A 71,225-nucleotide genomic window follows, 5' to 3' on the forward strand; every position below is an offset into this window, starting at 1 on the left:
GGGTATGGCTTGACTCTCATCCCCGCCAGCAAGGCATTCCTGGTCTAGAGGGGACACCTAGAGTGGGCAAGAGCGAGTGCACAGTAGAGGCAGTGATCCAGCAAGGCTAGGGGACATGGTTTCAAATGGGAGGACGGCCAACCCAGCTCCGGGCTGCATCCTGAAGAACATGCTTAGCAGTAAGCAGGGCCATACTGAGTTTTGGGCATTTTCCTGGGAGCAAGGAGGAGGCCTGACTGCATCTTAAGTAGGAGGGCCACACAGCACCCATCATAGTGCTGACTGAGTATTCAATATTTATAGAATGCAGAATGGAGGTGCCTGTGGGAGTCCTCCCAGAACTGGGTAGAGGTGCATGTAGATATGATTCTCCTGCAGTGTGCTGTCAAGGAGCTCAGGAGGGGCCAGGAGTGAGACACGGGGTTGGGAGTCAGTGGTGTAGAAATGGCGACTGGAATCCACAAGCACACAAGATGCCGGCGTGTGCAGAATGGGATGAAAGTGCTGATGGCTAAGTCCTAAAGACACCAATATTCAAGTCCGAACAGAGGGGAGGAGGATGGGAATTGGACTGGCAGGACTGGCCGGGAAGCCAGGGGGAAGCCAGGGAGTAACAGTGCCCAGAGCAAAGGGGTGGGTTCGTAAAGAAGGACATGGCCAGGGGCATCCCGTGCTGCAGAGACCTCACACGGGAGGAGGCCCCCATTGTCCCCTGGAGCTGGCACTGTCCCGACAGAGGTGCCAACCCAGTGGTGGGGGGAGGAAGTCTGTTCTAGCAGTGTGTCAAGAAGTGACCATGGGGGAGACCATCGGGGTGGATGACTGTCTTTTTAGAACCTAGAAGTTCACCTGTAAGGGAATAGAGAGGAAGCTAAAGCATATGGATAGTTGGCTTCTGGTGAGTTTGGAAGAAGGAGGAGCATGGGGAGATGCTGAAAGGAAGGAGGAGGACAGAGAATTTCCTAGAAGCCAGGTCCTGATGCGGCATGGAGAGACTCCTCTGGTCTCATTCTTCTAAGAACCCTGAGCTTTGTCAGGGAATCAGGTAAGTGAATTCGCAGGCTGGCCCTCCCCACCTCTGCTACTTCCTACCGGTCTCTCCATCCGCCCCACTGGACCAGGACTGAGCCACACTTGACTCGCCTCCAAAGCCCCAGAGTTAGAGAAGGAATCATACAATTGCACAGAGCAAAGCAGCCCAGAGAAGTTAAGTGCTGTGGCTACAGCCCTTACAGCTCGCTGCAGGTAAATTACAGCCTAGAATTCAGGTCTCTGGACTCTGAATCCAATGCCCTTTGTGTTATGTGATCCCACATTTTGTTCCATGTGGTTCGGTTGCCTGACTATGGAAAGAGAGAGACTTTTCCTCCTAGCAGAGTTTGACTGGTAATGCACAGAAAAATCTCCTCCTCAAGAACACCACGGGGCTATGTTCTTCCATCCAGAGGCACCATTCAGGGATCAAGGAAGAGTCTCTCTCCCTCTCCCATCTGCACTTTTCTCTTTCTCCCCCTTCCCCTCCCTCATCCCCCATCCCCTTGCCACCTCTCAGAAAGGCACTGTGGGGCTGGGAAAATGCCCCAGGCAAGCATCAGTAGCAAGCAGAGCCTACTGTTGATTCGCAGCTGCGGTCGGTGCCCGCACAGCCCACACGGGTACTTGGCAGGCGGTCTTGGCTCTCAGTAGAACGGTGCTTTGTTAACATGAATGATCCAGTGCACTGAGTAGAGCTGGCACCACCGACCCCAGGACTCCTGCCAATCGGGTCCCCTGCTCTGGGGCTTGAGCAAAGCAGAGCCAGTATTGCATTATAACAAACCGAGGTTCAGTGGGCACCCTTCACTGTGTGACCGTGCATAGGGCAGGGCCGAGAAGAGCCTGGCGCATTTCAGAGAAAGGTGGCTGTGGCCCGTGGCTCCCTCCTGGTAGGGCCTGAGGGCTTTGGTCTGAGGATCTATGGGAAACGATTTCCAGTCTCTGGGTTGGGTGCAGCTCTTTACGTGTGACCACAGGGCCGCAGTTGACGCAAGGGCTGGGGGCAGCCCTGTGGGGAGAGATACTGGGGAGGTAGGGCATCTCTGTTATCTGAGGGAACGGGGCTGGAGGCGTGACCACTCCTTACGATGGTCCACCGGCCTATCCCAGAGAGCCCACGGAAGTCTTTATTTAGAGAATTTTTTCCCTTACCTTGTCCTTCATTGAGGGCTTACGGTGTTACAATGTGTCAAACACTGTGATCACATACAGGAATTGCAATCTATGAGCCATCGTAGAGTTTGCAGCCTGCAGAGTTAGGTCACAGGAAAGTTAAGGTACTCTGTGAGTGCTCACTTCGTGAGTGCGAAGCTGGCCCAGGTGAGCAGGCAGCTCCTCGCAGTGGGGGGAGTCCACCCCGCAAAAATAGTAAGTATCCTCCTCTCAAGCTGAAATCCCACCGAGGAACATCACTCCTTAGGCTTAAAGTTTTCATCGTGCTTCAAAATGTCAGTAAGAGAGGACATTTTCTTTTTCTTTTTTTCCAAGATTTTATTTATTTATTTGACAGAGAGACACAGCGAGAGAGGGAACACAAGCAGGGGGTAGTGGGAGAAGGAGAAGCAGGCTTCCCGCCGAGCAGGGAGCCCAATGCGGGGCTCCATCCCAGGAGCCCGGGATCATCACCTGAGCCGAAGGCAGACACTTAACGACTAAGCCACCCAGGCGCCCCAACGTTTTCTTTTTAAATATCATTAGTCACTTATACTGTTGTGAGAATAATTTTCAGGTTACTTGATAGCATCATAGAATCTCAAGATGGGGAAGGACACCACCTCCTCCTGCAGAGGCTTGAACATCTTCATCCAAATTCTGCTCAAACAGGAAGCAGCACTGCGTTCAAAAGGCTCTTGGCTGCTTCATGAGCCCCTCTGAGCCTCAATCTGCATAGTTTAGAAATCTGTTTTATGGGGATGAGAAAACCAAACTTGTAAGACTGAATATTAAATGAGCTATTTATGAAGTATGACTGATTAATTTTTTTAAAGATTTATTTATTTATTTTAGAGAGAGAGCACAGTGGGAGGGGCAGAGTGAGAGAGAGAGAATCTCAAGCAGACCCCACACTGAGTGCTGAGCCGGATGCAGGGCTCAATCCCACGACCTTCACCTGAAGTCAAAGGTCGGAGGCTTAACCTAATCATTCTTGAAACTAAGAAAAAAAATACTAACATGGATTATCATTTTGACTAACAGAAAGCAGTCACTAAGGTAGACAGTAATTAATTCAATATTGTTTATCTGCTTACACTCCCATGTCTCTTATCTGCTTGTTTTTGTCTCTTATCTCACAGATCATGTACTTTTTATTAAAGGGTTTATCAAAGTATAATTTAAATACCACAAAACACACCCATTGTAAGTGTACAAACAAATGCTCCTTAGTAAATGTGCAGGATTTTGCAACCATCACCATGATCCAGGTTCAGAGTATCTCCATCACCCCACACAGTTGTCGTGCTGGCTCAGTTAATCCCCACTTCCATTTCCAGCTCCAGACAACCACAGATCTGTTTTTTGTCTCTATGGATTTGCCTTTTAAAAAAGGTTTATGCAAATGGAAAGTAGAAGAAGCATATATTAGCAGCTTATTTTACAATATTTACAATAATTCCATTGTAAGGAATTTTGTTAATCTATTCTCCAGCTATGGATTGTTTTCATTGTCTTGGCTTTATAAATAAAGCTGCTATTCATAGTCACCTACAAGTCTTTGTGTATACATCATATCTTTTCATTTTTCTTAGGTAGGTACCTAAGAGTGGATTTGCTAATTTATGTGGTAAGTATATGTTTAACTTTAAAAGCAAACCCAACTGTTTTTCCAAAGGAACGATACATTTTACATTCCCACCAGCAATGGATGAGGGGTGCAGTTTCTGCATATTTTTGCCAACACTTGGTATTTTCAGTCTTGTTTGTTATAACCATTACAGTGGGTCTGTGTGGTATCTCATGGTGGTGTGAATGGGTAGGAGTGTGCATTTCACTAATGGCTGATCAGATTGAGCATCTTTTCATGAGCTTATTTCCATTTGCATATCTTCTTTGGAGAAATGTCTATTGAAATCTTTGCTCATTTAGAAAATCAGGTTGTTTGTTTTCCTGTTGAGTGGTAGTTCCTTATATATTCTGGAAACAAATCATTTTCTTTTGGTCAGTTTAGCTAAAAGAGTATCAATATTGCTGATCCTTTTCTTTTTATTGCTATTTCTAAGAACTGACTTTCTATTTCCTTGAGTTTCTCTATTCTTCAGTTTTCTAGTTCATTAATTTTTGCTCTGATCTTTATTTCTTTCTTATTGCTTTCTTTGGATTTAATTTACCTCTTTTTCTCTCTTGTTTTTTTTGGTCTCTCATGTTTTTTTTTAAGACGGAAGCTTAAATTACTGATGTGAGAACTTTCTGCTTTCCCAAGTCCTCATTTAGTCCTATCCCATTCATCTTGATATGTTGTATCCTTGTTTAATTCAGCTTAAAATATTTCTGATTTCCATTGTGATTTTTCTTTGACTCATGGATTACTTCTAAATGTGTTTAATTTATAAAAACTGAGATTTCCCAAATTTCTTTCTAGTTGTGATTTCTAATTTAATTCATCTGTGGCTGGAGAACATACTCTGAATGATGTAAATCCTTTTAAATATATTGAAATTTGTTTTATGGCCTAGTATATGATATAACCTGGAGAACATTCCATCTGCTTTTGAAAAAACTGTGTATTTATTTTAAAGTAGAGTGCTCTAAAAATGTCTATTATGTTGACAAGTGTCATTCAAGTCTTCTGCATCTTTGCTGATTTTCTGTTTAGCTGCTCTTTCAATTACTGAAGTGGGGTATTGAACTAATTGTTAAAGTGTTTATTTCTTCTTTCAATCTATGCATTTTTGCTTCATGTATTTTGAGGCTCTACTATTTGGTAGTATGACATTTATAATTGTTTTATCTTCCTAATGTATTTACCTTTTATCATATGTAATGTCCCTCCTTGTCTTTAATAATATTTTTTACCTGGAAGTTAAATTTGTTTGATAGTAATATAGCCACTCTGGCTCATTTATTGCTACCATTGGCATGGTATTTGCTTTTTATCATTTTACTTCCAACCTATTTTTGTCTTTTTGTGTGAAGTGTGTTTCATGTAGACGGTAGCCATTGAATCTTATTTTTTAAATCCATTCTGATAATCACTGCCTTTTGATTATAGTGTTTATCCATTTATACTTAATATAATTATTGCTGTGGTTGGATTTAGGTCTGCCATTTTGTTTTCTGTGTCTCATTTTGAAAATGTGTTCCCCCTTTACTGCTTTTGTGCTAACAATTCTTTCTAGGTATACCATTTCAATTCCTCTGTTGCTTTACTGCATTTTTGTTATTTTCTTAGAGGTTGCTTTACAGATTACAATATGCAAATTAACTTATACCATCTACTTCAGGTTAATACTTGCCTAATGTCAGTAAAATATAGCAATATTGCTTCAATATATCTCAATTTCTTTCCTTTCCTTTGTGCTATTATTATTATATATCTCTACATATGTTACAAACCTAAGAATAGAGTGTTATAATTATTGCTTTATATAACCTTATGTCTTTTAACAAAATTAGAAGAAAAAAGAAAACACATTTATAGACTTTTATATTAACCCACAGATACTATTTGTAGTGCTGTTCATTTCTTGTAAATTCAAGTTATTATCTGGTGAGACCGAAAGATCAGGAGACAATTGCTATTGAAAAGGTAACTTGTTATATTCACCAATCCCAAAAGGAGGGGGCATGCCGTGTCATGCAGGGCCATACAGAGAGGCACCAGAATTGGTCAGGAAGCAGAGGGAGCAAGGGGAAAATGTGGGCAAGAATCTTTATTGTGGTTTCCATAGGAAGGAATGGGTGAGGCAGGGTAAGCAGTCTGACGATTGGCTAGTTGGTATAATTTCAGCAGGCTCTGGGGCTTAGAAGCGTCCCTAGTTGTCTGAAACCTGGCTCTGCGGTGATTAGGGTAGGTGGATAGTGGCCTGGAGTGTCAAAGTCCCATAGAGGAGGTGGTTGGGGTGTGGGCTCTGGATTGGTTGGCTTGTATATGAAAAGCACACTTGCAGGCAAGCTGTTTGCTACTTCCGGGAATTGACTAGCTTTGGGAAGAGCAATCCCTCCAGGGTTAGCAAGCCCTCAAGATACCAAATATCAAGTACAGAAACTAGAAAACATTGTTATTGCATGATGCTCCTATTGCTGGGTGAGATCAGGGAAGGGTTGGGAATTGAGTAGAGATCATGTTGCCCCGGCATCTTTAGCCAGGGGACAGGAATCTGATGAAGTTTCACTTCTAACTTGATCTTCATCCCAACCATTGTGCCCCCTTCTCTCTCTGCACACCCCTCCATTCCACCTCACCTGCCACAAGTATATAAATAAGAAAATGAGACCTAACATTTACTGAGGCAATATCACGTTATTTCCCATTATTCCAATTTGGTGGGATTTTCCTATTCAGTGTCAGGGAGCTAAAACAAGGCTTCTCCACTCTGTTCTTCCCCAGCATGGTAGAAATTAATGCAATCCAGTCTGACCTGAATCTGGGCTACCGAGAAGAAAAGCATTGCACCTGACTTTTCTGACCCAAAGCTTTAGACACAAATGATGTCTGGACTGGACAGACACCGTCTTAGTTACCACCTCTTGGAGGAGGAAATAGGGATTTTCATGTTGTTCCACTCTTACAAGTAAGCATCTAGAATTCCCCCAAGGTTTGCCCCCCAATAAGGAAACACGCCTCAGATGAAGAAAATACTTAATTATGACATCACAACTTTCTGTTCTCATCTCAGGCCCCAACACATTTATAGAAACATTGTCCTGTATAGGATGTTCGAGTGTAATGATTGACATTCCACTGAAGCCAGGGCTCTGTGCACTGAGTTACACTTTGGATAATTAGTACCGGGAAGAGGTGGGGAAGGTGGGGGGAGAAATTGCTAACGATGCCTGAACCTGAGCGTAAGGCACAGGTGGTAACCTCAGCCCCTCTTAGGGCAGGGATTGTACAAAGAAGGAGCATAAAATCAGAGATCATAGCTGAGTCCATTTCATTCTTCCAAGATCAGGATGGTGGGGCAGGGGGAGGAGAAGGTTGGATAATGGGAGGAGATCTCTACACCAAGAAACGTTCTGAAGTTCATGGTCCAAAAGTCAAGACTCGGCCGGACAGACTGCATCCTTGCTGCGGAAGCCTCAGATGTTCATTGTCAAGTTGATGAACTGGGAACAAAAAGACAGAGAAAGTGAAGAGTTGGTTATCCCTCTACTCCCCTACCAGCCCTGGCTGGTTTGTGTCACAGCAGTTCCGCCATCCAATCATCTTGCCTTCGAATATGGACTTCCGCCTCAACATGAAATATTTTTAAAATGTGAATTCCCAACACTTTCAGTTTTCCAGAGGTCCTGAGATCTTTCTGAGTTAGTTCAAGTCAAGTGCAGAGAGAGAGAGAGAAATGTGCTTTCTCCCTGGCAAAGAAGAAAGCCTTCCTGAGGCACCTCAGGCAGGGCAATATGAAGTGCCTTTTCCTCTTTGATGAGGGGTCCCCTGATGGTTAGGACAGAGGTGGTCCATCAGGAAGAGGCTGCAGGCTCAGCATCTGGGGCTCTTTACAAGTGAACTGCTGAAGTTGCATGCAGTTCTTTCTCTAGCCTGAGGGCATCCTGCCTCTTCCTCCCCTTGCCCGCTGCTTTCTTATCACAGCATGGTCACGAGGAAACACCATTATGTGGGATGGTTTCTTCTCTCTTCTCTGCCCCACTTCCTGGACACAGCGTATGCCAAGGTCAGGGTCAGGGAAGGCAGCTGGGTGAAGGAAGACACACAGGCTCTTCTAGCAGAGTAACTGTAGGTGGGGCAAGGATCCGACTGTTACCTAGGTGGATGAGAGGGGGCTCTTGAACTTGGCTGCATACTGGACTCATGGAGCTCTTGAACTTGGCTGCACACTGGACTCATGGGGGAATTTTAAAAATATCAATGCTTGGGCCCCACCCCGAGAGATTTGGACTTAATTGGTTTGGGTCATGGCCAAGCCACTGGGATTTTAAAATCTCCCCAGGTGATCCTACTGTGCAGCCAGAGTTGAGGATGATGGGCTCGAAGGGAGAAAGAGGGAGAAGACTCGAAGATTTGTCCTGTTGTCTTAGACATGGACAACTGTGGGCGGGGCAGGAGCTCACACCAGATGACTTGGGTCTGTTGAGGGGAGGGTGGACAGGATAGAGAGCTCATTCCAGCCCCCCTGCCCACGGACACTTGGTTTGAAAGTGACCCCTTGACTCTGAGGCAATAGAACGCTTCCTCCACGCTTCTGGTATGTTCGTTGAAGCCTTTGGGAGAGAGTGTTGAGTACCAAACCTGCCCACTCTCCCCCTGCACTCTGGACAGGTGGCCACTGTCCTTTCTTCATGCTTAATAGTGGCCAAATATTGATGTAATTGAGAAATCTGGGTCTAGGGGTCCCTCTTGTTTTCATAAGGGGCCAGTTGGAGTATGCACATATTTTTCTGGAACCCCCCAGGTGTTTTATATGGTTATCGGTCAGAGGAGTTACAGTTATTGTGTTGTGTGCTTTGAAGTTTAGAGAGAATACTAGAAAAGGAAAATGCCCAGTGTCTGTCCTCAGGGAAATCACAGTGTATCCAGGGATCGGAGATACACACAGAACATTGGTGATGAGGCAACACAGTAAGTGGCCAAATTACATGATATTTTTTTATTTTTATTTTTATTTTATTTTTTTTTTTTTTTAGATTTTATTTATTTATTTGAGAGGGAGAGAATGAGAGAGAACACATGAGAGGGGGGAGGGCCAGAGGGAGAAGCAGACTCCCTGCCGAGCAGGGAGCCCGATGCGGGACTCGATCCCGGGACTCCAGGATCATGACCTGAGCTGAAGGCAGTCGCTTAACCGACTGAGCCACCCAGGCGCCCTACATGATATTTTTTTAGACACCAAACTTTTGATGTAAGATTAAGGCCTGATCTCTCTGCAGATGGGGAAACTGAGGCACAGAGCGGGTGAACTGACCAAAATCAAAGCACAGAAGGGGATGTTCCATCCCATTTAATACACACTGTCATCAACTTCTTTATCTTGATAGTCATTAAAGGTGGAACCCAAATCCAAAGTTGCTACTGAATTTGGAAATGAGCCAGTGTTTGTGGTATGAATGTGGAAGAGGGTGGGGAGGGGAAAGAGCTCAGAGCCGGGAAGGAGGTTCGGGCTGCTGGCTTTGCTACTGTTAGGTCCAAGGGAAAGCAAAGCTGGACAGGAAGACACGGGGGAAGAAAGGAGAAAAATGGGCAATAGAAATCACGGGAACAGGGCACCTGGGTGGCTCAGCCGGTTAAGCATCTGCCTTCGGCTCAGGTCATGATCCCAGGGTCCTGGGATTGAGCCCCGCATCGGGCTCCCTGCTCCACGGGAAGCCTGCTTCTCCCTCTCCCACTCCCCCCTGCTTGTGTTCCCTCTCTCACTGTGTCTCTCTCTGTCAAAATAAATAAATAAAATCTTTAAAAGAAAAAAAAGAAAGAAATCATGGGAACCAGTGAAGGGAGGCATTCTATAGTATCCTCCCTGCCTTTGGGTAGGAGAATGTCTAACCAGCATTCTCAAACTTTAGTATGTGTAGGAATCACTGGGGATCCTCCTAAAACAAGATCTGATTCAGCAGGTCCGGGGTGGGGCTTGGTACTCTGCATTTCTTGTTTGTGTAATTTTTTATTGTCTTCATTTTACTGACATATAATTGACATTAACACTGTGTAAGTGTTATATATGTATTTACATATTGCAATGTGATTAGCTAACACCTCTTTCAGGTCACATGATTATCATTTCTTTTTTGTGTGTGGCTAGAACAATTAAGATGTAGTCTCTTAGCAACTCTGAAGTTTATAACAGTTTTGTGGGCTGTAATCACTATGTGGCACTCTGCATTTCTAACAGCTCCCCTAGGTGATGCGCACGCCGCTGGTCTGCAGACCGCACTCTAGGCAGTGGGGACAGGACGGTCCACACCTGGGACACCTCTTCGAAGCCTCTGAGACTCTGATCCAGGCTCTTCCCTCCATCACTTTTGCTGTGGTTAGCCCTGTAACTGGCAAAAGTTGTGTCTTTCTCAGGGTTTTTGAGGTGTGTGCAAACATGTGCATACATGCATGTGCGTGCACACACACACACACCCCAAGAATCATGAGACCCACAGGACAACATGCGCAAGGGGAGTGAACGAATTGGAAGCTAGAAGGCAGGCAGGCTGAGGAACCCATACGGCAGAAGGAAGAGAAGAAGAAGGCAGGGTTTGCTTGCTCATTCTGTTCCAGGTGATTAATCATTTTATGCCTCAGTTTCCACTTCTGCCAATCCTGATAACCAGGCTGCACAGGAGGCCAATTAATTAGAATCCAGGGGGTGGCACGCAGCATCGCTGTTTATAAAAATCCCCCAGATGGTTCCAGCGCCTTACACCAGCCTCAACAATGATCATCCTGCTAATCTTTCATATGTTCTTCTAACATTTACTTTTTTCGAATTATTTGATAACAGAGCTCAGAAATTCAGTCCTTCCCTCTGTAAATATCTCTAACAGGTAGGCTTGTTTTCAGCACAGTGCTCATGCTGTCTGTACCCCCAACACACTTCTCAGTGAGCCCTCAACATCATCTAAGACCTGGCCCATGCTGAACTTCGCCAGGTCCTCTTTCCACGTTTGCTTGCTTGTCTAGGGATCTACTCACTGCACTTGGCTGTTGGGTTCTGTCTCTTTTGTTCTATGACAGTCCTCTCCCTTTTTGTTATATTTTTAAAGTTCCTGGGAGACTCTTAGGGGAAGCCAGACTTGACTGGCTTGGCCACTTCGATTAAAAGGGGAGACTGAGGCCCAGAGAGGAAAGTAGTTTTCCGTGCGTTAGCTGAGACGTCCAGATCAGCCAGCTCTCCGTCCTCCCCCTGCTCCTCCTACGTGTGCGGGCGCCTACAATGCTCACCTTCTCCTTAGGGACTCGTAGAGATTGAACGGCTTTCAAGACTTATGCAAAACTTCATGTACATGAGCTTTTTCTCTGGGGAGAAGGCCCGTGGATTACGAAGGACCTGTAGCTCCCCAAAAAGTTAGCATAGGGGAGATGTTTGGGGTCCAGGAGCTGGCCAGCTGACTGGCATATTGTAGAGGACAGCACGTGCCACCCAATGCTAAGGCCACCAGCTCTGCCATCCCAGGAATTCAAGAGCCTCCACCGTGTGACAGAAATCCCTGTGCAGTCGGCCTGAGTCTGGCCTGCCATTTCAGAAGATCCTTGCTTACCACCAGATGGAGCAGCTCCTCCACGGACTGCCCTGCAGGCCCCAAGGTCACTAGGAAAGAAAGAAACCTGTTGAAGGAACTGTCCCCACAATGATGCCTTTCTCATGTCTCTCCTATTAGGGGTGTTCCAGGCTCTCAGTACGAAGAACAAGGACAAGGAGTTCATTCATCTCAACATAAACGAGGTATGATCCAGCCAGGGCTAGGCAGAGCCCCTGCTCTATAAATGTTTGCTGAATGCATGTGAAGGTCACACCTAGCCATGGGCGTAATAACAACAATGAAACTGCTAATATTTTTTAGGTACTAGTCAGTTAGCAGCCAATGCAGTCGTTACAATAGTCCTGTGAGCTAAGGATTAACAGAATCCTTAGGACTGAATTTCTGAGCTCTGTTATCAAATAATTCGAAAAAGTAAATGTTAGAAGAACATATGAAAGATTAGCAGGATGATCATTGTTGAGGCTGGTGTAAGGCGCTGGAACCATCTGGGGGATTTTTATAAACAGCGATGCTGCGTGCCACCCCCTGGATTCTAATTAATTGGCCTCCTGTGCAGCCTGGTTATCACAAAACATTTTTTCCTTTGAATCCCCTTCCCCTATTTTGCCCACCCCCCCAACCCCAGGTCATCGAAATTTTTTAAAGCTACCGGAGGGGTTGTAATGTGTGGTAAAGTTTAGGAACCCTGGTGTGGGGCCCATGGGGACTGATTATTATTCCTTATACTCAAGTGTCTGATTAAAAATTTTGAGAATAAAAAGTTTGAATAATCCTGGGGTAAAGCCTTAGCCTTGGTATTTTAAAAAGTTCTCCAGGTGGTGGATCTAAGGAGAGGATCCTGGAGTAGGATGGTGTTAAGCCCAAAGTGCCTTCTCCCTAATATTCCTCGATTTTGTAAGAACAAGCTGAGAACCCCCTGCTGGGAAGGATCGGGCTGAGAGGATTTAGAAAGGACAGGGGCAGCTGAGAGAAGAGAAGCTACCAAGTCTCATTCTTTTTAGGTCCATTTCGACCACTGTGTAATTCTAGTAAGTGACTACCTTTCAGGGGGGCCTTTCTAAAACGCACCTCTTACTAGCTAGTGATAACCACCTAGAGAAAGCCCAGCCTCCTGGCTTGGCGTGCAAGGCCCTTCAGCACCTGCTTGCCTCTCTCAAGTCATCATGATCAGCCCCACCCATAAGCCTCACTTGTCCCAAGTGCGGTTTTCCCGGGGATTACAGCCTGGGGACAGGTAATCACATGTAGAACACAAGTGTCACAAAAGAAGCAAAGGGACCTCTGGCACGGTGGACCCGAGGATCACAGGCCCTGCCTTGGTTTAGCAAGTCCTTGAGGTCACCTAGCAAACATCCTTTAGAAAATGCCAAGCAGGACAGGTCCATACTTCATGGGGCCCAGCGCAGAATGGAAATGTGGGAGCCTTTGTTAAAAAATGATGAAGATTCAAGATGGTGACACTGAAGCGTGAAACCAAGCATGGGCATCCTCAGGTGTGCAGGGCGCTGGGCACCGACACATTTCTCTCCCCCGCCCCCAATCATGGTGGCCACCCTGGTGCTGGGTTCCAGGCCCCTGGATGCGCTTCATTCAGCTTCAACTTGGTGACAGTGTGATCACAAACTGTGCGCTCTAAGGATCCCTACACATAATTTCTCTCTCTCTTCTTGGGGTAACACATCTTGTTTGGGAAAACCAGGTCAGCATCTAGGGCTTAAAAAACTCAAAGGTAGGGTGGATGGAGGGGGACAGAGGAGGAAAGAGAAGACGAGGGACAGAGAGAGACTCCTCTGATTCTATGGGCTATGATGGATTTGACCCCGGATCAGACCTTCCCTCAAATAGGAGGCGGAACCCACCCCCCCCACCTGTCCTGCAAGGACACTGCAAGTGTACACGCGGAGGATGACTCAGCAAGCGGGGTGGCCCGAACCCTGAGGCCGTGGATGAGAAGATTCTTAAGGACGGCCCGGCAGAGAAGACTCCCACACCCCCACCCCTCATCTAACCACGCACGTGGCACAGAGATCACATGACAGAGCCTCTTGTCGCCAGGATTTATGGCTGGCTGGCTGTCACCCGCTCTTGGAAGGGAACTGAGGGGACGGGGACCCCCCTCGGGACCCAGGGGGCGCAGCCCCACCAGCCACTCACGGCTTGCGTTCTCCAGCCGGACAAGGCAGTTGAGGAAGTCATCGAAGCCGAGCTGGAACCCCTCGTCCGCGTACCTGAGGACGATCAGCTGCAGGAGGTGATGGCTCAGCTGGAAGCCTGTGGGGCCGGGGAGGAGATACAGAGCTGGTCCTGGCTGGGCCCTGTGGGGTGCACCTTTGGGGCACACCCAGTCAGCAGGTGGGCTCCCCGTCCTCAGCGTGGATGCAGTGTGACAGTGTGCGTCTCCATCAGGAGGGATGCTGGTGGACTTGTGAGGTCATGCTCTTGGTTTTGACATTCACCTACCCGTTGTATCTTGCTGACTTTTCAGGAAGCCTCACTTGCGGGAACTTAAGCCGGATGGTGTCTGAGCCCTACTCCCGCCCCTTCTCCCCCACCTCCCTTTCTGGAGAGCACTTTAACCCAAAGGTGTTGAGGGCTCTGGAAATCGTGTTTCTAGAAGGGATGCTCCTGCCCCAGGTGAGTGACCCCCTGGGGCAGGGGCTCATTCACCCACCCAGGCTGAGCCAGAGGCGGTCTGCTTTGCTTCTCTGGGATTCCTGTCCTTATTGGTTAAATGAGGGCTTTAGAGGTAAAGTCACTTTAGATCCAATATTTAATGCTTCAGTGTCTAACCTACATCCTAGGGATTCCCCCCCTTGACTTCAGTCTACATGCTCACTTCCCAGGGAACATTCAATGTACTGCTTAGACGTCTACCCAGGTCTTCCCTGCTCCTTAGTCCCAATCCCAGACAGAGGAGGAGGCTAGTCAGACACTGGGAGCGGTTTCTGGAGCCAGCCAGTGGTGTCGGTTCTTGGTGACACCCCAGATCCTAGCATGTGCTCTCCATGGGGCTGGAGGAGCGGAGAGCAGGGCACCCTCCTGCCCCCCACGTCTGCCCCTCTGCTCCGTCCTCCTCCCCTAGAAACAGGGTCACCAGCCCTTAAGAAAATCAGGCCCTCCTCCTCTGTGGTATTTTCCACTTTATAACTAACCTTGGTTTTTTTCCTCCCTTTCATAGGACCCAAGATGGTCCCGATTTTGGACATTCTGTCCCTTTATCAGACCATGAAGCTGATGATGTTTCCAGATGTTTGGCTCACCTGGGAGGGAACCCGATTCTAAGCTCTGGCAGGGCCCAGGGGGCACGTCTGTGAAGCACGCTTTGTGAGAAACACCACGCAACTCGGCAGGGGCTGGGGGCTGCAGTGGCCTCAGAACCACGGCTGTGAGCCCAGGACGGCAGAGCCCCAGAGACTCGGGCTGCCCTGGTGGTGACTGCCAGAGGGCGAGGGACACCACCTGGCTCCCATCCTTTGTGTACAGAGCTGATATAAACCGTGATTACCATCTGGTTTGGGTTCCGTCTGCTGGGGACAAAGCCGGGGACAAGGCCAGGGACAGGGCTGCAGGGGGCAGAGGAGCTCCGTTCCCCGACCCTGAATCATGGGATCGGGCACGCCCTGCCTCGTCCATGGTCATCACCCTCCAAAAGCAGCAATTAGAGGTTTGGAGGCACTGCGGCTTGCCACCAAAGGGTCACATGTACCTCTGCTCGGCCAGAAAACTTGGCCAGAGGTGGCAGAGGGGGGTCAGGCTAAGTTCACCCTTAGTGGATCCATTTTACAGATTCCTGCCAATGTCCACACAGTAGTTTAAAACACGGCCCTGGCGTGGGCGAGCGAGTCCTGAGCCTAAGGCTTGGCTCTGGCGCTCGCAGGGCTGTGCCCTCAAGAAGCATGAACTCGGGTCAAAGACCGGCCACCTCGTAGGGCATGAGAAGCAAGGGGCCGTCCACAGTCCCTGGCCACGCGCAGCCCACACTTGACCTCCCAGGCTTTGCTTTACCTGCGGCTTTCAGGGCGCTCCGCAGCTCGTAGGAGGACATGGTGCCCGACTTGTCGGTGTCGAACTGAAGGAAAAGGTTCTGTGGGGAGGACAGAGGCATTGAGAACCAGAGGGAGGGTACCCGAAGGCGCCACCTTTGACAGTAACTGCATACAGCCTGGACAGGAGGAGAGGCTCCTCCACCTTTTGCTTTCCTTTCCCTTCCGGGGGCAAGCCCTGGGGTACTTCTGTAAGCAGGAGAAGGGAACTGGGGAATTGCATCACAATTCCTTCCCTTCAGCCCTTTCCCTTGGCCGCTGAAGACCCCCTCCTGCTCCAGGCTGGCGCAATCCCCAGAGGCCATGCCCGGCAGGGTCACATACTGTCCACTTCTTCAGCTTGTCCCAGAACACTGTGAACTCCCCGAACTCTAGCTTCCCGTTGCCGCTGGTCTGTCCCAAGCGCGTTAAGGAAGGAAGGAAGGAAGACGAGCAGAGTTTCAACCCAAGGTGCCTCATGGGACTTCAGGGATGGAGGGGCAACCGGCTGGCCTGGGGGACAGGTGGCAGAGTCAGGGCTCCTAGGGAGGTGGCTTAATTATCAAACCACGCATCTCTGAAGAGGGGAAATGGCAGAGGTAAGATGGGGATGGCACCAGCAAGTTCGAGAAAGCACAATAAAAACATTCCCTTATTATTCCCTTAGCTGGGACCCCAAAGTGGCAACAAGACCCCCCAAGTGGCACCCCAAGTCCCTCCAAAAGCATCCCCCCCCTCCACTGGATAGTCTGTGCCTCTTGATTCTGTTCCAGTTCTAGGGGCTGCCTGGTCTTGGGATGTTCCCCGAGAAGAAGACTATCCTACCGGTTAAAGGTGCCACATTCTAAGAGGGTCTGCACGACAGGAAAACACAGCCCTTTCTGCCCATAGATTGGAAGGATACATCCATTAGAGAAATGATGTTTTTACAGGAAATCAGGCTTAGCTTCTTGAATTGGAGGTCCTTTTCTGAAATCACACATGAAAGCAGAATTCATTGGACATGGGATAAGATAAGCCTATTGCCGGCTGCTGGAAGTCCAAGAGCGTGGTCAGATCCCGGGCTGGTGAGGGGGAGACGTGCTCACTCTCAGGCTGCTGGTGAGAGCAGAAACTGACATGGCCTTTGGGAAGGCAACACTGCACAATATAAAAAATGGGAAGATCTTTCCATTCACTTATCCTAGTTTTAAGAATCCCAAGCAAAGAATTACAATTTAACATCTTTATCATCTGGTTATGTATAATGGCAAAAATTTAGAGATGACATAGATGACCAATGGAAGGGTAGGAGCAGAAAAGGTTATGTGCGAAGGATGGATTGTTACACGGTCCTTAAGAACCATGTTTCTGAAGCACATTTAGTGATCTGTGGAAATGCTCATAAAAAGTCAGTTTAAAAGGCAGGATTTGAAATTATTGAAGAACTTTGAACACTCGTACACCGCTTGTAAAAGAGTCACTTTGGAAAACAGTCGGATGGTTCCTTAAAACAGGAAGTACAGAGTTACCGTGTAAGGCAGCAATTGTCCGAGGTATATACCCAAGAGAAATGTCCACACAGATGACTCGTTCATGAATGTTCACAGCAGCATTATTCATAACGGCCAGAGAGTGGCAACAACCCTCATGGCTACCCGCGAGGAGTGGAGAAACAAAACCTGGTATACTCCTACAATGAAATATTATCCAGCCATAAAAAGGACTGAAGAGTCCTGGCAAACACTACAACGTGGATAAATCTTAAAGACGTTATGCTAAGTGAAAGAAGTCACTTAGGATCACCTATTACATGATTCTTTTTATTTTTATTATTTTTTAATTAAAAAAACACAATTATTTATTTGAGAGCGAGAACGAGAGAGATAGTGAGAGAGGGAACACAAGCAGGGGGAGTGGGAGAGGGAGAAGCAGGCTCCCCGCCGCGCAGGGAGTCCGATGCGGGCCTCGATCCCAGGATGCTGGGATCATGACCTGAGCCGAAGGCAGGTGCTTCCCCGACCGAGCCACCTAGGCACCCCACATAATTCTTTTTATATGAAAAGTCCAGAATCGGCAAGTCTATAGAGGCAGGAAGTAGATCAGTTGTTTCAGGGCCTGGGGGAGGTGGGGAGTGACTGCTACTGGGTATAGTTTTTGAGTGATGGAATGTTCCAAAACTGGTTGTGGTGATGGTTGCACAATGTTGCAAACACACTAAAAACCATGGTGGGTGAATTGTATAGTATGTGAATTATGTCTCAAAGCTGTTACATTAACAAAATTGTATCTACAATTTAATGGCAGTTGTGTGTGTGTACATATATGCACACACTGAGAGACACACCAACGACACATGATACACACACACATATCTTAACAGCAGTTATCTATGGGTGGTTAGATTATTGGTGGCTTCTGTCTTTGTCTTTAGGCTTTTTTGCATTTTTATGTAATTTTCTCCCATAACGGGCATCGTTCTTGTAATCAGGAAATAAGCAATGAAAGCTATTTTGAAAGTCTACCTAAAGTCAGCCCTGGAGAGCAGGGAGCCTGGGGGGGCTGGAGGAGAGCCAGGCAGCATGAGGTCACAGGTCACACATCCCCTCCAGAGGAGCCCTGGGGTCCCCGATGGGGGGGGGGGATGAGCACTTACTCTTTTGCAGCACAGCATTTAAAACATATTCCAGTTCCTCCGCTGTCACCTCCATGTCCTGTTGAAGGAGAGACAATTGCTTTTTATGGCCCTTAGCGCCTTCTTTGTTAGTTGCTTCTAGTTCTGAGCTTGATTTGGCTCAAGTGACAAGCCCGGCCCTCAAGGACCCTGCTGCGGGCCCGTGTACCCATTTCCCATGACTGTAGCCTGCTTAACTTCTCAGGGACTCACATGCCCAGCCCAGAAAGGATGGAAAAACTGGGCCAGGGGAGGCAAGCGTCCCTACCCCCTGAGCTAAAGCTCCCCACGTGGCGCTTCTGTTGGAGGACTTTCGTGTCTGGGTCTCCAAGCCCCTGCACAGCAGAACCGCCCGAGAGTATTAAAAATGCCCACCCTGGGGGCTCACTCCGCGCTGGGAGCTCACTCCAGGGACCATTTCAATCAGAAGACTGGGAGGATGTCCCATGGATTCTTTTCAAAACCTGTAGGGTGTTTTCAGAACCACTGATCTCGGGCCGTCCACTAAGTCCGCGAGATCTCTGCATCCAGGGTCCTTAGAAGCTTGTCAGAATTGTAGAGTTTCAGGCCCTTCCCCAGACCTTCTGGGGAGGAAATCGGCATTTTCCCAGGATGCTCTGGCAAGGGTTATGTGTATGACAGTTTGAGTAGCACGGACTCAGGGCTCCTTTGGTCCAGGGTTTTGAGCTAGTGGTGCGAAACAGTCACCTAAGAAGTTATTTCCATATGCGCCTGCCCAGGTTCCACCCCTGGAGCTTCTGAGGCCTGGGGAACGGGGTTTGGGGTGTTCAGCCCTAGAGGAGAATCGCTGATGCAGCCCAAGCCCCCCTGGGACAGAGCAGGCCAGAGGTGGAGCCACACGTCTGAGCCATCAGGCCAGTCCAAAGAAGAGCAGGACTGGAACCAGCGAGCTGATTCTACAGGTGCTTTTTGGTCATTAGTAAAGTTGGAAAGAATCTCCTGCAACATTCCCTCACTTCCCTTCCAAACCTGGGTCTCCATTTCTGGCAACTTCTGTCCCTCCTCAGCCGTGAGGAGGAGCTCACCCAGGCTGGTCTTCCAGCCAGCACCCAGAGCTGGACGTTTGGCGTTCCTATCCCGCCCAGCCCTGCTCCGCCCTGCCCGGGGCTGCCGGCTGCCCTGGGAAGAGCAGATGGCCACCTTGCCTGCTGTGGCTTACACAAAGTAAGTCACACGAGTCCCCATTTTTCTCCACCCAGACTGCAGTCCCCAGGTCTCCCTGCCCTGCTAGTTCTTACACTGCTTGAAATCCCGCCATCAGGGCTTCCCCCACCCTGGTGCGGGTGTCCCACCTCTTTTATGTTTCAGGAGCCCTGGCAGGGGAAGGAACCAAATGTAGTCATCAGCACCCACCATGAAATGGTCAATCAGGCTAATTTTATTTATGGCTACGAGGGAGCACAGGTGGGGCAGTTTCTAGGAGAATGGAGCCTGGGGCGAGGGATACCCAGGGCCCCCAAGAGTGGCCAGGGCCCCCAACAAACAAGCTGACAACCAAGGGGGCAAGAACGGGGTCGGGGTCGGAGAGCAGGAGGCGAGAGACAGATCCTCTCCTTCCCCAGTGGCTGGCCCTGGCCTGAACTGCCAAACCTAGCCATGCCGCTGATGTTACCGGACAAAAATCATGTTTGCAATTTCATGGTGACGTCCCCGAACAATACCACTTTCCACCAGAGCAGAGAGAACATTCTAAAGGCAGTGGTTTGTGGACAGGGTGCAATGAGCCACCTCTTCAAGGCTTCCTCTAGCCTTCCACAGAAAGCCCCTGGGCCGGGCTGAGCTCCTTTGGGGGCCCTTGTCCCACCAACGGTGGCAGCCCGGCGGGAGGGGTGCGGTGGGGGAGGCGGTCTTTAGAGCCTCCCAAATGATCAGGCCTGGCCTCTCGTTGGCTCTAGCTCCATCAGGCCTCTGGGAAGTGCTGCTGACAAACCCCTTACTGCATCCCTGGGCTGTGGAGGAAACCAGGCCCCTCAGCACTGCAGGGGGTCAAGGCCAAGGGCAGCCTGCAGTCAGCCCTACCTCACCCGCAACTTGTTCAAACAGGGCCCGGAACTGCAGTTCCTCCTCTGTCTCCTGGCCAGGTGGAGTCGGCTTCGGAGGCTAAAAAGAAACCAGAGGAACTTACATGGGATGCACAGAAAAGACACTTGGCATAATTTACGATTATCCCAAAGAAATACCAAGAAAAAGAGGCGCGCACAGGAGACCTTGTGGTCCCACGGGAGAGGCTGGGACCTCACTGCGGTGAGGAGGGGCCAGAAGTGGCCACTGCCTGGAGCATTAAGAATGGCAGTTGGATTCCTTGTGAAGGCTCTTCAGCGGGAGAATCTGGAAGGACCAATCAGGGGGGACATTTGCAGATAAGCGCGCTAAGGGAGGCTGGAGTCCTGACCGAGCTGGGGTCCCAGCCAGGGTGGCCACGGCTCCCTGCACCTCCTCTATCAGACTCCTCACCACTCTCAGCTGTAATTACTTGCTGAACCATCTGTCTTGACAGGTGGTGAAATCTTTGAAGGCCGCAGTCTGTCTCTAGCAGGCAGCCCTGGGCCTAGCGCATGGAACGAGCTCAGCAAATGCTTTGGGTGTTTTAGTTTTGTTTTGTGCAGATCAGTGCTGACTTTGGAAGCGTCACACTGTCCCAGGTACACCTCAGCCCTCTTCAAAGTCTTACAGCCCTTGGACAAGTATAAAACCCACCCCCTCTGCCTCCTACCAATACACATATGGTAGGGAGGAAGTCCCGTGTTCCTCCAAGTCCACTGTCAGGGAATCTACTAGCCACTCTCATTTTCTTCTTGATTATTTTTCTTAAACCGAATGCATTTTAAAGACATCCCACCCCCTTCAGAAGCAGCACCCAACTCTCGGAACAGAGCGAGTTGGACAAAATCATGTTTGCAATTTCATGGTGAAGAAACATCGTGCATAGAGAAACATTGGTCCAGACAAAGCTTTCTTTAGGGCACCTACCTCATTCCCATGCCCCATCCTGGTGGGACATGAGAGCCTTAGAAGGTAGAAGGCGTGTCCCCCACGAGGTTGGAATCAAGGTACTCACCGGATCGCAGATAAACCATTCCCTGAACTTCAAAGCTCTGAATGACACTGTGATTGAAGGGAACTTTCGGGACAGTCACTGAACCCCACCCTCCAGAGTACCCTATGAAGGCTCACCTCCGGAAGTTCAATGTCCACGTCCCCATCCATGTCCCTGGGGGGCAGAAAACATGCTGGCTTACTTGTGGATTAACTTCCTCTCTAGGATCTGCAGCACTCAAGGACCCAGAGGTAGTGGAAGTTTCTGGCCCATTGAAGCCCTTCTTTTTCCATGAGGTTTACCTTTCACAGGGCCCGCAGACCCCCTGCACTGACCTCCCTCTCTTCCCCCTTATTACTCAGACCCTGCTGGGCATGAAAATAAGAGGGAGGCAATTGAGCCATCGGCAAGGAAAACTTGTAAGTTCTAAACTTCTAGAAGTAAAAGAAACTGAACCAGCTGCCACCCCTGTTTCCTGGATGCCCTATAACAAGGGATATTTATGAAGTGTTACATAGGCTAGCAGAACCCTAGAGGACCCACAGTGAAGCAGATTCATTAAATATGCCCCATGAGCTCTACATCCCCAAAGGAGATTCAGTTCCTTGGACACCATCATTCAGTCTACTGAGGGTGAATTATTTCTGGGGGAATTGGAAAAGATTATAGAGCAAGTTGAGTCAGAACTTAAAATTCCCTCCAAAAGCTCCATCCTTTACCCCTGGCCCCTCCCCGAGGAAGTGAATCCCTGCTCTCACGGTGGGTGTCGGGGGTAGGCTGTGTGTGTATGCTTATGTCTGGGGAAAAGAGGACAAACAATGGAAATGTTTATTTCCCTGTTCACATATTTAAGGGAACCTATAGTGTTTGGGAGGTGGTAATATTGAGACGAGGACCAGGCTTTAGCTTTCGGTGATGCTAAAACATTTGGAAGAATCTAATCTTACAGAGTAAACACGAAGCACTCCCCAAGAAAAACTGCTAAAACGTCAAAGGGGATACCAACAAGCAAACATTAAGATGGAACTAGGTTAGTTCTCCCCTCCTCCTTATCCCCTGGGCACGCACAACAGAACGCTTTTCAGAGGTTATTTAGGATAATCTCATGAGGACGAAGCCAATGGAAATAGAGCTTCATGTGGTTCTTCAATCACTGAGCTACAAAGCTGGTGCTTATGTTCCAGATCACAGCAGATTAAAGGACCTCATTTGGGGGCAAGCGTGAGTATGGGCTTAGCTTTGCCATGTCGAACCATCTACAAATGCCCAGGACTCGGACCGTGCCCCACTGCTGGGTCAGGGAACACAGGTGTGGGGCAGGTACAGCCTGGCTTCTCCTCTCTTGTTCTTCTTGCCCACAAGAGCAGTCAGTCTGCACGACTCTCGTGTGGGTGTTTTTGTGTGAGCAGATCTTGGGAAATCCATCCTCAGCTTGTACCAGTATCTGGGAGAAGACTGGAGATCAACTCTCCAGCAGAATTTTCAAAAATTAAAGAAAGATCTTTAATTGCTTCTATTTAGCTGAGGAGAAGGAACCATAGCTTTTGTAATCAGCTTGGGAAACCCAACCAGACTGGACAACTGGGGGTATTCTCAACACCTGCCACCAATCCAATCTTATCCCACTAAACAAAAGATAAAACCAGAGGCCATGAACTCACAGCTGGCTCCATCTTGTTATCTAAGGCCGGTCCCTAGTTGGGGATTGATCTAGCTCAAATGCAGAATTAGCCAATTTGGCCATTCTCTGCGATCTCTAGAATGTCTCTACTGGGAAAAGAAGTGGATGCTAGTATCTTGTACCATTTTTTTCCCTCTGCCATAGAGCAACCAATGGCAAAGGGTAGTAATGGGAAACTTTTCATAGAAGTATCTAACACAAAATAATTTTGCTAAGACACTGCAAAGGGGGAGGTGACAGAATGTCGGGTATATAAAATAGAAGGCAGACTTGTGTAGTGTAAGCACTTGATAATTAGCTTTTTTGATTGTAGTGTAAGTGCCTGGCATTAAGTTTTTGACCGTCGAGGCATCCATTTCAAAGACATTCATCTCAAACACACAGCCAGCTACACAGCTAGATACAAAGCCCAGCCACCTTACCCACGAGGTTCCCTCTTTTTTAAAAAAGCTCTGGTAGACCATTTGGCCCACTGCTTGATTTTCCTTCAAGCACTTTAATTCCTGCTTTTATGTTTGAAGTTCACCAATAAGGAGCCTGCGAAAACTTAGGGGCCTACCCTCGACCCCAATAAAGGCAGAACCCCAGGCCTGTGTACTCTCTCTCTCTCTACTCAGGACATCACTCTGTGGCCCCAGGTGTGCCATGTACCCTCCAGAACCTGTAAGTAATAAACCTTGTCTTTTCAAAGTTCCTTGGGTTGTTGCCGAGATACATCTTGCAACCATAAAAAGATCCACAAGGGTCAGTCTGGCCTCAACGTTGGCTCTGGTTGGGGAAACGTCTTTGGGGGTTCACCACAGGAAGTACAGGCCCAGGTGAGTTCTCTCGGGCATTCCTAGTTGATGGCATCGCTGCCCATAGGCTGAGACCAACCCCAAACAATTTGGCCACATTTATTTAAACTGAAGCTGAAAGAACGGGTCATTTAGGAAACTTGTAATAGTCATCCCCTTCACTGTGTTCAAAAATGAGTCTAGCACTTCTAATTGTGGGTCCCACTCCAGAGGTTTCTTGAAAATAGGGTCTGGAAAATGAAGGGCTCCACCCGAGAGGGTCTGGTGAGCATGATTCTGGGAGTGGTTGGAGAGAACAACTTTTCAGTGGCTTGTTCGAGGGAAGGAAGGAGCAGAACCAAAATGGAAACATATCCTGCTTTGCAAATGGGTTAAGAAACCCTCCTGGTTTCTCAGGTGGATCGTGGAGAAGGGAAGAAAGGGGTCATGGCTCCAACAGTCTCCTGTGACTTCCCAGGGACTGAGCCACTAAATGAAGAGGAATTCTTGAGCCTGTTACTCACTGGGTGATGGCTTTCTTCTCTGAAAAGATCCTCAGGCAGAAATTGGCTTCCTGATGGGGCTCAAAAGTGCTGGGAATCAGGATGTATTCCCCAGGGGGCAATTTGAAGCGGTCGGAGACTTCTCTCAGGTTGATGAATGTTTTGCTTCTGGCCTGGGAAGCATTGTACCTGAAGAAGTCTTTGTTCAGATGCTCTTCTTTGCCAGGGCTCTGCAATGGAAGCATAACGGGGTTGATTCTATAAGGAGGGCCATTGGTTTTGGGTATTTGGACACAGTTGGGGGACTGGGCCACTGAGTCTCGGGCATGTGGCCAAGGAGGAGCTGAGAGTCCAGCACCTTAGGCGGTGGGCTCCAAAGAGTGGCTTAGTTCCTACCCACCTGGTAAATGGTGTAGCCAATGGTCAGCATGTCGGCTCCAAACCTCTTGAGTTTCCTTCGATCTTTCTGCATCAGGGCTACGAGGAAAGTGCAGTCCTCCTGCCCCTCATCTTTCTCAGTCAGGGACAATTTTATTTGTGGATTGGTCCAGAAGGTATCTGCCCTTTGAAAGAGGTGAATTATTTCATCTTCCTTAAAAAAACCACAAAAGACATGCACACACACACACACACACCACACACTCCATCCACCCCCACCACATCCTCCCAAACCTGAGAAAGTCATTCATTTCTTCTCTCCCTGTTCCGATGGCCCTTGTGCTCTACTTCCCGTAACCCTGGTGAGAAGGCCAAGTGCTCCCCTTTCAACTCCACCTTCTCTTGAGCCATTTCCCATGCAGCTTATAAAGACATTCTTCTGGGTCTCCGATTTGCACCATCTTATTTTTCCTTTGTGATATTTCAGAGGAGAGTGCTGTGCCCCTCTGGTTGTGCAGTGTGAGCAGAATCCACCCCACTCCCAGCTCCAAGCGTGAACGCTGATTGGTTCATCCTAGTCCCTCTTGCTGCGGACAGTTGGAACAAATCCAATCAGCCTGAAGCATTCACCAGGCAATATGGGTACAAGGAATTCCCAGTTAGAGGGAAGTTGGGGCCTTTCGTTGGATGACCCGGTGCACAAGTGAGGGCTCAGGAAGTCCTGGATGGTGCTGGCAGCCCTCCTGTGACTATAAAGAAATCCAGACTGAGGAAGAAGTCAACAGAGGAAAGAGGACAGAGCAGAGAATTCCAGACCAATGAGTTGATGGAACTATGCCTGAAACCCACCCTACTTCTCTGAACTTTTCAGCTATGCAAGGAAAAAATTCTTTGAATTGCTAAACTAGCATGAGTTGTGCTTTCTATTACTTGTCATGGGAGATAACCTAAGTGACCAAACAAGAGTTTCCCCGAGCAATTCTTATCTGACTTCCAGCTACATCTCTGCAGCCCTCACCAGCCATCCCGGAAATACTACTAACTCCACACTCAGGCTTTCTCTAGGGTCCTGGCGCTGACCTGCTGATGTCCCCCAGACTGCACTGGACACTTGGCAATGACAGAGAGGGTGACAAACAGATTACCAACCCAGGAAATTGCGGCAGCCCCCGGCCGTGGAGCCCCGCACCCAGCTTCCTTGATGGACCGTCACCTCCCACTTGTGGAGAGCATCCTCCTCCAGGGCGTCAGGAGTGAGGTTGCAGATTTCCACTTTGTCGAAGTGGGCCTTGAAGTCCCTAAACGCCATCCTGCAACAAGGTGGAGAGACACCATTCTCCATAGGAAGTGATGGTGATGCCATGATCCATTCATTCGCTTAATCATCTAACCAACCAGTAGTGAGTGCCCGCACCTGTCCTCAAGGACGGGGGAGAACTCACGTGTGGGCAAGCAAAGCTAAGGAAAACCCAGGTTCAGGGACTGTAGCCCACCCCTTGCATCTAGAGTGGGATGTAAGCAGTGATGTGCGGGTCAAGGCTCTTAGGAAGTGGGGGTGTCTCCTCCAATCTTTCCTGTCTTTCCTCTTCTGCTGGCTTCCTGCAGATGGCTGGGTAACCCCAGGGGATGGTGGAACCACACAGAGGAAGGGGCTTGGGTCCCTGAATCACTGCATGGGGAGAGCCACCCACAGAATAGGGATGTCCTCCTGGACTGTTACAATTAGTGAGAAATAAACTTTATTGCATTTGAGTCTTTATACGTTTTGAGTCTACTTCTTACAGCAGCTGGTGTGACCCTAAGTCATTGGTGCCTTGAAGTATGGAGCCACCGTGACAGAGTTCTAAACTATGTGATATCAGCTTAGCACTTGGGCAGGTTTCAAGGAAATATTAGAGCTGGAAAATAGATATCCACATTACAAATGGCAGTATACTTGTTAAAACTATAAAAATATGGAAGACAGAGGCTGTGTTCAAGGGGAAAAGGATGGAAAAAGCTAGCATATTAGTGTGTGCTGGTTTTTGCTTGCTGTGTTTAATAAGGCCTATAAGAAAAAAAGTGAGCTCAGACAAGAATTGACTGGTTTGCTCATCAGGGAAGAAAGCTGGACATCAGAAATGTGTGGTCTTGCAGGGTTGGAAGAGCCAACTGTTTTCTGGACCCCACAGGAAGAAACAAGATCAAAGAAGCTTCTAGAAACAAAGGCCCATTAAAAACTCCCAGTTAAGCAAAGAGATTCCACCCCATAGAAAGTCCAGATTAGGAATGTTTCCTGCCCACTTAGGTCTATTTTTTTGGATGCTGTCAAGGTCACTGTCATCAGGGGCCTTTGTCATCAAGTGGGACAAGGGAGTAGCCCCCAGGAGCAGCGGGGCTGCCTGTCTTCAAACACACCATGCAAACTTGGATGATGGGTAGTTCAGAGGAGGGATGCTGGGCTGGAGACCCAGGCTCAACCCCATCTTCATATCAAATTCTCTGCCAACCTGGGTGAACATAAGGGGCTTGAGACCAATGTATTTGATTTACCAAAGAAATTGAACAAAGACGGACAGAAAGCAAGCAAGCAAACCAAGGGCTCTAGGGCACTGTGCTCATACCTGTTATATAGTTAATACAGAAAGGAAAACAGAGACGAGCACCGTACCAGAACTCCCCGTCGTCGAGAGCCGTGTGACACAGACGCTTTTGCTCGGCTGCGCCAATGGAACGCCACTCGGAGGAACTAGGAGGAGTAAGCAAAGCCGGCTGAAACAAGACTGGCCTTGTCGGGGCGTGAGCGTCCCTCCTGAGGCGCCAGGGTGGTGGCTATGTGGGGATTGATCCTGGTCAGTGCCTACTTCCTGGGCCCTGGGAACGCCCCAGGGGATCTAGAAGCTGGTTGCAAAGTGCGCATCCAAGAGCAGCCAATGGCCAAAGGTCCTCAGGATCATTTGAAGTCCCTCTGTAGGGGCTTATCACAGGACCATCATAGGACGTTGAACACTAGCAAGGTAGCAGAAACTTCCATTGCAAGTCAGAAGGGGACTGACGTGTGCCCCAGAGCATCTCCCGATCTCTCTTCTTCATTGGTAAGTGACGTTTCGAAAAGTGATAATAGTATCTTATGTTTGCTTGGGCTTGACATTTCACATACTAAACGCTTTCTTTAGGTGAGCTCTCCAGGAAGCCTCCAAGTTCACCGTGTCTCTGCGACCCCTACAGCCGCCTCCAAATTGTTCCAGCTGAGTAACTGCCGCCGGGGTACCCAACCGACGTGGCCCCCTCATCCACACCCTGCAGAGCTCGTCCCGGGAAGGACCCAGGAGAAGCCCCTCTCCAGGTCCTGCGCGGCAGGGTCAGAACAGCAGTACCCAGAGCCAGGACCTTCCGAGGGGCTCACACCCCAAAAGGGGCCTGCCAGGCTAACGCGCTTTCAGTACTTCACTCCTAACAGGCGGGGTCAGGAGCAGGGATCAGGATGGGGACCTGCCCTCCGTCACCCCGAGGCTGAGTGGGAGCAGGAGGAAAGCTCGCTTCCAGCCTTGACCCCAGGAAATGCACTTCCCTTATTTCTCCCTCTGCGTGTTTCCCAGGAGAAGAAAAAAAAATGGGCCTTTTACACGCTGTGTTCTCTAAACGGAAGAACACTCTAATAGTCTATGTGTGATATGAAGCAGGCTCATTAATTTCAATTTCAATATTTCTGTTCTTTCCATTTCTGCCAGGAGAGGGAGGCCGATCTCTTTCCTCCTGTGATGTTGGTGTGAATCCATCTCTGCCAAAGGCCCTGGGCTCTGAGACGGCAGAAGCCAAAGTGGGGGGAAGGTGATGGGACAAGAACCACGATGGGACCACAAGCCCCCGCACCCTCAGGCTGGAGTCAGGTTAACAGAGACACAGACACTGATGGCTGGCGACATGGTGGCCTTGTGCTCTGAGGACAAACACAACTCAAGTTCGTTTACTGAGGCTCTAGACATGCTGGAGGTCTCCCCAGAGTCCCACGAGCTGTGAGCAGGCAGGGGTGGGACAGCAGGACCCCAAGATGGCAGAGTCCTGGCTGAGGGAGCAGGTGGCTCAGGTGGGCCCTGCCCAAGCACATCTAAACGTTCCCGGATGCTAGCCACCTGGGCCGCTTCGCGAGGGATGAGGAAGGGACACATACCCGCAAGGGAGACCTTTCTATATAATTGGGGGCCAAGAAATAACCCTGGTTAACTGCTCTGGAAGTCCAGACTCCAGACTCCGCTGGACCTCTAGCCAATGGCCAGGGACCAATCAGAGAGAACCCTGTAGTGACCTGCTTGGAAATATTTCGAGGATTCTCACACCTCAAATACTCATGGCCACCCCTACCCCCGACACGTGCGCTCACACACACACACACACCCTGCATATTGGAGCTACTCATCACTGGAGATAAAGCCTCTCACAATATCATGGGGAGATGACATCTCCCCATGGGAGGGAATATATCCACTAACGTAAGTAACAGTACTGGAAAGGTGAAAAAGCCATTACAAGGGTGTTCAATTTTGACTGCATGGCGGGCCAGAGGGCTGAAGAGGGAGGAAGTAAGGTCACCCCAGCAGCAGGACAGTCCCCTGAACGAGAGCCAGGAGGGAACTGTAGACACAGTGCTCCTTCTTCATACGCCTGCAGAAGCCCCAGGAAGGCAAGGAGGCAGGGACTGACCTGTCACTCCAGGACCCCTTCCACTCAACCTGGCCCCAAGGGTTCCGGACTCTGATGAGCTCCGTTTTCTGGCCTTGGAAGTTTACCTAGAGGGGAAAAACATCAGGGCAATGTGGAATGATAAATTCATGCGTGAGCTCCAGAGTACTTCTCCTCCAGCCACAGTTGGCTTTCCCAAAAGCCTCTTGACTATGACACGCTAAAGACATGTCAAAACTCATCAATTCTTAACTAGCCCTTGGAACTCTCTAATTCCTAGTGAGCACAGTGGCTGGCATCACCAACAATGATTATTAATCACCCCAGAATTGGATACGCTGCATCTGGGAAATAAAGTAGAATTACAAATAACAAGAAATTAGTTTACGTGAATCTTCAAATGAATGAGTTTTCTGTCTGGATTGGAATCGCCCTAGAGGCGGGGGCCGAGTCTTATTTATTGGTGTATCGTCAGCATCTAGCACAGCGAGAGGTAAAGAGTAGTTTGTCCCAAGTGCTCAGGGACCTATGAGTGAGTTTTCTTCATCCTTAATATCTCACTCACAGATGAACGAAAAGTATATAGGCACACGCTGGGAATTAAACAACGATAAACAAAAACCACTTCCAAGTCTTCTGAATCCAATATTCCCCCTTTCAGGTGTCAGGTGAGGATTTCTGCTGTCCATATGGAGAACCCTTGAGCCAGTAAAGAAAGATGTTCAGCCATGCCCTTCATGCTCTGCCCCGGACCAGGAGAAAGGGCCAGTGCATTTCAGAAAGATTTTGGAGGAAAGAGAGTAGAAGTAAAAAACTTCTATTCATCAACTAACCAGAAATTTTAGCTCAAAACACTTTATCCTCATGCGCTGGGCACAAATCATATTTCTGATGTGTAAAAATTAGGTTAGTATAACTTCTCCAGAGTCTAGGATGCAGCTTGCAGCTCATCATTTAAGATGTTCATTACGTGAAATGTGCAGGCAAGGTAAATGTCTTAGAGGTGGAGAAAAAGGAAAAGCCATTGAACAGATGGGGTGGAAGGTTTCTATTACTGGAAACAATATTTGGAAGCTGCAACATTAAAAATCACATGCCTACTGGGGCGCCTGGGTGGCTCACTCTGTTAAGCGTCTGCCTTCGGCTCAGGTCATGATCTTGGGGTCCCAGGATTGAGCCCCGCATCGGGCTCCCTGCTCAGTAGGGAGCCTGCTTCTCCCTTCCCTCTTCTCCCCAACCCCCGCTCGTGTTCTCTCTCGCTCATTCACTCTCTCTCTCTCAAATAAATAAATAATCTTTAAAAAAATCACATGCCTACTCAAGTGAGTGATTGGCAAGGCATTATGGGCAGGAAAGGAGGGGAAAAGAGCCTATGCAAATAGTTCAGCTCTAGAGAATCTCATTGCATCCACCACCCTGAATGCTCTGCTCACAGTCCCCTGGTGAGGAGGCAGGACAGGCTTCCTTCCGCACTCCTTACTCCCCACTCCTCTGGACTGTGTTACTCAAAATGTGGGCAGCAACAGGAGAGGCCAGAGGTGCTGCGTCCTCTACAGACCGGGTTTGAGACTTGTCCAGCGGAAGCATGAAGTGGGCTTTTGGACTTCACTGAACTAGAACCTGAAAGAATGTGGCCCTGGGCTTCTTGTCCTCCTCTTCCATGTCATTCCCCCTTCCTTCTCTTTCCCACATGTCCCTTCAGGAGCTCCTGTCTAAACCAAGCACTCCCTAGAAGTCAGAGGGGTACTGTGTGGGGTCTAGTAACCCCTGGGGATCAGTTCTACACTGGGCCACTGCTGCAGAGAATGGGACTTTTGACGGTTATTTTTATGTGTCAACTTGACTTGGCCACTGGTGTCCACATATTTGCTTTTACACAATTTTGGGTGTGTCTGTGAGGGCGTTTCTGGATGAGATTAGCGTTTGGATTGGGAGACTGAGTAAAGCAGAGGGCCCTCCCCCATGTGGGTTGGCCTCATCTAATCCGTTGAAGGTCTGACTAGAGCTATAGAAGTTGGAGGAAGGGAGAATTCATTCTCTGTGTCTGACTGCTGAGCTGCGATTTTGATTCTCTTCTGCTCTTAGACTGGGACTTATACCATTGATTCTCTTGGTTTTTGGCTTTTGGACTTGGACTGGAACAACCCCACCAGATTTCCTGGGTTTATAGCTTACAGATGGTGGATCATAGGACTTCTCAGCCTCCATAATCATGGGAGCCAATTCCTCATTCCCTATCTATTTATCTATCTATCTATCATCTATCTATCTATCTATCTATCTATCTATCTATCTATCTATCTATCAATCTATCCACCTATCATCTATCTATCATCTATCAATATCTTATTGATTCTGTTTCTCTAGAGAACTCTAGAATTAAGGAAGAAAAGAAAAAACAAAGCCTAGACTCTTACACTAGCTAAACCAGGTTGGTACTGTGGTAGAATCACATGTTTCTCTTTCTCTCCCTCCTGTTTTGCTCTTTTGGATTCCAGCCTGCCTCCTTTAGATGAGACCTTCTCTAAAATGTCTGAAGGTGTGGTTTAAACTGTGATGCACTAAATCAGTATAAGGGACTAGCACTGCTGAGTCTATTCCTGTACCCTATCCACAGCGGTTCACATTGCCTACCTGGTCAATTCCTGTCACACTGTAGGCATGGCCCTTAATGAGACCAAAAGGTGTCCGGGCTTCAGATTCTGCAGCATTTCTGATCTAAAATGTGAAAAAAGCAGCATTGAACCCATTGGGTAAGTCAAGCCTTCCCTACCTGCCCAGATCCAGCTCTGTGCCTGGCCTGGTCCCTTCTGCTCCCCCATGTGCCTGACGCATATAAGATCACCCCTAAGATGGTTAGCTGGGACATAGAGCAATTCCCAGTCTCTTACCAGGGTGAGGAGACCCTCATTCCGAACTCAGACTCCAGGGAAAAGTTCACTTTTTTGCCCCCACACAGAGCAACTTGACCCCACCCCCCCCCATCATGTAGCCCAGCACAAGATAGAGGTATGATCCCATACACCAAAGAGAGGATAAGAAGCATTTAACAGTCTCACATACAACCCTATGTCACAAACTTGGAAACACAGAGGAAAGGGATAATTTAGTAGCAAAGAAGATATTCCCAAGGTTAATGCAAGAGGAAACATAAAACTTGAATATGTTCTCTTAAAAAACTGGGTGAGGTAAAACTATACGTGTGTATGTTTGCATGCATAAAGACGTTGGAGAAAATACTGTTAGATTCCTATCTACTGATGTGAATGTTTTAATGCTATAGGAAGTAGAAAAAAAACAAGTTTCGGAAAAGTATGGAGTAAGACTCCATTTAGTAAAATCTATGGAGTAGGACTCCATTTATTAAAATCAAACTGACTTCTCCTGTGGTTTTGTATTTAGGTACATGCCCATATGTCTGAGTAAGGAGGGGGGTGTGAAGGGCACACACTGGGTGTCCAGGGCTGGGACTTGGGCAGGGGCATTGAAGTTTGCCTTTATAGATCTAGGATTGTTCCACCTGATACAGTAAGTGTGCCCTAACTTTGTAATTTGAAAAACATTAAATTAAAGCTTTTGTTTTAATGAAAATACATAAACATTGACACCACTGCGCCTCCCCCCCCCCCCCCAAAGTTATGCTCCTGGTCTCGCCCAGCCAGGGCACCTGCTGGTCTACAGCCCGAGGGCAGTGTCAGGAATGTGAACACTCAAGTGAACGACTTACATCAATGGAGCAGCCCACCAGAGAGCCCCTCTTCAAGGCCTTCTCTAGAATCTCATAGAAGTTCTCTGGAGCCTCTTTAGTTGCAAAGGTCTCTGCTACACCCCCGGTGAAGTCTTCCATGGCCTCGATCGTGCTGCCCCCCTTCAGAGCCTCATAGCTCCCATTCAGCCTGTCTCGGAAGGAAGGCAGGGACACCGCTGCAGGGAACAAGGAAGGCCACCAGGTGGCGCCCTTTGACCAGAGTTTTTCGAACTCTTCTAAGAACCATTGTTTGTCCTGGCCTTGCCCTGGGTTGGGTAGTGTGGAAGGAAGATGGGAAGCAGGGATTCAGCTTTACGTGGAGCTCCAAGGATCCTGGGCTCTCTATGAGACAGGCAGTGCAGTGTGGTGGTAAAGAGCGTGGACTCTGGTCCCCGACTGGCCGCGGGTGCAAGTGGCAGACCCACCACTTGCAAACTGAGGGCTCCGGGGACAACTCGCTTACCTAGTGCTTCAGTTTCCAAATTTACAAAATGGGGGTGATGGGCGTATGCTCCCTCCCAGGACTGCTGTGAGGTGTAAATGAGGCTCGCCCGCCCTCCCTCATCTTACACAGAACAGGGAACAAGACTTGACCATGAGGGTGTTAGTTATACATAGACTGAGACAAAGTTGAGGATCTTTCTCTTCCTTTCTGGTCTCACATACTCACAACCATTTTTTCTCCACATAATGGTCTTTTTTATTAATATAATTAATATATTATTAATATAATATATTAATATAATATTACTATAATATATTAATATAATATTGTATTAATATAAAATTAATATAATATAATTAATATAATATACAAATATAATAAATTAATATAATATAAACGTTTCCATTTAGAACGGTTTCAGATTTATAGAAAAGTTTGTAAACAGTAGAGTTCCCATATACTCCTCACCCAGTTTCCCCCAGGATTAACATCTTGGTAACACTTGTTACAGTGGCTGAACCCATACGTTATTATTATTAAAGTCTCTACTTTCTTCTTATTTCCTTAGTTTTTACCTATTATGCTCTGTTCCGAGATCCCACCCAGGATATCACATCACACTGAGTCCTCAAGCCCCCTCTTGGCTGTGACAGTGTCAGACTTTCCTTGTTTTCCATGACCTTGGCCATCTTGAGGAATACTGTTGGGTGTTTGTAGAATGTCTCTCGATTGGGATCTGTCTGCTGTTTTTCTATTGATTAGACTGGGGTTATGGGTGTAGGGGAGGAAGACCACAGAAGTAACATGTCCTTCTCATCATGTTGTATCCAGGGTCCATACTGTCATCATGACCCATCGCTGTTGATAGTGAGGTCATGTCCATTAGGCTTCTCCACGGTAGTTACTTTCCCTCCCCCTGTCCACGCTGTCCTCTTTGGCAGGACACCATTATGAGCAGCCCACCCTTCAGGAGCAGAGGGATTTGCTCCACCTTTAATTACTTGCAATTCTTCTACGTGGAAGATTTATTCTTTTCTCCAATTTATATTCAGTCATTTATTTATGTCAATATGGACTCAGGGATATTTATTTTGTACTTTGGTTTATAATCCAAAGTACTTATTTTATTGCTCAAACTGTCCCAGCTTTGGCTACTTTCAGCCTCTTCAGCTGGTTCCTGCGTCCTTTTGACGTAACCCCACCAGTGTGTGTGTGTGTGTGTGTGTGTGTGTGTGTGTGTGTGTGTGTAAAACATGTTCTTTCACTTCTTAGTACTACAAGATGCTCTAGGCTCATCTTGTGAGTTCCCCGGCCCAGTCCTGGAATCAACCTTGTCTCCCAGGATCTCTGGTTCCTTTCTTTGGAAAAACGGTATTAGAGACCAAGACCCGGGAAGTAGGGGTGCTTGTTCCTGTGGGGCTGCTGTTCTTTCTAGGCCCCCTGTGCTGACAAAGTGAGGAGATGATGTATGTACACCAACCCAGGATATATACATGTGTCTATCTGGAACCATCTCTATTAAACAAAACGTGAGAGCAGCCTGAGTCTCCAGCCCTAATCCACGACCACAGGCATCATTCTAAGCCTCCTCCCCTTGCTTCTCTGTAACCTCCTCTCCAAAAGTGAGAAACCTAGCTCCACCACCTGCCATCCATCTCCTTAATTGTTCAACTCATTATATACATATAATGGTATCAAAATTGCTGTCCTTGCCCGTATGAGAAACAACTTAATCAACCTGAGTAGAATGCTTCCTTTTGCTTTTAATCTTGCAGACCCCATTCATGCCCACAGTTACTCAGGTCAGCTCCTTTTTCTCCTATCCCTGCAATGAGTTTGTTGCATAAATTTGCAATACAGTTAGATGAAATGCATGGTCTGCATTTCATCCTGGGATTCCTCATCCTTCTCTATGATTTTTAAATCTTCATGTATTAAGCTTCTTTCTTTGTGCTGTGAAGTTTTATGAGTTTGCTAGATGAATGGTGTCACGTATTCACGATTACAGTATCATACAGAATAGTTTCACCACCCTTAAAAAGATCCCTTGTGCTCCACATATTCATCCCTACCTCGTCCTTCCCTCCACCTGAACCCCTGGCAACCACTGATCTTTTTCCTGTCTCCATAGTTTTGCTTTTTCCAGAATGTCATATCATTGGAATCATGCAGTATGCATGTAGTCTTCTCAGATTGGCTTCTTTCACTTAGCAATATACATTTAAGACTCATCCATTTCTTTTCATGGCTTGATAGCTCATTTTTAAATCACTAAATAATGTTCCATTGCCTGGATGTACCACCATTTGTTTATCCATTCATCTTGAAGGACATCTTGTTTGCTTCCAGTTTTTGGCAATTATCAATAACAGTACAATAAATATTTGTGTGCAGCTTTTGCATAGACATAAGTTTTTATCCAACTCATTTGGGTAAAAATGACTTTTTACCGGACTCATTTACCAAGGAGTGTGATTGCTGAACTATTAGGTAAGACTATGTTTAGTTTTATAAGGAACTGCCAAATGTCTTCTGAAATGGCTGAACCATTTCTCATTCGCACCACGAGTGAATGAGAGTTCCTCTTGCTCTACATCTTTGTCAGCAATTGGTGCTGCAAGTATGTAGTGGTATTTCGCTATTGTTTTCATTTGCAATTTCCTAATGACAAATAATGTTGAGCATCTTTCCATGTGCTTATTTGCCATCTGGACATCTTTTTGTGGTGAGGTACATCCCAATCATTTTTGGCCTCTTTGAATGACCAAAAATTAAAGATTTTCTTTTTTAGGAAACTTATTCTTCACTCTTTGAGTGAATACCCTTCAAATTCCACTGGATCCCACCAGCTGGAATTCCTGACTCAAGCCTTTTCCACAGCTGCAGGGGGAGGATTTCCCTGGGCTGGGCTCACTGAGGATGAAGCCATGCCCGCCCAGCCCTGGAGAGCACAGGCACTGGCCCTGGAGAGGATCCTGCCGAGGTCTTCTGGTGGGGGACTCACCATGGGGTAGAGCTGGGGCTGGGCTGCCTGGCTGTCCTGTGCCCCTTTGCCCACCTGAAACCTGTCTGGTGCCTCGGAGGGGTGTGCATAGACTTAGCTGGAGCAGATGGGCCAGGGGGGCAAGTAGTATACCTTTGGTTCTTCTTTGATGGCTTTAATTCTGTCCTGCTGATTTCAGGATCAATTAAACCTCCGTTTACCTTCACTTAATTTTGCCACTTGCCAGAGTTAGAAGCACAAATGTGCTTCCCAGTTCCCATCTCTGAAGACAGGTTTTCCATGGCCTGAAGATCCGGGATGAGCCCAAGAGGGACTCCCAGGGGAGCTCTGCTGTCAGCTGAGCACAGAACTCAGGCTGCTTGGCCTTTTGCTGACAAGCTGACGGGCTGGACATCAAGAGTGCTGGCGGGAACCAAGGTCGTCTGGCAGGCGATTAAAAATGTTTGGGTTCCACTTACCTTGAGCTTCCTCAGCTCATTAAATCCACAGAGACAGAAATCAACATGGCGGTTGCCAGGGGCTGGGTGCGGGGGGCGGGGGGGTGGAGTTTAGCAGGTGCAGAGTTTCAGTTTTGCAAGTTCTAGAGGTGGGTGCTGGTGATGGTTGCACAACAGTGTGAATATACTTAACGCCATTGAGCTGTACACTTAAAAATGATTAAAACGGTCCCTTTTACCACAGCCCAGATGTTTGAGCTATGACGGTGCTTGGTGGCAGGTTGGGAGAGACCAGTTCTGGTAACACATCCAGATTTTCCTCCGCCTACCCTCCCAGCTCTTTGGAAGGTCAGACACAGGGGGGACATGTGTCGCCACTCACTGAAACTCCCTGGAAAGGCCCCGGGGGTGGAGACCTGCTTCCTGGACAGCACCCCTCCTCCCCGGGCAGGGGGCACTCACTTGGCGTAGGCTTTTTCCAGCAAGGCGCTCCAGAACTCGCTGTGGTCGGCGGAGTGGAGGAAGATCAGGCGGTCCCTGAAGGTGGGCAGCCGGTCATCGATGACCACATCCAGCCACTCACTGTGCTGCCAGAACTGTTGGCCAGGACGGAGATGGAAAGCACGGGGGGTGAGTCCCAGGGGAGTCCAGCCCCGTCCGTGTATGTTTATCACTTGGCTCTTTCTCCCTCAGACCACACACTGCCCTTAGGGTCCTGAGGAAAATCACATGCAGGTCCCATGATGGGGCTACCTGGACTGTGTCCACTGAGCCACAGGCTGAGCACCCCACCCGCTGCGGACATCCGCCTGAAGACCCCGTGTGGACCCATCAAAGCCGGGGGCAGCGGGACAGGGTCACACGCGGACACCGCGGGGTGGGCTGGGTTAGTTCTTCTGTCTCCCGAGAGAGGGACGTAGCATGGGGTTTGCTCTGCTCTTGCAACAGCGCGGTTCTCTATACGCCCTTCTGTGAACTGGCTGCTGGGCGTCTTAATGTTCCTTCATCTTCAGTCCCCTCCTTGCCCAGGGGTGGAAACTCTCAGACTGACTTTTTTTTGGCCATTCACACAGAGAGAGAGAGGGGCTGTAATGGGGCAGGTGGGCACTTGTGCCGGGCGTGCAGACACGAGGTGAGTGTGTGTGCATGTGTTTGCGTGTGCTCACACACATGCTTGTGTGTCCATGTGTTCACACACGTGTGTGCATGTGTTCACGTGCACTCGTGCATGTGCATATGAGTGCGTGCGTGTATCTGCGTGTGCGTTCCTTCTCACTCAGTTGGCCCGAGAGAGACACTAAGGTAAGAAGAAAGAGAAAGTAGAAAGAGGGGAGCACACGCAGGGGCTCCGGGAGCGGTCCATTTCCAGCTTTGCCGGGGCATCCCAAGCGGTTCCGTGTCAGTGATCCTGCCCCAGTCCGACCAGGCCGCCCAGTGTCTGGCCGAGGTTGTGTGTGTTTGAAGGAATATTCCCCTGGGCTCCCAGTGACGGGCTCTAAGGGGTGTGTTGGGAGGCAGCACGGCGTGGGACACTACAACCCCCCCCCCGCAGCTGGGCTCCCGCTTGGGGGCTTCACCCTCCCAGCACGTGTCACTTCAGGCTTTCTTGGGGGCCTTTGTGACTTCAGGTTCCACGGATGCACTGCTCGGGGCTTCCCGAAGCAGGTGCAGGGTTGGGGGCAGTTCCGGGCTGGCCTTCCAGCGGGGAGCTCGCTCAGGGGATCTTACAGGGTGGCACAGAGATGGCCCCACCGGCACCCTCACGCCCGCACTGTGGCTGAGGACAGGAGAGGAGCAGTGAGGGGGCCTCACTCCCAACGCCCCCTCCCAGATGTCAGCATGTGACTGACAGGCCCCTGACAGGGCAGCCCCAGCCGATCAGAGGCAGGGCAGCGGAGCACAACAGCGCACTGGAGGGAGTACTCAGACGGCCGGCCTTGGGGACGGAGGGGACAGTGTGGTGGCCCGGGAGGGGAAGGTGACCATATGGGGGCAGAAGTGCGTGCCGGCCCCATGCTGCCACCTTCCTAGGATCCCTTTTAGTTCTGCGAACCCCACAAGGTAGATATGAGTCCTCTTTCCAGACAGTGAGTGAAATCTGCCCGAGGAAACCCGCAGACGTACAGGGCAGGGCAGGCGTCAGTGTGAGCTGGGGCCCTTTGCAGGGGCTGCGGGGGAGGAGAGGACAGAGAACAGGGCCGTGAGCAAACGGGAAACCAGCTCCCAGGCAGGCCGTGCCCCGGGGGTGGCTCTGCGGGAGTCCCACAGGGGCGACGTGTGTCACCCCCTGACCTCCAGCAGGCGATGCCTCCATGCTTCTGTCCATTTCTACTTCTTACCCTCACTCACGTCTCCAAATCTGTATTTCTTCAATAAGGAGGATCTCCCAGTTTATGAGAAATAATCCAGTCCCGGGGAGGTAGAATTGTTTTAAGCCATTTATGCTAAAAGCACAAGCTGTTCCAAAGACTAAAACCCGTTGTAAAGGACCTCCAGACTTGCCACAATCGCACGTAAAGTCTTACTGTCTATTTTCCGGAAGGGCTCACCATGTCCTCCTCCCGCATTGAGAGGCGATCCCGTGACACAGCGCAGTTTGGGGTGCTGCTTTCACACAGATGGGGTCACATTCCTCCCAGGGTTATGAGGAGCTGAAGAGGCTCATGACGTCATGCTGGACCCCAAAGAGCTAACACTTCCGGTCAAGGTTCCCTCTTACCTGGAAGTGGAATATTCCGGCATAACCGGGTCCAAAGCTTTGGTCCTGGGGGACGACTCTAGCCAGAGCATTGTCGTTCAGCGTCAGGGAGGCAATGGCAGCTAATAACCAGCAGTCCCCTGCAAAACGAGAGCCAGACATCACGGTTTTCACTGCCCACTCACAGTGAATGGGAAAACTCTATGCTGGAAGGAGAGGTGGGGCGTTCCAGATGTGGCCACATCTTTTCCGCATTTAGGAAAACGGACAGGATACCAACAGATACCTCTGTCCTTCCCTTCTGTCTCCCTTCCTGGCTCTCTCCGTGCCTGGTTTATCACGCACAGCTGTTGTTGTCCGGGCCATGCTATAGGACATGCTCACTTGGGTTTCAGCCTGACGCTCCATTATGCATCAGCTCTGTGCATTTCCAGAGGCTTCCCCGCCCGAGCGCCAAGGCTGCGGACGCTCGTGTCAGCGGGGCTGGGTGAGTAGGCATTTCGTAGCTGCAGCCCAAGAAGTTGGGGGTCCTCAGAAATAGCCCCCCTTGGCGCCCGGGGAATGCATTTCTGGGACTGAGGCCTCCCCACAGCACAGACTCGGTTGAGTTAGAGATGAGAGTAGCTCCAGTTATTTTTCATTTTCAAGATTTGCTGACTGGTCTACTGATTTCTGCAGCCGTGACTTCACAATGACACACATCTGGAGGACAACTCCAAAGGGAAGTCAGACATCAGACAGCATTTTATCTGTGCTGTGCCAGCCTCTCGCACATATCCACTTGCCCGCCCTGAGGCTGGGACCAGCGCCTCTTGCCAGGGCTGCCTATGAGCTCCGTGTGAGCAGATACTTGCACGTATCCATTTCCCCAACCTCTCTGTTTTATCCCTGATCTCTTTGTTGGCAGTAGATAACACCACCGTCATTGGAATTCTAGACCCCAGCACACTTAGCTTGGCTTCCTCGGGATTCACATTTCTGGAAAATACCATATAGCCCACGACCCTTTTCTGATTGTTGTGCACAGGCAGGAGCGACTCTCAGAGGGTGTAGCATCAGGAAAGCTACTTGCAGAGTCACCCTGCTTCTGGCTTTTCCTAGAGTGTCACCGGGGGGAACATGCCAACTGGTTCCTCAAGCATCCGCTGTTCTTAACAGCCTGGGGTCCGGCTTTGGGGAGATGCTAATGAGAAGGGACACAGAATCTTTCAGGATCATTTGTTCAGCAAAACTCAGAGTGCCTCCCGGGGCGGGGCGGGGGGCGGTTCCTGCTCTCAGCTCTGGAGTGGTCCTGGCCAGAGTCCGGGTGGAGGGGGCCCCCTGCTGTATGCTGACCTCCTCCGGGTTCTTCTCCAAGTTAGATCTTTGCCCAATGTAGGAAAATGTGTTTCTTTTCCTAGAGCGCAGCACCTCATGTCTATTCAGCCGGGAAGGCCCTGAGCTTTTGAAGGGGGGGCATTCAGAAGCCAGTGCTATTCATACAATTTAAAGCAAAGGAAAAAACTCAACAACAAAGCAATATGGCTTTATCTCTCTGCTGGGCCTGTGTGGATGCATGGCATTGCCCAGAAGAGGGTACCCTCTGAAGGTCAGTTCGTCAGGCAGTGCGGTGGACAAGAGCATGCAAGGGGCTGCTAGCTAGCTGGAAGGGACTGGCGATGGTGTTGGTCATGTTCTAGCTCTTATTTTGGGTGTCAGGCTCACCGCCCTTCATTTTATTGTTGTCCTTCCTGGCTTATCCAGATGTTATGTACAGTATTTGGAAGTAATAAAAGTGTTACAAAATGGGGCGCCTGGGTGGCTCCGTTGGTTGAGCATCTGCCTTTGGTTCAGGTCATGATCCCAGGGTCTTGGGATTGAGCCCCACATCAGGCTCCCTGCTCATCAGGGAGCCTGCTTCTCCCTCTCCCTCTGCCCCCCCCCCCTCCGACTCGTGCTCTCTCTGTCTCTCAAATAAATAAATTTTTTTTAAAGTGTTACAAAATAATAGTTATATTCAACACCAACCAAGGTTAAATATGCAGTTGGAATTCCAAATAGATACTTGCACTCATGCCACAAACGAAAACCTTGAAACACAAAGAAGCCTATACACTGCCTTTTTATCAAATAGCAACATAGGGAGAAGGCAGGGGCTGGGGAGGGGGCAGTGAGGGGAGGCAGAGGAAGAGTCTGGAGGGAGAGATGAGAGAGGAGATGAGGAAGGGGCAGGCAGAGTCTCCCAGGGAAGGCTGACCCCCAACAAATGAAGACCAATCTGGATGTAATTTTTTTTCAAAAGGTCAAAGTCATAGCTAGGATGTGTAATTCTATCATCTGTGTACAGTTGACCCTTGAGCAACATGGGGGAAGGGGCGCTGACCCCCACCCCCAACCCACTGCACAGTCGGAAATCCACGTATAACTTTTGACCCTCCCAAAACTTCACAGCCAGTAGCCTTACTGGTAACCTAGTCAATTAACATGTATTTTGTATGCTCTATATATTCTGTACTGCATTCCTACAATAAGAATGCAGCGAAAAGAAGATGTTAGTAGGAAAATCCTAAGGAAGGGAAAATCCACTGACAGTAAGATACTGTGTTATTCAAAAAAATCCATGGGGGCGCCTGGGTGGCTCAGTCGTTAAGCGTCTGCCTTCGGCTCAGCTCATGATCCCGGGGTCCTGGGATCGAGCCCCGCTTCGGGCTCCCTGCTCGGCGGGAAGCCGGCTTCTCCCTCTCCCACTCCCCCTGCTCGTGTTCCCTCTCTCGCTGTGTCTCTCTCCGTCAAATAAATAAAATCTTTAAAAAAAAAAATCCATGTATAAGTGGATCCGTGTTGTTCAAGGACCAACTGTATCATGGATCAATCTGTTGATCTATCATCAACTATCATCACTCTAGGTCTGTGACTCTGGGTTCTTGGTTTGGGGTAGCTGGTTGGTGAGCACGGTGGTAACTCAGCTGTAGGCCAGGCCTCATAAGCTAACCCACTGGTGGGTTTTTTGGGGGTTTTTTTGTTTTTAAGATTTTATTATTTATTTACAGAGAGAGAGGGACGCTAGAGAAAGAACACAAGCCGGGGTAGTGGGAGAGGGAGAAGCAGGCTTCCCGCTGAGCAGGGAGCCCGATGTGGGGCTCGATCCCAGGACCCTGGGATCATGACCTGAGCTGAAGGCAGCCGCTTAACCAACCGAGCCACCCAGGCGCCCCTTTTTTGGGTTTTTGAGGAGGTCTTTTTTTTTTTTTTTTCCATAGATAGAATAAAGGTAAACTCACTCCAATTTTGGGCTAAATCCTGAAATGCAAGGCCCACTTTAACAGACTTGGGGGCACTCTCAGGTTAATTTTAGGAAGGAGACTGTGAAACTCCAGGGGGGGACCCCCCAAAGTCTGAGCCCCTGGTGCACTGTGGCATAATGGTTAAGAGCAAGTTCAGATCCTGACTACCTCGCTATCAGTCCTGTGATTTACGTTACTCAGCCTCCCTCAGCTTCGGTGTCTCATCTGTAAAATAGGAAGGGTGACCAGGATGGAGATCCAGGGACCGAGTTAATGCATGCATGTGTTAGCCGTGTCACGGTGCAGGGAGCCAGAGCAGCGCCATGGGGTATCTCCGTTCTCTGTGAACTGAGCCCCACACTGCAGCACACCCACCCCCAGGGGTGCAAGAGTGCAAGGAGCCTGGAGTCCCCGGGGCTCCATCCGGGTGGGGGCAGACTGGCAGACTGGGAGGGAAGAGAGGAGGAAGTAGCCGGTGGTAGCAGTCATATTCTCCCAGACCCTGTGCCCCTCGGGGGTCCCATGTTGCTCTTGCCGTGGGGGCAGCTCAGAGGCCCTGTCCTGCTGGCCCCAGGGGTGCTTGTTCCAACCCCCTCTCTCCGTGCCCCATCCCCTCACACTTACCAAGCTCCCCCTGGCAGATATCTGTCCTGGTGGCCCCTCCAAGAATGAATTCTGGGTTTTTCACTATTTCCTGGAAGAACAAAGGCGTTACTGGGCCATTGTGATTGGAGCGGGCTCGGGGTCTCTCTCCCTTCTGGGAGCAGAGGGCTTTTTTCCAGTGGAGGGGTGCCACAAACCTGGGCCTGTCTCTGGTAGATGGCACCCCCTGGGGATAGATCCTGCCTTCTGGGCAGCCCCTCAGCGCTGGACGAACAACGGACCATGAACTGAAGATTCCCATTGTCACTCAGGCCCTGGGCTAGCAGTCAGGGCGGGGCGGGGGCAGGGCATGAGTTTGAATCCTGACTCTCCGCTTATGGGCATTGTACCCTCTGTGGGCTTCAAATTCCTCATCTTAAAATGAGGTAATACACACACCACAGACCAGTGCCTAGGATTAAATACAAATTCATGCTCACCCACCCAGCTGCTTTCTTTTTTAAAATATGCATTGTGTATATATATATATATATATATATATATATACACATTATATAGTGGGAGATACATGCACATATCTCTCATTTAACTTTACCTCAGTGCATTACATATATTTTATTCTATATTGCACATAATTATATTATTATGTGTACATAATTACTTATATATACATATAGAGAGAGAAAGAGATACTATAAAGCATTAACAAAAAAGTGTTTGAAAGCAATTGTATAAAATTCGTCTATTCTTGGGGCGCCTGGGTGGCTCAGTTGGTTAAGCGACTGCCTTCGGCTTAGGTCATGATCCTGGAGTCCCGGGATCGAGTCCCGCATCGGGCTCCCTGCTCGGCAGGGAGTCTGCTTCTCCCTCTGACCCTCCCCCCTCTCATGTGCTTGCTCTCTCTCATTCTCTCTCTCTCAAATAAATAAATAAAATCTTTAAAAAAAAAATATTCGTCTATTCTTTATATTTTGCTGAGTCATTAGTCTCCATTCCTGACAGGGACTAAGGCGAAGAACAAGAGAGAGGGAGTCCCTGCCCTCCTGAGCTGCTGAGGGACTGGGGGCCAGACCATGAACAGAGGCATGGACATCCAAGTTCAGGAGCGGTAAGTTCCAGGATGGAAAGTAATAGTGTGGGACGGGGGCTCTGTGGGGGCTGGAGCAGTCAGGGAGGACCTCCTGGGGAAGCAGACAGTTGAGTAGGGAGTCACGTGAGGGTCCAGGGAGAGGAAACAACAAATCATCAGACATAGAGGAAAGTTCTGACACACAGCAGATGCTCGGTCGTTTTAAGAGGATCTGAATGGGGGCGCCTGGGTGGCTCAGTCGTTGGGCGTCTGCCTTCGGCTCAGGTCATGATCTCGGGGTCCTGGGATCGAGCCCCGCATCGGGCTCCCTGCTCCGCGGGAAGCCTGCTTCTCCCTCTCCCACTCCCCCTGCTTGTGTTCCCTCTCTCGCTGTGTCTCTCTCTGTCAAATAAATAAATAAGATCTTTAAAAAAAAAAAAAAAAGAGTATCTGAATGCAGGCCGAGTGAGGGGTTTTTCCCACCTCTTTCCAGAAACAGGACTGGAGCAGGAGTCCTCACCAGTACCTGGGTGGTGGCCTAGGGGACAGCTCTGCCCTGAACGGTCTTCCTCAAGCTCCCCGGGACCTTACTTCTCTGGTCTGCGTCCAAAGTATCAGCAGGAGGATGGCGATTTCTTTGCAGGAAGGGGGATTGCTTAAGACGAAGAGCCAACGTGTAAAATGACGGCGCTCTCCCTGCAGCCCCTGGGATGTGCCGGCCTCGTGGAGTGATGGACACCCCGGACATCTGCCCAGAGAGCACTGCGTGGGCTTATGTGTTTTTCCAGTGTTTCAGTAAACTGGGCCAGGAGAATCTCTGAACACTGTGCCATCAGCTCACCACAAGCCCAGGCGTGGCAGGGGTCCGACCAACACCCCGAATGCCGGCTCCTGAAGGGCAGGCAGGGCCATGGATGGGGATGGGGGCAGCTCCTCTGGGCCAGTCTCCTGGCCCGTGCAGACCCTCTCACACGGCTCTCCCGACTCCTCTTCCTCAGGTGTTTGCAGATGGCTCCGGGCCAGGCCAGTGGGAAGGTGCAAACCGACCAGGAAAACGTGCTCCCCTCAGGAGCCCTCCCCGATGAGCAGAGGGGCTCTGGGCGCGCCATCTAGCTTCTCCAGGCTCTGTCTCCATCTGTCATGTGAGGCCACCTTCCTCCGTCGTGGACATTCGGGGCCAGGTGCACAATGTGTACAGGAGCCCCCCAGGAGCTCCCACGGCAGCCAGCCCCTATCGGGGGAGCGCAGCAGGGATCCAGCCAGCAAAACTCCCACCGCCCCGGCCCCATCCCTATCTCCGACTCCGAAGGCGGGCGGACCCCGCCCAGCAGGCTGTCGCAGACGTGGGCCTCTGGAGGCCAGATGGGCTGTGGGCGAGGAGGCCCCCCGCCCCCCCTCGCGGCCCTCCCCTCCCCCGCCTTCGGCTGGCCCGTCCTGCCAACAGCACCAACTGGGCCAACAGCTGCCACTGCCTCTCGGCTCCATCGTGCAGCTAGCTGTTTTTGTCCAGGAGAGTTTTACCAAATTGCCTCAAACTGTGGATGGATGGAGAAAAATACAGAAGGAGAAAACTCAGAAACTCTCTCCAAGTGAACAGGAATTAGCCATCAGGTGTGAAGTTGTGAGCTCCCCGGACGCGTGGCTGATACAGGGGTGTGTCCAGCGTTCCTGGGAGTCAGTGAATCCGCGTGGGGTCTGTGAATGTTCAGGCCGAAGGGGCGGCCCCGCGGCCACCGGCCATGTGGCCGCGAGCGCCGACAGATGTGGGTCTCAGGCGCGGGGAGCGTGTGACGGGCGCCCGTCTGACACGCGTATTGGTTCCGTGTGTGCTCTGGATGCATTGCGCGTGTGCCTGGACGGCCTGCGTGTGTGGGGCCCAGGGGTACATTTGCTCTTGTGAAATGCTGTTTGGGGGCTTGAGGATGAGGGTTACCTGTTACTGTCCTGGGACAGGAAGATCAGAGGAGTCTCGACAAACCCGAAGTGAACCCGGACGGAGGACCAGGTGTCCCGGAATGTTCCCTCTTGGGCCTGTTCTGTTCACTTCGTACATCATCAGGGGCTCAGCCATGCACATAGACTTTTCTTTGCTTAGCCATTAATTTGAATGGGGAGAAGCCGTGTTTGTAACGAGTTTGGAGGGGCTGTGAAGACGCGTGGGGATACGGGGGTGTCTCTGGAGGCACAGAGTGGCAGGCCCGGTGTGCAGGGCAGTCTCAGCCAGGGGGCCGTCAGCCTGGGCTAGAGGGGTATGAGCATCTTCAGCAAAGAGGTACCCTGGGTTTAGGCTGAGAAGTTAGGGAGGGAATTGCACAGGAGAAAGCAGAAAGGATGCAGGCAGACAGGGAGGCGAGGAGGAAAAGGCCGAAGGAAGCGCTTGTGAGCTAAGGAAGTCCGGCTGTGGGCCCAGGAAGGCAGGCCCTTGGCTGCACCCCAGACCCACTCCTCCCCACTCCGACACACAGCCCTTTCCAAGAGGCCCACTGGAGGGGATTCCCCCTTCTCTCCCAGCGGAGCCTATCGCCCCACCCCCGCTGCAGGCCCCCAGGGGCTCCCCGTCGGTGCGCGCCTTGCCCGGGGCTCTCTGGAGGATGGGCCCGGCTGCCCACTGCCCTCCGGTGTCCTCCTGACTTTTCTGATTCCGACCGCTCTGGTGCTCATGCCCCCGCCAGTGAGCACAGCTGTGTTTGACAAGAAGGTGGTGCTGGGGAGGGCAGCACGGTCCCACTGGGCAGCTCGGCACTTGCTGCCCGAACGTGCACCACCTAAGTGCTGAGCAGACATGCAAACAGCACCCAAGCCACAAAAGCCTTCTGGAGGGACACTGGCAATGCTTAGCCTTTCCCTCCTGCCGCCCGCCCACCTGCACACCGGGGACGCTGGCCCTCCATCCTGCAAGAGGAATCTCAATCCTCACCCCCACCCAGCCCCTCGCTGCTGACTTCACACAAGTCTGTCAGAAGTCTGCAAAACCCCTAGCCCCTCGGATTGCAAACAGACGGGGCTGTTTCTGGGAGTGAGTACAGAAGGGACCATCTCAGGGGCACACAAAGGGAAAGGCAGAACGGATTCTGAGAATGAATCCATAGGAAGGACAGCAACAGTAGACCTGAGTTGAGGTAAATAAAGAAATCGTTCTGCCCTTGGTCGCGGGTGGAGGGCCCCCGAGTGGATGGCGGCCGCACCCATCCTTTGGGGCAACCCCGAGAGAGATCAGTAGTGAGGATGACCACCTCCTAGAGCTGGGATTTGGGACTCTGGACTCCCTTGGGGGTCCGGGTGGTCCTGGCTCCACTCCACGTGCGGGAACAAAGGCGTTCTCCATGCTGGCCTGTGTGCAGACAGCTTTTCTGTTGGAGAAACTCCAACTTCGGCAAAGAGAAGGTGAGTCGAACGCGGCGGCGGAATCACACGTTAAGCCAGTGGGTGGCGGTGCAGACCGCAAGGCAGGGCGCCCTCCTCCAGCGGGGAGGGGACAGTCGGGTTACAAGCACGGTCCTGTATGTGCTGCCTAGCAAACACAGTCAGGGACACCCATCTACGGGCTCCTTTCTGCCCGCTCTACACGCTAACACGGGAATCCCTGTAACAGCCCCGCAAGGGAAGCAGCATTATAACCCCCCTTTTGTGGAAGAGGAAAGTGAGGCTCTGTGTGGTGCATGGCCTGGATCCCCTGCAGCGGGGAGGGGCTCGGCTCGTTCCCTCTGTTGGGGCTGCTGAAAAAGCTACCTTTTCCAAGGTCATGGCTGTCGGGGGTACTGCATCCAGTGACTCATCGGTGAGGGCACAGACACAGGTGACGCTGTCACCCCGACACAAGCCGACTCTGATGGTCCATCCTAGGCCAGGGCGCCCCGTGCAACTGGCTGAGGGCTTTGTGGGGCCATTTATGGGGCCACATGACAGCCCAGAGGCTCCATCTGCCCATTCCTGCTCCCCGTCCGGCCGCAGGTGTTGATCCTGAGAGTGCCTGTGATAAACGTCCTGTGGGCGCTGTTTGTGTGGGGTCCAGAGAGGAGGTCATGTAGCCGTCGGTGGCATTGCTCTGGGGTGACACCCGTAATAGCAATCATGACATCAGCTGCCACTTACTGCAGACTGTTGCTGGACATTGGATCTACATTGGTCGTTTCTGTTCCCGTTTCACAGGGGAGGGGACTGAGGCTCCGGGGAGTTAAGTACCAGGACCAGAGTCGCAGGACAAATCAGTGGCAGGGTGGGACCAGCACTCAGGGCCTCACCTTTTGTTCAATCCTCTTTGCGCTCTCCTTGTCCATAGCAACCTGTCCCCATAGGGGCCCCACCTGGAAGGTGTCCCCACCTGGAAGCAATGATAGCCAGCGGCGCCCGGGCAGAGGTCAAGGCCTGATTAATCCAGCACAGCAAATATTGACTCCTTGTGGGAGGCACCAGCTGGTGCCCCTGGGGACCATCACCTCCAGACTGTTGGGGGTGGGGCAGCTCGGACGCTGGCTCCCCTCTGGGAAGGGAGATGCGTGGTTTGGGGAGAGAGGCCCTGCTTCCCGAGTGTTCTATCCATCACATATGTACTGAGCACTCGCTGCGTGAGTGTCCATCCACACTGAACATCCTGGGCTGCAGCCAGAAGCTACGGGCACCCCACATGCATCCCAGCAGCCTCAGCACACGGGGCAAGACTGCCTCCCACCCAGCTCTGCATGTTTGCCTTTGGGTTCCCATAGAACGTGTCACCTGAGACTTGTCTCCCATTCACCACTTAATGACAAGCCCCTCTCTGGCTCTGGGTTCTCGTCCCGGGCTCACCTCGGTGGGAGTCAGAGAGCTGGGGATGGGGTGTAGCCAGACACCCTGGGCACGGCCCCGGGGCCATCCCTGGCTTGCTGTGTGTTCCCCCTGCATGTCATTCCCTCTGCAAACTGCATAGCATCTCAACAGTGGACTTGGCAGATGTGCTTGGCAGATGTGTCTGTGTGTAGCCCACCCACCCAGCCCCTCCTCCTTGCTCCCTTCTGCCAGGCTGCTGAGCCCACACCCCTGCCTGCCACCCCCACCACTTCCTCTTACACTCACCCCTGGCCGTTTCCACACGAAGGGGATCTGGGGCCTCTCTCTATAGAAGAGAGAGGAGCTGTTGGCTGGGAAGTCTGCATCCTCAAACAGGACTCCCTTCTGCACGCACTCCTGCCTCAGTTGCTCGAAGCTCTGGCCTGAGGAGTGGGTGATGCGGGCATCCTTGGGAACCGGGTGCTTCTGGGGCCCTGGGGCCCGATAGAGGTAAGGCATGGCTGCTCCCCTGCTGGGGGGCTCAGGTCGACAAGATGACTGTACTAGTCAAGAAGGAGCCAGCTCAGGGAAACCAGGGCTCAGTGGCCCTTGGCCTCTTCCTGTTTGCCTGGGAACCTCCCTGTGAAGACTAAAATGAGGCACGCCCTGATGGCAAACTGTAGAGAGAGCTCTCTGTCCTCCCAGGGGCTCCTGCAGACCCAGAGGGAGCAGTGAGCCTGGGCCAATTCCAGGCAGGGGCAGCAAACTCTGCTTAATGCTCTGGGGAGACTCCGTGGGAGAGAGAGGATTGCTTTATGGGAAAAGAGAGCAAGAAACCAAATCGGTCTGGGAGGTGGCAGGCAGTGTTTGCTTTGCGGGAGGAGAGTGTACTGTGTGGTCTTGAATCACATCTGAAGTCAGAGAACTGCAGGGTTTTGTAGTCGGAAGGGAGCTTAGTGAACCATCATGACACCTATTACATGAACCGAGCTTACCCAGCTCTTTCTCAGACCACCTCATTTTGATTTAGAGCAGGGGTCTGCAAACTTTTTCCATAAAGAGCCAGTTAGTTAATTTTTCGGCTTTGTGGACCATGTGGTCTGTGTTGCAAGTACTCAACTTTTTGGGTTGTAGCACAAAAGCAGCCATGGATGCTATGTGATGAATCCAGCATGGCTATGTGCCAATAAAACTTTATTTACAAAAGCAGCGGGGGGGGCCAGATGTCATCCAGTCGGAATTTGGTGACTGACCCCTGATACGGGTGTACACACAGAGGACATCAGCTCCTCCTCCAGGGTACAGGCACCTCTGTTCTCCAACATTCCTGGCAGTAGGTGTTGGGAAATACTTGCAAAAGCAGGTATCATATTAGTAAAATTCTGTGTCCTGTAAAACTCTACAAACACGATTTCACATTTGAGAAGAAATGAGCTTCAGAGGTTGGAGGCAATTTAATAAAAGTATTAACCGCCGTGTGAAGCCCCTGTTCTTCTAGGCACTTAACGATGTCTCTGTGATTCCCGAACTAGTCACAGCGGGTGTTGGAGGCACAGGGTCTTGAGTTAGTGGGTGTAGTTAAAAGCCTATGACACGAGTTTTTATAGGACCTCCCAGTTTCCAGGCATGTTCATTTAGTTCCACACACTTCCTGTCGAGTGGACCCTGCGCATTGTTTTATAGAGAATGTGTAGGCATCGAAGTTGGTGACATCAGGGTTGAACTCTCAGTTTTGCCTGGGGTCACCTTGGGCAAACACTCTGTGCCTGTTTTCTCCGCATGAGTCAGGACAACGGGGTCTCTTAGAGCTGCAGGGATTATGGGATCAAAGCAGCTTGTGGAGTCTGGCATATGCAGGGTCAGGAGCTGTGGATTCCTCCCATCCCTGTCCTCTCTGTCCCCTGCCTCATCCCACAGACACAGGCTCTCATGACCCTACTTCTGAGCCCCTTTTGTTACGTCTCTTTGCACAATAAAGGATTCTGGAATGATTCTGTGCTAGAAACAGTGGAGTTGCCGGGAGTCCTGCATTCCGCTGCCCGACAGACAGCTCTATTTAGAAGTGATTAAGGACAAGAGCCAGGGAGACAGGTGTGACAGCAGGAGGGTCATCCATTTCTGGATCATTTCAAGGAAATTAGCAGCAGCCCAGGTTCCTAAGAATTTCCCCCTCAAATGCCCCATCGAGGGGTAAAGGGAACTTGCAGTGAAATTCAACACCGTGGAGAGTCATGAAGGATCCACTTCATGCCGGACCTTCCCCAAGTTCCGGGACTGTGTATCCTTATTCCTTTCCCATTACAAACCCCTCTCTGGGCAGGTGTCTTTCCCCTTGGTCTCTCCTGCAGACTGGAAGAACCAGCCTTTTTCCTGAAAGCCTATTTTAGTTACTAGGAAATCAGAAACTGCATTGCCATTTGTGACTACTGCGGAAATGCCTGAGTGGGAAACGCACTGAAAGCGTTTAGCAACCCGCAGCCTATTGGGGTTCACCTTGCACCCTGCTCCCCAGGACCATGTCCCAGCACGGGAGACAGGATTGCAACTAGGACCCTGTCCAAGTGCTCCTGGCTGCCTCCTTGTCCTCAGGTGAGTCAGCCTTCACAACCCCTCCCAGCCCTGTCCCTTGGGATGACCCGGGTGCAGGCCGGGATTCCCCTGTGCTGATGTTCTTGTGAACCTCATTGCCCCGGGCTCAGGGCTACATCGGAGCGCCTCTGAGCCCGCGCCCAGCTCAGCCTGCCACTCAGGCTTGGGAAACATCGAACCAGTGCCTCAGGAAAGCAGATACCATTCCTGAGCCTCTCGGGTTAAATTTCCAAACCTTGGAAAGCCGTGGCCCCTCTCGCCCGGACATCTGGGCGTGCACCCTGGCTCCCCTCCCCTCCGGACTCTTCCTCCAGCCGCCCCAGCTGCTCTGCACACAGTACCCAGCGCCGCTGAGCCAGGCACGGAACACAGAACAGTCCCCGTCGCAGGATCGGGTCTGGTTTGTGCGCTTGGAAGTCCTGGTGAGGGAGAGTCCATCTGCCCTGCTATGAAGTCCAAGGCCACTGGACTCCTCGGGCAAAGTAGCTGCACCTGGGTAAGGGCTCAGACTGTTGGTCCCATCTCAGGATGGGAAATGGTTAGAGGAACTTCAGTCACACAGTCTGGATGCCTGGCAGGCCCTGCACACCTCCTGCATGCAGGCCCCCTCACACACCCTAGGAAACGCTCTGAACACCTTGGAGGCGAAGGTCCATGGGTCTGCCCATGGGAATGAGGTGCATTTCTAGTAATGAGGTCTGTCTGCTTGTCACCAGCCTAGAGAGAGACATGGGTGGCTTCGAGCCCAGTGAGCCTCACGGGGACCATTCATCATTTGAGCTGTATCTCCTTCCCCTTGACAGAATAATGTGCTGAAGTGAATTCGAAATTAATTGATCCCTATCAGGGCCTCGGGGAGCCTACGAGTCCTTCCCCTTCACACTGCTGGCCTGCACTGAATATATTTTGTTTTCCTTTCCAAGCCCAGGTGGGTTTGTGCGTGGGGCAGAGGGATGCGAGCATCATGCCCGGGTGGGTGTGTGACATCTGGGGGCGAAACTCAAGAACCAACGGTCTGAGCCCTTACCCAGGTGCAGCCACTTTGCCCGAGGAGTCCAGTGGCCTTGGACTTCGCAGCAGGGCAGACAGACTCTCCCTCACCAGGACTTGCCAAGCGCGCAAACCAGACCTGATCCTGCGACGGGGATTGTTCTGTGTTCCGTGCCTGGCTCCGCGGCGCTTGGTGCTGTGTGCAAAACGGCTGGGGTGGCTGGAGCAAGAGCCCGGAGGGGAGGGGAGCCAGGGTGCGCGCCCAGGTGTCCGGGCGAGAGGGGCCACGGCGTATGGCAGGTGTGGTAGGAGAGCGGGTGAGAACGGGCAGATTCTCTTGGCAAGATGACTGTCAGAGCTTCTTTGTGGGGTGCTGGGATGGGCTATCTGCTCCCAGACATGAGTCCAAGGACGGAGGAGGGACAGACCAGCAAGTTCAAAACTTTCGATATGTTGCGATGAAGACGCCCTCCTCACTGCTCGTGATTAAAATCTATCAAGTTGGGGCGTCTGGGTGGCTCAGTCGGTTAAGCGACTGCCTTTGGCTCAGGTCATGATCCTGGAGTCCCGGGATCAAGTCCCGCATCGGGCTCCCTGCTCGGCAGGGGGTCTGCTACTCCCTCTGCCCTCTTCCCTCTCGTGCTCTCTGTCTCTCATTCTCTCTCTCTCTCTCAAATAAATAAATAAAAATCTTTAAAAAAAATAAAAAATAAAAAAATAAAATCTATCAAATTTACAAATGCCCGGAACCCCCCACCCCAGAACCAGCTGTTTCTTCCTTGCAGCTTCTCCTGCACCCTTGAAAAGTGAAAGGTACGCAAGTTTGTTCACTTCACTGCAACATTATTTAGTTTAGAAAAAAGTTGAGAAGCATGCAGGGCCCACTCTTAGGGGCCACGATCAAAAATTATGGCCCACTACCATGAAATGGAACACCTTGCGGCCACAGATGGGAACGAGGAGACTCCACGCTGCCGCGGATGTTCGACGGAAAGTTCCCCGTGCAGCGTGCCATGCAGAGTCGGCCACCGTTTGTGGAGAAAGGGGGAAGAGAATATGCATTTCTAGTTGCAGATGCTCTTGGAAAATACACGAGGCATTAGCAAGAGGATCCCCTCTTCTGGGGATAGGCTAAGTAGGCAGGGGCTAGGGTGTCCAGGAGACATCCCTATATGCCTCTTTATACTATTTTATCCTTGTAACCTTATAGACATACTCAGTTGAATTTCTTTCAAGTTTGAGATGCCCAGGAGACAGCCAAGGTCGAGGTCCAGTGGGCGGTTAGACAGCGAGCAGGAGTGGAGACGTGGAGAATGCCCCATCCCCCTCTCAGAGCTACCGAGTCCCTCTGGCAGCAGGAACCTGGTGTGGTGCCTCCCCTCAGCATGGGATGCTCTCCACTCTCCACCCTCCCTGCTCTCCTTGCGACGCCCCCTCATACTTGATCCCCGTGCCCCAGCATGTGACACCCACAGTGTGTGCGAAGGGGCTTCTGCAGTAAGTGCTGGGGCTGGGACGGGGGTCTCGGAATTCATGCACCGCGTCCCACGTGTGCAGAAATGGAATTCCCTCTCTTCTGGGGCCTACGCCCCCGTGGCCCTTGGGCCCGCAAACTGCCCAGAGCACATGGTGATCCTGCCCCTTTGCAGGGCGTTCCATCTAACACACGGAGTTCGAGGCCAGTCTTAAGTATTATTGGCTTAGTTACTCTTTGGGCCAAAACTGAGTCCTCTTGAGGTAAGCCCAGTCTCCAGTCTCCCCAGGGGGCATTTGGGCACAGGGAGATGGGCCTCTGTGGTGCCAGAAGCAGACCAGGGGTCCCCAAGTCTCCTGGTCTGCGGCAGATCTGTCCTCCTCCCCCAGCCCCAGGGGGCTTTCTTTCTAAGGTGGGACTGACCCTCCTGTCACCATAGAGTTTACAAAGTCTAGCTTGAAGCTCAAAGCCGAGAAGTGATGTCTTTGTTCCCTCCCTTCATCTCCCCTTCCAAGAAGTCTATGTGTTTGCAAAGGGGGCTCAGGAGTGGTGGTCACGAGCGCCACCCCCATTTCCTAGAAGGTGGGAGCTAGTGCTCCTTCTGTCACCTCCCAGGTTCACACTGGGAAGCCTGGGTCCCAGGTGAGACTCTCACTTCCTTCCCCAGGATGTGTCCTCCCCGGAACAGCCCCCATTCCAGCATCTGGCTACCCACCGCTCCTCCCCAGTGGGCCACCCACAGCAGCATCGCATCACAGTGCAGGAGGTCACCTTCGGGCACCGGGCCCAGATCTTCCCCAGGTGCTCTGCCCGGTCTTTGGCCTCAGTTGTCTGACTGCAGAGAGCTTCCTACTCGGAGATGCACACTCATCAGCTGCTGATGGTTCCCCTCGGTTTCCCAGAGCTCCTCGGCTGCGGGCTTGCTTTCTGGCTCGACTGTGGGATGCAGTTTCCTCCAAGGCCTTGTCGCCCCAGATAAGCACTAGGTTCCTGCCCTACGGCCAAGGTGACACTATTGAAATTGCCTTTGCATTCCTGAGAGGTTTCACTCTGTAAAATTTCAGCGTGGGGGCGCCTGGGTGGTGCAGTCGGTTAAGCGTCCAGCTCTTGGTTTTGGCTCAGGTTGTGACCTCGGGGTCATGACATTGAGCCCTACATGGGGCTCCATGCTCAGTGTGGAGTCTGCTTAGGACTCTTTCTCCCTCTGCCCTTTCTCTTCTCTCTCTCTCAAATAAATAAATAAATCTTTAGAAAAATAAAATAAAATACAATTTCAGTGTGGAAGAAAGACCAATATCCCTGGCTTCCTTCTGCTGACCCTCTGGTGCCTCTGTCCCTGCAGTCTGGTCTCATTCCAAGAGGACAGCTTCCCGGGCCTCCCTCAGGGGCTGCAGGCTGATGCTGCACACAGACCCTAGGGTGCCTTGAACCCCAGGCACAGCGGAATGGAAATGTGCTCTCCGTGGTTTAGCGTGCAAACGTTCTAACTTGACTTTTTAAAAACTGTACATCTTGTCGCCTCTTGTTCTGGAGCCCACATTCTCATACAGTAATAAAAATGGAATTTAAATGTTGCTGTATGATACCCTGTTTCATTTTAAGATAGTCTCTCACTCTGTCAACTAGCAGTCACTTCAGAGTTCAAACACCCTCTGAGTCTGTCTCTCCCCACTCGACAGTCTTCCTCTTCCTTCTTCTTTCCAACAGTGGCACCTGGAACGGTGCTGGGGGGGGGGGGGTGTGTGTGTGTCTGACTTATCCAGGGCATGGGGCAGGGCCTCTGGGGCTCTGGGAGTTCACCTCTTTTCTCACTATGTTTGCTGCTGGAGGCTCACAACCAGTGTAACCTGTGTTTCAATTTCTTATCATGGACAATGCTTTGTAATTCCCTGGGGGTGCGGCATGGCTCCAACATCTTCCCCTGATGGGAGCCCCTCCGCCGGGCTCTCTCTGAGTCTCCTCAATCTCTGGCCCTCGGTTCCTTCCCTGGTTGGGGTCTCGGCTCTGCAGCTTTCCCAGCACATCTCTTGCCTGCTCAGGGCAACGCCTGGGAAAAGTGACTCTTGATTCTCAGCCACACACAACACCACCCCCTCCACTCCCCGACAGTGGAAATTGTCATGTTTGGGCTACGCAGCATCATTTGAACACCCTTCTTCCAACTAGAAAGTTTCCCATTTCATAAATCCCGTTTCCCGGGGATGCGAGCAGACCTTATTCCCAGGTCTTCCTGGCTGCCTGGAGCTACACAACTCAGGCTCGGCTCCTCAGATGCCCCCGTGCAAGACTGATTCAGAGCGTGAGGTGGAGAAGCAGGAGAGAAAGAACTTGTTTTGTGTGTTGTGGGTGCAAGGTGGTGGTGGAAGCATTCCGTCTTTACAGCCTGCGTGGCAAGCTTTTGGTGTCCGCGTCCTGTGTGAGACTCCACCGTGTTGGCCTGAGGAACAAGATCTCTGCCAGCGAGCGACGGTGAAGGCGGCCTCTCTCCAAAGCAGCCTCAGGATGACCTTGAACAGCACTGCTCGTTGGTTCTTTCCAAGCCTGGGTCTCTGGCTTCCCTAGAAATGGTTATCTCCCTCTACCTTTTAATAAATGTTCTTCTGCTTTAAGTAGCAACAGTTGCTTGTGGCTAGGAATCCTGGGGCCTGTGGGCACCCTTGGCTTATTTCCATGTGATCTTCACGTCCTGGGACCTGAGCGGGCTCGCAGGCCTCCCTCTACCTGAACAGCCTTGGTGGCCCTTCTTGTCTGGTACCCCCAGGAGCCCTCTGGGAAGCTGTCTGCTCCCACGGATGCACACAGAACCTGGTGCTCAGTGCACTGATTTCAGAGTCTCGTGCAAACATCTGGAAGTTTTCCATCACGCTCCCTCTGCAGGGTCAACAAGAGCAGTGTTGGGACGGGTGGAGGCAATGACTTCAGACATGGGAGTTCCATTCTCACCTTCAGCTTCTCCCCACCCCCACCAGCCCAGCCTGGGCTCCGGACGCTTTGGGACTTCTGCTCTGGTCCTGAGAACCCCTCTGGCACTGCATCCACGAGCCTGGCTAGTGTTCTGCTGGGCGGGTGAGGGGCCGCAGGGAGAGAGGGTCCAGCCATCTCGGCCGTCCAGAGCCATCCCAGCTCCGTTGTCTCCTTCCGAGCCGGCTCAGGGGCAAACAACAAAGCCCACCCAGAACAGGACAGCCCAGCTGAGCCTGACGTAAAACGCCATCCACAGACTCCTGGAAAGCATGCGTTCTTTAAAGCCTTTACGTTGGAAGTGGTTTGTTATGTAGCAAAAACTCATTGATAGGCCTCCCAGGAGACAATAACTATCGTGGAATTAATGGGACACGTACCTCTGGGCGTGAATAATGCGGAGTAATGTCCTGAGGCAGCTTCCATCATGTAGGAGGAAGGACAGTCCCCGGTAGTTTGTGAAATTTTTCTATAGCAAAAAGAGATGGAATAAAAAAAAAAAAAATCCTTTCGTTGTAGAGATTTTTATATTCTCCACAATGTTGCTGGGTTTATTAAAATAATTAATATAATTACAAATATCTCATTTGAGCTCTCTCTTACATGATATGGTCCAGGTGCATATTTAGAATTGACATAGATTTTTATTTAATTCCCATCTTTTTTGTGGTAAAGGTTTATCTTCAGCAACTCTTCATGTGTCTCATCTTTTGTCACCGCTCATTTCGTCTTTTTGACACATCATTTTCAGACTCTCATAAATTGTATTCTCCCACGTTGGGAAGGCGCCATTAGGCAGCAAACACATGCTATGTTTGTGTGGATGAATGGCTCAGGAAAAGAACTATTTGTCTCCTTTGAGCTAATGGCTTTCATAAAATCTCATAGCAATCCTTATGCTCCAGCTTTCAAAGGGATTTATTAGCTCAGGCTCCCATGAAAAGGTAATTTATAAAGTCACTGACTGTCAGTCCTAGCTGTGAGGACATAAAGGCACATAAGAATCGCTTATTTTGGATAGGACTTTTTCTCATCCGAGTACTATGATATGAAGTACTAGAGTCACAGGTTCGATTACTATGACTGATGTATAAATATACTTTCCTGCTTAATTTAGGTAATTAAAAACTGTGTGAGCTGGTGGGGATGTAACACCATGTCACTATTTTGGTACATAGTCTAGTAGTTCCTCAAAAGACTACACCTAGTTACCATGTGGCCCAGAAATCCCACTCCTAGGCATATTCCCCCCCAAAATGAAAATATATGTCCACACAAAACCTTGTTCATTGGGTGTGTATAGCAACATTATTCATAATAGCCGAAAGGTAGAAACAATGCATATCAACTGAAGAATGGATAACCAAAATGTGGTATGTCCATGCAGTAGAATATGGGCAAGTCATAACAAGGAATCAAACACCGACTACATGTAGCTACAACATAGAGGCACCATGAAGACATTACGCCAAGTGAACGAAGCAGTCACAAAAATCCACGGATTACATGCTATAGACTGAAGGTCTGTGCCCCCTCCCCGCTGCCCCAATTCGTAGATAGAAACCAAACCCCCAGTGTGATGGTATTTGGTGGTGGAGCCTTGGGAGGTGGGGCCCTCATGAATGGGATTACTGCCCTAGAAAAGAGGTTCAAGAAAGCTCCCTTGTCCCCTTCACCACTGGGGACCCAGGGAAAAGACCGCCATCTTTGAACCAAGAAATGGGTTCTCACCAGACACCAGACCTGGTGGTGCTTTGATCTTGGGACTTCCCAGCTTCCAGAACTCTGAGAAATAAATGCTTGTTGTTTAAGCCCTACAGTCTGTGGTATTTTTGTTACAGCAATCCAAACGGACTAAGATGTTCTATGATTCCATTCATATGAAAGTCCAGAACAGGAAAATCTGCAGAGACAGCAAATAGATTAGTTGTTGCCAGGGGCCGGGGGAGAGTGGGGTAGAAGTGGGGTGATAGCTATAGGATCTGGGGTTTCTCTAATGTGATTAAAATGTGCTGAAATTGATGGTGGTGATGGTTGCACATACCTGTGAAGATACTAAGTATTGTTGAATCGTATACTTAAAATAGGTGAATTGTATAGTATGCGAATTACATCTCAATAAAGCTGCTTATAAAAGAAGATATGTATGAGTTCTGCACTTGATTTTGCCCCTGGCAAGGTTTCATAAAGTTATGTGCTGCAAATGTGACTTAGGTTTTAGTAATAGTAGTAGTACGAACAATAATCCCCAGGTATGATTCTTGGCCATCCCCTGCACACACAGTGTTCTGTGCAGATGGCCCCTTACGTGTCAAGGTTCTCCTGCAAGTTGTGCAGATCAATCTGCGTAAATTAGGCAAAAAGGCATTTATCAAAAGAGCTCGGGAAACCCAGAAAATGGGTAATGGACAGGAAAACTAAGAACTAGGCATGGAGATGAGCAGGAACTGGGGGAGATCCAAGAGATGCGAACAGGGGGGCACCTGGATGGCTCAGTCGGTTCAGCATCTGCCTTTAGCTCAGGTCGTGATGCCAGGAGGGTCCTTGGATCCAGCCCTGCATCAGGCTCCCTGCTCAGCTGGGTGTCTTGCTTCTCCCTCTCCATCTGCCCCTCCCCCCGCCCTGCTCTCTCTTGCTATCTCTCTCAAATAAATAAATAAAATCTTAAAAAAAAAAAAAAGATCTGTGAATAGGAACATTCTCAAAGCAGGGTCAGAAGCTGGGTGACTGGAAGCCAGTTGTCTCCACCGTTTACACCTCTGTGCTCTGGGGTCTGATGCCAGACCGCTGCCCCTGAGCCCAAGCAGAGCAGAGCTTCCAACTAACAGCCCTTCCAGATTCTACCTGAGACCCACAGGGGTCCAGGTGCTGAAAAGTGACCAATGCCCACTGCAGTATCCAGGGACACTTCCGGTTTTGTCCAGGGCGAAACTTGTGGCCCCATCAGGAAACGGAGCTTCTGGATTTTGCAATTTGGCCTCAAAGTGCTGCTCAAAGAATTATATTAGACAGTATAGCAGCATGTGGCTGACTCAGGAAAAATAAATCTGGAGTGAAGAAAACATTTAATTAAACCCTGAACACCCCGAGTAACAGATTTCTTCCTTGCTCAGCCCCCATTTGTAGTTCATGCTCCAGATGTTGTGAAAATCCTGGGGAAACGAGGACGTTTGAAATAATTTTTCTGATCAAGACCAAAATGAGAAGAAATCAATCAAGTTAACAACAACAGCTTTGTGTTAAACTTTTATATGTAAAGAATGACTTTGTTTCAGGGGCTTGGGAGCAGAGCTGAGTATTACTATTACTGAGCAACATGTGTTTTCTCAGCCGCACCAAAGCAAACCCTTTGGATTTAAGGTATCCTCTTTCTTTGAGTTTTGATACCCTTTTCCAAGCTCCCTTAAATGTCCGTGAGACATTTTTCTTTTAAATAGTGAAGTCAGGGGGCACCTAGGTGGTTCAGTCGTTAAGCATCTGCCTTCAGCTCAGGTCATGGTCCCAGGGTCCTGGGATCAAGCCCCACATCGGGCTTCCTGCTCAGTGAGAAGCCTTCTCCCTCTCCCACTCCCCCTGCTCGTGTTCCTGCTCTTGCTATCTCTCTCTCTGTCAAATAAATAAATAAATAAATAAATCTAAAAAAAAAATAGTAAAGTCAGGGTCCTGGGAAGAAATAGGAGGTACGCCCACTGGGACATCCAAGAAGACTTTCGTCAACGAACTGTTGACAGGATATAGGCAGGAAAACTCACAGTAACTTGAGCAGCTCCCTGGGGCTTGGGGCAGCTGGGCACATTTAGAATGTCCACATCTGGGAGGGGGCATGTAGGGGGCAGTTCCAGGATGGGGGGCCGGGCAAGAGCTGATAGAAGAGGATGTGGTCCCCAGAGAGACTCCTATAGGAAGCAGGGGCTGCAGGAGTGGTGGGCAGGATCCATAAGGATGATCCCCCCCACTGGCAGGGATCAACAGAAAGCCCTGCCAAGGGAGCCCTGTGGCACCATTCATGTCAATCAGCCTCCCAGGGGACAAGGCAGGGAGGTGAGGGCGGGAGGAAGTCTTGAGCAAGGTCTTTGCAGGGGATGCGTGGTACTGGGGCCCAGCAGTGCTGTTGGCTCTGCTCTCCCACAGGAGGGCGGGAAGACCCCAAATAGCAAGCACAGCCCTGAGCTTGGTTCCCTGAGCCAATGAGTGATCTGATTATTATTCACCTTTTCCTCCAGTGTGCCTCTGGCTCAGGTCTTTTGTTAAGACGATAAACATAGCCAATTATTTATAGAATTTATGAGTTAAATTCTTTCCCGGAGTCTTTTTGTGGTAAAATACGGGTGTAACATAAAAGTGACCATTGTAAGTAAGTGTATGGTTCAGTGGCTTTAAGTACGTTCACAATGTTGTGTGACCATCACTCCCATCCAGCTCCAGAACCTTTTCATCTTCCCAAACTGAAACTCTGCCCCCATGAAACAACAGCTTCCCTGATCCCCCTCCCCCAGGCCCTGGCCAGCACCAATCCACTTTCCGTTACTATGAATTTGACCTCCTAAAGTGGAATCATATGGTATTTGTCTGTTTGCGAATGACTTATTTCACTCAGCATCATGTCTTCAAGGTCCACCCATGTTGTAGACTGGGTCAGGATTCCCTTCCTTTTTAAAAACTGAGTAATATTCCATTGTATGTACAGACCCGTCTGCTGATCCTTTCATCCATCAGTGGATACCTGGATTGCTTCCACCTTCTGGCTACTGTGAACAAAGCATAGTGGATTTAAGTGAAACAAACAAAATGCAAACACACTCAGGCAAACTCCAGCGTGTGCTTCTGATCCCACTGGTTAGAAGATCGTCCACACAAGAGAAATAGAAAACGCAGGTGTCACCCGCAAGAGAGTGCATGAGAAGCTTCGACCAGGCCTGAGCTCCGCTCCTTATGGTATCATAAAAGCAAAACCCAAGTTGCTGCCTGAACCCTAACCCTCACCTTGCATATAGGGGTGGTGGTCCCTGAATGATTGGCAGAACAAGTCTCCAGAACATGGACTCCTGGTAGAAGAGATAGAAGAGAAGGCATGGGGGTGGCTCAGTGATAGGCCAGCCAAGATGAAGACTCCAGTCCCCATCACAGTTGCTCTCAAGTGGTCCCATCAAGCCAGATGTCACCAGTAGGCAGAGCTTGGGGTGGAGCTGTTGTGGAAATCCACATGATCAGATGAGTTCACCGCATCTCAACTGCATTGGCAAGTTTTGCAGAGGAAAAGTCAACCCTTCAAATGCTTCCTATTTTCACAGCATAGCAAAGATGCCATTTTGGCCTGCGTGGGTTTATTACATTGTAGCAGATGAGACAGCTTTTCCGGGGTAGGTAAGTGCAAACAAATCTCCTAGTAAGAAAAACAGCTTTAGGACCAAAGGTGCTGGCTGAAAAATACCATCAAGTACTTGCTTTCACAAGCTTTAGCCTTTAGATTGTTTTGTTTGTTGGGGTACCTGGTGGCTCAGTCGGTTAAGTGTCCAACTTTTGATCTCAGCTGAGGGCTTGAACTCAGGGTCGTGAGCCTTCTCCGAGCCCCGTGTTGGGCTCTGTGCTGGGCGTGGAGCCTACTCAAAAAAAAAAAAAAAAAATAGTAGATTTTTTATTTGTTTGTTTGTTTGAAACCTGGTGAACATGTAAAAGTGTGCTTGGAAACATCTAGTGAAGAGCTGAGTTTAGGAGTCGATAGAAATATTCTATCATTTCAATCAGTAGGAATTCTCACAAAAAGGGGCTGAATTTCAATAGACCCGCTACTTGGTTGAGCCCGCTCATGCCTGGGATAGTTTTCGGTACCTCTCCAAATTCCTTGCGCTCATTTGCTGCACTCATGGATCAGTTCACCAAGAAAGCCAGGGCCGCTCCACCTTGGGGGGCACACGGATTTTTGAGACCTACCTGTGGCCAGACACTGTTCTGGATGTAGAAGTATTGCCACAAACAAAATCAGCCCTCAGCAAGCTCATTGTCCAGAATTCAATATATAAACCGTATAATTTCATGCAATGATCCCTGGTATAAGGAAGGTAAGGAGGAGTCAGGGGAAAAGGTGTGGGGCAGGGTGCTCCTCTGGGGTGCTCACGAAGGACTCCGAAGGTGAGATTAGAACTAATCGAATGAGCCATGGCTCACAGATGGGGGAAGAAACCGTGCTGGGTGGTGGTTTCTGTGCTCATGGGACAGGAATGAGGTCAGAGTGGCCGGAGCCCAGAGGACAAGGGGGGCATGTACTAGGGCTTACAGAGGAAGGCAGCAGTCAGGTTGTGTAAATGGCTCCACGTGGCGAGGGTTCTGATTTGTCACCAACTACAATGGGCTGCCTTTGGAGAGTCTTGCTCCTGGACGGAATGGGATGTGATTTACACCGAAGCAAGACCTCACCGCATGCCATGTGAACAACAGATGGGAGGGAGCCTCGGAGGCAGGAAGCAGGGAGTCTAGTAAGGCGGCCTGTGGGACATGTGGGGGAGCCATGCATGCATCAGACAAGCGGTTATGGGGCACTGTTGGGGACATTTAATTAAAAAACAGAGTCTTCTCCCAACCCGGCAGTTCTCTCCACAGAACAGTAGAGAAAGAAAACACTTCTTTGAGTGAATAAGCATTAAAGTGCATGTGATGGGCATCACAGGGAATCTACGAAAAGATGGCCAGCAGATACTACCATTACACACGTGTTCTCAAGACAGACGACAACTAGTCCTCAAGCAAGAGGACGCGATGGCACTGCTGGTCACGCAAAGGTCATCTGACTTTACCTGGTAATTGGAGTGACCATCTGCTAACTGAAGGAAAAACACACTTCTCACCCCTTTAGGGCAGGAGGTAGTTTGGCAGCGTGGAGCCGGACACCCCCTCAGCTTAGGCTCCTACGTACGGCACTCAGGGACTGGAAGGTAGGGGGCTCTGGTCCTTGCTGTTTGTATTTTAAAAAGAAGAGAACTGTATTGACGACACCAGGTTTTCTAAGGTAAGTGCTCTGAGAAAACGGACGGGGGAGGGGAGATCCCTTTCCCCACTCTTAACAGGGAGAATGGGGTCTCTTATTATTGCATTTGAATTTGTCCTTACAGGGCCCTCTGGGTGTCGGAAACACTGCCCAGAAGCACAGGGGAGCTGTGCCAAAGACTAGTTGGGCGCCATCGGGCTCTTGCTGGCCGTGGATGGAAGTCCGGGGAGAGATGACCAGTGGAGGCCAAAGGGCAGTGTGGGAACCCAGAGAGGGAGAGGGTGGACAAAGTGCACAGGATAGAGACCTTCGGCTCTGGGTCGGGTGGAGGGTCAGGTTACCGTTGCATTTCTGCTTGCTGTCAGCCGAGCAGAGTTAGCTCTCTCTCCAACCACCTGGCTGAAAACCACATCCCATGCAGACCTTCCATGAGTGACAGCACACTGCGTGCCAAGTACTCATCACAACCCTCGACATAGGAATTTTTCTCCTGGGGCTTGCAGAGAATATAACCGTGGGCCCGATTTGTTCCCTGACCTTAATTCAAGAGTATATGATACAAGAGCAAGAATAACACCTGCGCTCAAAGAGCTATGGTGCATTTAGTACGTTCTACCCTTTTACCACATGCCCCGTGATGGAGAAGGGAAGTGAGGTAGCAGGTGTGAGGTCTTAGAAGGGTGCCCTGCACATCAAAAGTGCTTAGGAAGGGGCGGCGTCTTATAATTGTTGCTATGATCTCATAGGTGACATCTACATGTGCAGACATAGTACCTCACCAGATGGGCATAAGACCGTGGAAGGCTGGAGAACTTCCTGTGCTGTGCCTCCCAGGGCTGGGTCAGGACCTGATACAGAAGACATGTTCAGTAATTATTCACAAAAGATGAGGATTATTGGTCCCTCAGAAGTGGATAGAACTTGCCATTTTCCCCCTCGGGCATGGTGTCTTTCTGGAGGATAGAACCTCAGCAGAACTTTGTTGTGCGCTCCTCAATTATTTACTTAAGGTTTCTAGTGCTTCCTGAGCCTCTATTGATGATTTGAATTTTGCTAGAGAATTGTCACTGTCACGTAGGCTTTTATACTTCCTGGCATAAAACTGTATATAGTATTCTCTCTCAACTTCCTAATCTCCTTTGTAACTGTAATCTGTTTATATGTGCTTGGTAAATATTTATTGACAGTCTGATTGATAGTTTTAATTTATGATCGTGAAATAACCCAGCAAGTGCAGTTGGGTATTTCTTCCCCAAGGGAAGACCCCTGTGATTCATAATTTTAGTGCATGGTGTTATGTGATGGTCTCTCTGCTCTGGCTTGGGAAATCACCCTAACGGGTTTAGGTAGGAGAAGCAGTTCCAGGCACAGGGGGTCACTAATGTCTGGAGCAGGTAGCTGAAGAGAATTGTATTTTTCCTTTGCCTAGAATCTTTAGGAAGAGAGATCATCCTTTTGGGGCATCAGGGTCATACCTGAGCACCACTGGTATGATTTTAGGGCTCTCCAACTGGGGTGCCATTTTCATGGGACCTTGCCAGAAAGTCCCACCCTTCATCATCCACAGTGCAACCTTGACTCCAGAAAGTCACCATTGACATGATCATCCAGGGGAGAGGGAGAAGGGAAGACTTCGAGATCCCTTATCCAAATTCTTTACTCCTTACTAAGATCGCCAAGGTGTCTTCATGGAAACATTTTGAGATTAAAGGGAATGGCGTGAGGTGGAGAAAAAAGAACTGGGGAGACACAGTGGCTGGGTTCTCCCAGTAAAGCTCTGTGGAAGAACATATACAGATTGAATTATTCACCAAAATATGGAGCAGGGATGTTTGGACAGGATGTTAGAAGAGATTCATGCACCCATCAGAATCCCTACTGTTGATAAAGTAATATAAGTGGTCCACCCAGCTCAGTGTTTTTGTGTTTGTTTTTAAATATCTTAAGTGCAAACCACATAGAGCCCTCCTCCACCTTGGCTCATCGCATGACATCTTAGGCCAAGCCCCAATGTCCAGACAGCTTGACCACTTGCCATGGAACCATCTATAAGGCAGCCGGTCCCTCTGTTGGTAAGATGGGCAAAGCAACTGTCGTGGGCGCTTCTCTTCATACTGAGGTTCAGATGGGACGTGTCACCCAGCTCTCTCCACAACGGCCAGGGGGAGGCCCCAGTGGTGACCCAGGAATCCTGGCCTCCACTGTAGGGCTGGCTCTGGCTGGCAGCTTTTGCGGGCTCTCCTACCGTGGCTGGCCTCCCCACTGCACCCTGACTTCTCCACTCCCTCCCATTTGCCTCAGGAAGGCACTTCCTCAGATTTCTCTTCCCAAATTTCTTTGCAATGTTTTCCATGGAAGAAGAACCAATTGTTGCATAAACACTACTTCTGGAACTCGATTTTCGCAAGAGATACAATTCGGGCCCAGAAGGACAGCATTTCTATCATCACCCGTATGGAGCTTCGGTGGGAAAAGGGTGACAACATTTTCCCATTGGACAGCCATTCCTTATCTAAACTTATTAAATGGTGAGCAGTGCTGTCTCCTGTAGACTTTTCCCAACCACACGGGTGCCAAAGCAAACACGTGGAGTCCAGCCACCTTGCTGTAGTAATAATATAGGTGTAAGACGGACTGAGTAGAAAAAATAGTTCTGGAAAACAGTACTTTCTGTATCTGCTTTCATGTATCTGTATCTGCCTCCCTCTACTGAAACAGAAATGGAACCCCAGGCCTGTCCAGGGCCATCCCCCAACCAGGGAGGCACCCACAAAACAAATTGAGAGCCCCCGAGAATGTGCCATCTTAAACAAAAATGCTGAATTCAAATTTGTGTGACTCCTGATGAATTCTCATTGAAAATGTATTTTCTGGGATAAAACCCATTCAGCCAATTTAATTCACTAATCAATTTCTATTATATAGAGTAGTTAAATCATTTTTATTTTTCTAAAGTTAATGAAACATTTTCCATTCTTATTTCTCAAAAGTGATTTTCATCGGGATAAATTCTTTTCCATTTAAAATTTATCGTGAAGAGCTAATGAATCAATTAGCTTTTGTCTTCATCAAATTTTCTTGATTGTAGCATCTGCCGCTCAGAGTTTTCTTTTATGGCCAGACCCAAAGTTTCCTTTTGTTTTTCTCCCCTGCCCCCTTTGGTCAAGTCCAATGTCTCAGGCTTAAGGTTTGCAGATCTGAATTTTGCCAACAGTAGAGTTTTTAAAATCAAGTTTCTGTTAGTGATAAAGTTTGTAATGTGCAATTCTAGCCGTCATCTGTAAGTTATTTCTACCTGTCCTTTTCATTATGAAGGGGATAGAATAAGTTCTCTAGCTTTTTTTTGCGTCACTTTGTTCAGAATTTTCTGGATAGTCATCTCTTCATGCAGCAATAATATAGTAAAATTATACATGAAATAGGTGCTATAAATAGAGTAGATGTTTCCAAAGCTAATATTTAAATAAATACGTTTAAAGTTTTATTTATGTTTTATGTTTTAAAGATTTATTTTTTTTTAAATTTTATTTTATTATATTATGTTAATCACCATACATTACATCATTAGTTTTTGATGTAGTCTTCCATGATTCATTGTTTGTGCATAACACCCAGTGCTCCATGCAGAACGTGCCCTCCTCAATACCCACCACGAGGCTAACCCATCCTCCCACCCACCCCCCCCTAGAACCCACAGTTTGTTTTTCAGGGTCCATCGTCTCTCATGGTTCATCTCCCCCTCCGATTTCCCCCCCTTCATTCTTCCCCTCCTGCTATCTTCTTCTTCTTTTTTTTTCCTTAACATTTATTGCATTATTTGTTTCAGAGGTACAGATCTGTGATTCAACAGTCTTGCACCATTCACAGCACTCACCATAGCACATACCCTCCCCAATGTCCATCACCCAGCCACCCCATCCCTCCCACCCCACCCCCACTCCAGCAACCCTCAGTTTGTTTCCTGAGATTAAGAATTCCTCATATCAGTGAGGTCATATGATACATGTCTTTCTCTGTTTGACTTATTTCGCTCAGCATAACACCCTCCAGTTCCATCCACGTTGTTGCAAATGGCAAGATCTCATTCCTTTTGATGGCTGCATAATATTCCATTATATATATACCACTTCTTCTTTATCCATTCATCTGTCGATGGACATCTTGGCTCTTTCCACAGTTTGGCTATTGTGGACATTGCTGCTATAAACATCGGGGTGCCCGTACCCCTTTGGATCCCTACATTTGTATCTTTGGGGTAAATACCCAGTAGTGCATTTGCTGGATCATATGGCAGCTCTATTTTCAACTTTTTGAGGAACCTCCATACTGTTTTCCAGAGTGGTTGCACCAGCTTGCATTCCCACCAACAGTGGAGGAGGGTTCCCTTTTCTCCACATCCCTGCCAACATCTGTCGTTTCCTGACTTGTTAGTTTTAGCCATTCTGACTGGTGTGAGGTGGTATCTCATTGAGGTTTTGATTTAGATTTCCCTGATGCCAAGCGATGTTGAGCACTTTTTCATGTGTCTGTTGGCCATTTGGATGTCTTCTTTGCAGAAATGTCTGTTCATGTCTTCTGCCCATTTCTTGATTGGATTCTTTGTTCTTTGGGTGTTGAGTTTGATAAGTTCTTTATGGATTTTGGATACTAGCCCTTTATCTGATACATCATTTGCAAATATCTTCTCCCATTCTGTCGGTTGTCTTTTGGTTTTGTTGACTGTTTCCTTTACTGTGCAAAAGCTTTCTATCTGGATGAAGTCCTAATAGTTCATTTTTGCCCTTGCTTCCCTTGCCTTTGGCAATGTTTCTAGGAAGAAGTTGCTGCGGCTGAGGTCGAAGAGGTTGCTGCCTGTGTTCTCCTTTAGGATTTTGATGGACTCCTGTCTCACATTGAGGTCTTTCAACCATTTGGAGTCTATTTTTGTGTGTGGTGTAAGGAAACGGTCCAGTTTCATTCTTCTGCATGTGGCTGTCCAATTTTCCCAACACCATTTGTTGAAGAGACTGTCTTTTTTCCATTGGACATTCTTTCCTGCTTTGTCAAAGATTAGTTGACCATAGAGTTGAGGGTCCATTTCTGGGTTCTCTATTCTGTTCCATTGATCTATGTGTCTGTTTTTGTGCCAGTACCATACTGTCTTGATGATGACAGCTTTGTAATAGAGCCGGAAGTCCGGAATTGTGATGCCACCAGCTTTGCTTTTCTTTTTCAATATTCCTCTGGCTATTTGGGGTCTTTTCTGGTTCCACACAAATTTTAGGATTATTTGCTCCATTTCTTTGAAAAAAGTGGATGGTATTTTGATGGGGATTGCATTGAATGTGTAGATTGCTCTAGGTAGCATGGACATCTTCACAATATTTGTTCTTCCAATCCATGAGCATGGAACGTTTTTCCATTTCTTTGTGTCTTCCTCAATTTCTTTCATGAGTATTTTATAGTTTTCTGAGTACAGATCCTTTGCCTCTTTGGTTAGATTTATTCCTAGGTATCTTATGGTTTTGGGTGCAATTGTAAATGGGATCGACTCCTTAATTTCTCTTTCTTCTGTCTTGTTGTTGGAGTATAGGAATGCCACTGATTTCTGTGCATTGATTTTATATCCTGCCACTTGACTGAATTCCTGTATGAGTTCTAGCAGTTTTCGGGTGGAGTCTTTTGGGTTTTCCACATAAAGTATCATATCATCTGCAAAGAGTGAGAGTTTGACTTCTTCTTTGCCGATTTGGATGCCTTTGATTTCTTTTTGTTGTCTGATTGCTGTGGCTAGGACTTCTAATACTATGTTGAATAGCAGTGGTGATAGTGGACATCCCTGCCGCGTTCCTGACCTTAGGGGGAAAGCTCTCAGTTTTTCCCCATTGAGAATGATATTCGCTGTGGGTTTTTCATAGATGGCTTTTATGATATTGAGGTATGTGCCCTCTATCCCTATACTCTGAAGAGTTTTGATCAAGAAAGGATGCTGTACTTTGCCAAATGCTTTTTCTGCATCTATTGAGAGGATTTATTTATTTATTTGAGAGAGTGTGAGAGAGAGAGCATGCACACATGTGCATAGGAGGGAGGAGCGGGGGGAGAGAGAGAGAATCTCAAGCAGATTCCCCACTGAGCGTGGACCCCAATGCAGGGCTCGATCTCCTGAGATCATGACTTGAGCCAAAAATCAAAAATTAGCCAGTTAACTGACTGAGCCACCCAGGCGCCCTCCAAAGCTAAATTTTAGATAGAAGGATGCTATATAAGTATAGATCTGTTACTTTTGTCACTGGCAATCTGAATTAATAGATTAGGGTTCAACAAGGCTTTTGTGCAAAGGGCCAGGTAATAAATATTTTAGGATCATATCTTCTCTGTTGCAACCACTCAACTCTGCTGTTGGAGCCTGAAAGCAGCCATAGACAGTATGGAAGCTAATGAGCATGATTGTGTTCAATTAAAACTGTATTGTATAGGGTGCCTGGGTGGCTCAGTCATTAAGCGTCTGCCTTTGGCTCAGGTCACGATCCCACAGTCCTGGGATCAAGCCCCGCGTCAGGCTCTCGCTCAGTGGGAGGCCTGCTTCTCCCTCTCCCACTTCCCCTGCTTGTGTTCCCTCTCTTGCTGTGTCTCTCTCTGTCAAATAAATAAATAAAATCTTTTAAAAAAAACCCAAAAAACTGTATTGTATATAGATAAATATATGTATGTATATACTGTATATAGATAAATATATATAGATTTTATTGAAGTATAATTAAGATATAATGTTATGTTCATTTCGGGCATACAACATACTGATTTAACAATTCTGTACACTACTCAGTGCTCCCCATATAAGTGTAGCCACCATCTGTCACCATACAATGTTATCATGATATTATTGATGGTATTCCCTATGCTGTACTTTTCATCTCCATGACTTATTTAATTTATAACTGGAAGATTATACCTTTTAGTCTCCTTTATCTAATTCTCTCATTTCCCCACTCCTTCCCCTCTGGCAACCACCAGTTTGCTCTCTGTATTTGAGAGCCTGCTTTTTGTTTGTTTTGTTTTTTACATCCCACATATGAGTGAAATCATATGGTATTTGTCTTTCTCTGACTGACT

General features: G+C 49.4%; 1 protein-coding gene across 1 annotated transcript; it reads right to left on the minus strand.

Moving 5' to 3' along the window:
* Positions 1-12,577: 12,577 nt before the first annotated feature.
* Positions 12,578-49,653, minus strand: CAPN9 (calpain 9). The gene is made up of 19 exons (XM_021696151.1): positions 49,441-49,653; positions 43,341-43,410; positions 39,475-39,593; positions 37,218-37,351; positions 32,849-33,017; positions 31,756-31,839; positions 29,143-29,228; positions 27,113-27,190; positions 25,612-25,772; positions 24,485-24,642; positions 24,106-24,314; positions 21,262-21,298; positions 20,107-20,187; positions 18,049-18,106; positions 16,318-16,382; positions 15,759-15,827; positions 15,397-15,475; positions 13,546-13,662; positions 12,578-12,615 (listed from the first exon to the last, which is right to left on the minus strand). Exons 1-19 carry the CDS (start codon positions 49,651-49,653, stop codon positions 12,578-12,580), a joined length of 2,025 nt encoding a protein of 674 aa, XP_021551826.1.
* Positions 49,654-71,225: the final 21,572 nt, after the last annotated feature.

Source organism: Neomonachus schauinslandi, chromosome 6, assembly GCF_002201575.2.
Source record: "Neomonachus schauinslandi chromosome 6, ASM220157v2, whole genome shotgun sequence".
Taxonomy (NCBI): domain Eukaryota; kingdom Metazoa; phylum Chordata; class Mammalia; order Carnivora; family Phocidae; genus Neomonachus; species Neomonachus schauinslandi.

Coding starts and splice junctions, on each gene's coding strand:
- CAPN9 (XM_021696151.1), bottom strand. CDS start 49,653: ATGCCTTACCTCTATCGGGCCCCAGGGCCCCAGAAGCACCCGGTTCCC. Junction 31,840..32,848: donor TGGTGGGCTGCTCCATTGAT/GTAAGTCGTTCA, acceptor TTCACATTTTAG/ATCAGAAATGCTGCAGAATC. Junction 12,616..13,545: donor CCGGCTGGAGAACGCAAGCC/GTGAGTGGCTGG, acceptor ACCTGTCCCCAG/GCTGTAATCCCCGGGAAAAC.